Source organism: Poecile atricapillus, chromosome 24 (genome assembly GCF_030490865.1).
Source record: "Poecile atricapillus isolate bPoeAtr1 chromosome 24, bPoeAtr1.hap1, whole genome shotgun sequence".
NCBI lineage: Eukaryota > Metazoa > Chordata > Aves > Passeriformes > Paridae > Poecile > Poecile atricapillus.
The window spans coordinates 4,437,079-4,505,865 of NC_081272.1; the positions used below are offsets into that span (position 1 = coordinate 4,437,079).

At 55.6% G+C, this 68,787-nt stretch overlaps 5 protein-coding genes across 6 annotated transcripts; 2 read left to right on the forward strand and 3 right to left on the reverse strand.

Annotated features, from left to right (window-relative positions):
- The first annotated feature begins 2,695 nt into the window (after window positions 1–2,695).
- Window positions 2,696–13,762, forward strand: DLGAP3 (DLG associated protein 3). The gene is given in 13 exon segments (XM_058856256.1): window positions 2,696–2,813; window positions 3,155–3,237; window positions 5,859–6,942; window positions 7,854–8,056; window positions 8,577–8,643; window positions 8,752–8,986; window positions 9,478–9,818; window positions 9,927–10,012; window positions 10,696–11,120; window positions 11,363–11,454; window positions 11,655–11,798; window positions 12,178–12,195; window positions 12,197–13,762. Coding segments are annotated over 11 exon segments (2,838 nt in total). The 5' UTR covers window positions 2,696–2,813; window positions 3,155–3,237; window positions 5,859–5,916; the 3' UTR covers window positions 12,398–13,762.
- A 1,559-nt stretch (window positions 13,763–15,321) lies between these two features.
- SMIM12 (small integral membrane protein 12) lies at window positions 15,322–16,424 on the forward strand. The gene is made up of 2 exons (XM_058856268.1): window positions 15,322–15,384; window positions 15,541–16,424. The coding sequence occupies exon 2, from the start codon at window positions 15,543–15,545 to the stop codon at window positions 15,819–15,821; it is 279 nt and encodes a 92-aa protein (XP_058712251.1). The 5' UTR covers window positions 15,322–15,384; window positions 15,541–15,542; the 3' UTR covers window positions 15,822–16,424.
- A 5,310-nt stretch (window positions 16,425–21,734) lies between these two features.
- Window positions 21,735–24,950, reverse strand: GJA4 (gap junction protein alpha 4). Its single transcript, XM_058856259.1, has 2 exons — window positions 24,770–24,950; window positions 21,735–23,956 (listed from the first exon to the last, which is right to left on the reverse strand). The coding sequence occupies exon 2, from the start codon at window positions 23,934–23,936 to the stop codon at window positions 22,905–22,907; it is 1,032 nt and encodes a 343-aa protein (XP_058712242.1). The 5' UTR covers window positions 23,937–23,956; window positions 24,770–24,950; the 3' UTR covers window positions 21,735–22,904.
- Window positions 24,951–25,805: 855 nt separating this feature from the next.
- On the reverse strand, window positions 25,806–30,431 carry LOC131587916 (gap junction beta-3 protein-like). Of its 2 annotated transcripts, XM_058856266.1 has the most exons (5): window positions 29,953–30,431; window positions 29,262–29,392; window positions 28,638–28,766; window positions 27,064–27,851; window positions 25,806–26,769 (listed from the first exon to the last, which is right to left on the reverse strand). In XM_058856266.1, exons 4-5 carry the CDS (start codon window positions 27,819–27,821, stop codon window positions 26,754–26,756), a joined length of 774 nt encoding a protein of 257 aa, XP_058712249.1. In that variant the 5' UTR covers window positions 27,822–27,851; window positions 28,638–28,766; window positions 29,262–29,392; window positions 29,953–30,431; the 3' UTR covers window positions 25,806–26,753. The 2 variants fall into 2 exon arrangements, with proteins under 2 accessions (XP_058712249.1, XP_058712247.1); XM_058856264.1 differs by lacking the exon at window positions 29,262–29,392.
- Window positions 30,432–34,103: 3,672 nt separating this feature from the next.
- LOC131587914 (gap junction beta-5 protein-like) lies at window positions 34,104–35,836 on the reverse strand. Its single transcript, XM_058856261.1, has 2 exons — window positions 35,764–35,836; window positions 34,104–34,955 (listed from the first exon to the last, which is right to left on the reverse strand). Exon 2 carries the CDS (start codon window positions 34,929–34,931, stop codon window positions 34,104–34,106), a length of 828 nt encoding a protein of 275 aa, XP_058712244.1. The 5' UTR covers window positions 34,932–34,955; window positions 35,764–35,836.
- Window positions 35,837–68,787: the final 32,951 nt, after the last annotated feature.

Genomic DNA, 68,787 nt, shown 5'->3' on the forward strand with positions numbered 1-68,787 from the left:
TCAGTGGGAGTAAAGTTGGGGATGGAAGGGTCAGCTTGCCCAGGGGTTTGGAGGAAATGGGCAGGAGATGGCCAGAGCTGTCACTGCTGCCATGCTCAGTGAGAAGGTTGTGCTGTCCCGAGCTCATCAAAGAGGCTTTGGAGTGATCCCTGGCTTAAGTCAATATCCCACAGCTGGGGAGTAAGTGGCTTTTTAAGCCTCAGCAGCATGGTCTAGCTGGTGGTTCCATGTGGCAGGAGGGAAAAATGAGGGTGATGGGGAAATGGGGTTCATCCAGCACTCCTGCCAGCTGGGGACCCTGGCACAGCTGCAGGGCCTGAGGGGGCTGCCATGGCCCCCAGTGGCTCTGGCACAGGCAGATCTAACTCCTGGGGGATGCTGGAGCTCCCTGCCTGCCTGGGGCAGTGCTGGAGTGAAGAGCCCAGTGGGAGTGTGGGCAGAGCCCCCAGGGCAAGCGCAGCACAGGGGGATGTCCCTGCTTGTTCCTCCCCTTTGCTGCAGGTGAACATCAGGCTGTGGTCTCCCCGTAGGCTCCCCAGTGTCACCTGCATGTCCCCCTTTCCCACCAAGGCCTGGAAGGCACCTGAGCAGCGTGCTGGCTGCCGCTGGCTGCAGGCAGCGCGGGCAGATGTTGAGTGTGTCCAAGGGAGGGGAGCTGTCCATGGGCATCACCAGTGATGGGTGCTCATCTGTGCAGCTCAGTGCCCACAATCCCTGTTCCAGCTGGCATGGGCTGGAGTCCCTGGAGCCCTGCCTGGCCAGGGGATCTCTCCACAGTGGTCTCCCAACTCAGCTGGCTGCGCTCCTGACACTCTGGCCATGGGGTCCCCCCTTTGGCAGTTGATGCCCTCTGTGCCATGTCCTGGCTCCTGTGGGCAGGATGAGCATTGCTGCGGGGCTGAGGAGGCTGGAGGTGCCTGTGCCATGGGGCTTCTGGCTTCTTACCCCTGCCAGCTTTTCCTCTGCCTGCACCTACACAGGGATGCTGCCACCCCTGTGCCATTCCCTGTGCCACCTCTTTCCTTCTCAGCCAGGTTCCTGGGATCTGGCTGCCATGCCCAGGTGTTCCCTGTCCTAAAGGGCTTTTGAAGATGTGGCTCTTCCACCAAGATCTGGTTTAGGCTTTGCAGGGCTGGAGTGCCAGTCTCCTTTCTCTGCTGGCTCTGCCTTCACAGCTCCAGGATGCTCCAGCTCCTTTGCACACCCAGCACAGCAGCACGGCTCTTGCCCCCAAAGAATCAGGTCTGGGGCCAGGGTGGGTGGTCCTGGGCTGTGTGTGCCATGCAGGGAGGGGGTTCCAGTTCCTCCCGTGGTAGCAAAAGCCAAAGCCAGTGATGTTGTGGCAGGGAGTCCCAGCGCTGGCAGCCGTGCAGGGATCCCTGACAGCTGGGCACATCGTGGCTGTATTTCCTCGCTCTGCTCCAGGAGTAATTGCTCAGATGGGGACGTGGGGCAACTCCCATCCCTCTCCCGGCATGGTAATGAGTGAAGAAGAACTCAAAGACAAATGGCTCATTAAGAAGCAGTGCTGCATTGCAGGATTTTTCATCCCACCAACCGCTGCATCAGCAGAGGCAGCACCTCTCGCGCTCGCTCTCCCAGCCCTGGAGAAGGAGCTGTCAGGCAGCTGGGGCTGGTGCCAAAATTAATCATGTGCTTAATAACGTGCCCGGCCCGTTGAACAGCCTGTCCTCAGCCTCCCGGTGCGTGGAGCAGGGCTGCTGTGCTGGACTGGGGCCCTGGGGCACCGTGGATTTGGGTTTGGTGCCTGGGAAGCGCCCATGCTCAAGGAGAAGGGATGTGCCAGGGCACAGCTGAGACAGGGGAGGTACCCCCAGCCTCAGGTCCCAGAGTCCCCCAGTTATGTCAGGGTACCAGGGTTGCCCAGATTTGTTGGGGTGCTAGAGCCCCCCGCCCTGTTGAGGTCCCAGCCAGCTGTGCTGGCTTCTGTGGCCATCTCAGTGGCCTCGGTAAACACTTCCTGCTCCACTCACATTTCCAATTCCTAAGCTTTTGTTCATCTTTCATGACTTTTTAAAAATCTTGCCTCATCCCTTTTTTCCAGCGGTGCCCGGTTGGATCCTACCCCTCACAGCCCTCTGCAGGCAGTGTCTGCCTGCAGCTGCTCTGCTTTCTTTTAGTAACAGTAATTGGTTTTGATTTCCTGATTGCAGCCAGTGTATTTGCTGTGATCTTAGCATCCTGCTCACACTGTTTTCCCCTTCTCCTTTTCCTCTTTCCCTTTTGTTTTTTCCACTTCCCCCTTTTCTCTTTCCTTCTTCTCTTTTATATTCCCTTTACTTTCCTATTCCCTTTCCCTTTCTACACCTTTCCCCTTTCCCCTTTCTGTGCTAAATTAGGTGATCTCTTACTAAGCCACTCTTTTATTTTCCTCCAGGCTGAGTAAATGTTACTAATTCAACCTCATAAAATAACAGAACAATTAGTAATAAAATAAAATGTTTGCTTTCCACAATCCTTCTCACTTACAATGAGTGGGGAAAGAGTAAATAGATTAAAAGCACGGTGGAAACGACCTGGCAGTATTCCATATTTATTTTCTTCCAACGACCGTAGATCAAATTTGTTCAGCCCCTAAGTGGGAAAACCACTTTATTTTATTTTTTTCCCCGGCTCCAGCTCGCGCGCGGTGCCGGGCGCTCACGCTGTGTGTTTGTTCTCTCCCGCTTTCATCCCGAGCCATAAAGGTCCCCAGCAGGACCCAAGCTGGCAGAACCTTGCATTAATTTGCAGAGCAGTTTGGGCCGAGCTCGCGCCTCTCCCAGGCTGGAAGCTGGAAAAAAGTCCCTTTGGTGAGGCTGGAAAGCTGGGGTGGCGGGAGGAGGCTTTGTGGAGCGAGTGGCCAGATCCAGAGCAAATGAAAGTCAATGGTGAGGTGGCCGCTGGGCCAGCTCCACACCCGCTGGCAGGGAATTGCATAACAAGATGGGACTGGGGATGGTTTTGGGGCTAAACTGGGTGAAACACGTGGCTGTGACCGTGCAGAGCTGTCCCCGTTGCTGTGCTGGTGTGGGGTGGCCTCAGGGGAGGATGGAAGGCTGGGCTGATAAAAATACAGGGGGAGGTGTCTCAGGCTGGTTTTGGGGAGGAACACCCTTGCTCTGGCTTCACCCCACTCCTGTTCCTCCCCCAGAGCCTGCTGCCCCAGGGATTCCCAGTGTGGAGGAGCTGCTGCTGGTGGGGCCATGAGGACAGCATCCCCCTGAATGCTGGGCGGTGAGTGACACCAACAGGTTTCACTGGGACCCCGGCATGGGCTGCCCATGGTGGGGCTGCTGGGGGAAGGCAGGGGGCCAAGACCCCCTGAGGGCAGGGCCATCAACCCCAGCTCTTGGGGTTAGACCTAGAAGTGCTGGAAAACCCAGTCTGGCCCTGTGTTAGGGTGGTTTGCCAGACCCAGATGCTGTTGTGGGGTTTTGATGTCCTCTCACCTTCCTGCTGATGTTCCTGGAGCTCGAGGAAAGATGGGAGGATCCTGGGTGCTATGGGGTCCCAGGGAAGCTCAGGCTCCTGGTGGGTCTGCCCTGAATCCCTATAGCCCTGGGCCTTTGCACTGCATTGCCTCCAAGGCAGGGATCTCCTGGGGCAGCTGGTGGGAAGTGGAATTGCCTCTGCCAAGTGCTCCTACGGGAAATTAAGAAGGAGACTGAATTTCAGGATGGCCTAGAGCACCAGGGACTATGAGCCACTCTCCTCCCTGTGCTGACCCTTGCAATGGGGAGAGACATCAGAGGGAGGTAGTGGTGGGGAGCCACTGGTGGGAGTTTCTCCCGGCGCTGGATGCAATAAAGGCGAGGAGTGAGTTATTTGTAATGGTAATTATGCTCTTCCAGTTTATCCTAGCACATAATTGTGTGGGCGGTAGGTTCCCACTGGTGGTAATTACCCTGGTGTTAAATGGCACAAAATTCAGCTGGGCTGGGTTTTCCCCCCCTGACTTAAATCTGTGCTTTGGTGGCACAAATCCCTCCATCCCAAGGGCTGCTCCGTGGATTGGCCTTTGGAGGGACACAGCTCCAGCTCTCAGCCATCTGCTCGTGAGCCAGGCTCTGGCCAGCTGCCCCAGTCCCATGTGCCAGCCTGCCCACACTACTCTCCTGGCACAGGGGACAGGAGTAGGCTCTGTGGCCTCTCCCATCCTCTGCAGGTGGCCGTTCCTACTGGCACATGGGAACGGGGACCCTGAGCTGAGCCCCACAGCATCACTCCCAACCCCTTCTCCTCGAGGTTGCCCTCAGGGAGCCCGGCTGGTCCCTGGGCAGGGCGTAGACGCCTTTGTCGCCTTGGTGAGCTGGAACATAGATCCTCCGCCATGGCATGATGTCCCCACCCGCTGCCAGCGCTCCACAGGTGCGGGGGAGCTGCGGCGCTGCCTCGCCTGCGGCTCTGGCTTTGTTGAATTCCTGCACCTGCCGAGCACAAAAGCCCGGCGGGCTCGTGCTGATGGGCTCCGCAGATATTTTGACTCCTTTTTGTTGCCGCGGCAGCAATATTTGGATCAGCTGAGAGCTTCCCTTCCCGAGCAGGAGATGATAGCTCAGCCCGCAGAGGCAGATCTGGGCTGGGAGCCTGTCTGCCTGTCCGTCCTTCCATGCTGCTGCTCGATCCCAGGGCAGAGAGGCAGCTCCATCCCACGCTGCTGCTCCTGCTCCTCACAACAGCTCTCTCGGGAGGGGAGAGGCATCTTCTGTACCAGCTGCACCATCCATTCAGCAATTACAGAGCCTCGTTAGAGCAGGAATGGGATCTGAGGGTGGAGAGCGGTGCAGCCACGAAGCTGGGAGGGAAGGTGGCGGTGGCTTAGGTGAGATGTGTTCCCAGGGCCCTGTCTGCTGCTCAGGGCCAAAACGCCATCGCTGCCCGTCCCCACACCCCCTGGGGACCACCAGCCACTCTCTCCTCCAGGGCTGCTTGGGGGCACAACCCCCTCTGACATAACTCTGGCCCTTCCAGTGTCCCTCATTTCCAGTCTTCGTGGTCAAATCCCCAAGTGCCACACGGAATGTCCCACGGTCACCTTTCCCTTCAGCCAGTCTGGGAAACATGCTGCCCACAGCACCCTGCCCAAATATGACAACAAGAGCGTTAACCATGCCCATTAATTAGCCAAGATACTGTGGAGAGTAAGTAATTTCCTCATTTACAGTCAAACCAAAGACAGAGCCTTTGAGGGAGAGTAAGGCACACAAACCTCCATGGGTGCAGGCAGCTCCGTCAGCTGGTGTGGGCATTGCCTGGCTGGATTCCGTCCATCCTCCTGCTTCGGCCTGGGGCTGCCCTCACACAGCACCTCTGCTCCTGGCTCCCCCCCAAGAGGGCTTGCAGGGCAGGAGAACCCTGGATCATGGGCCACCATCCACAGTTCCATGGGGCTGGATGGAGACATCAGAGCGTGGCCCCCCCGCGCCCCGCGGCAGCTCATTAGCGGCGCTGTGAATCACAACGGCTGAAAAACTCAGCCAGAGCCGCTTTCTAATGGAGAAACACTTCATAATATTTGGTGTTGGAGAAGAAAACAAGGATCTGCTGATAGCAGCGTGCCCTCCCTCACCGTCTGCAGGCCCTGCTGCCTGCATGGCTGCTGGCAGCACCTTCTTCCCACTGCCCCCTCTGAGCACCTGAGCTGGGGCTAACCCCAGGTGCCTGGCACGGGCACTGTGTTCCTGTCACCACATGGAAAGCCAGGATTCTGGTGCATCACAGGGCCTCAACCAGGGCTGAATCTTGCCCTGGAAGCTTCTCAGCCTTAGCTTGCTCCTGTGAAGTAGCCCAAACGTTCTGGTGGTGGTGGGGGTGCAGAGGGGGTCTTGACACTGTGCCTGTCCCTGTCCCCACAGATGAGCCCGCAGGGGCATCCCTGCAAGATGCCGAGGCTATGGGGTGGGTGCTGAAATAATGAAGGGCTACCATGGGGAGCGTAGCCAGACACAGCCCTCCTCCGGCCACCGCTGCCGCTGCATCCCAGAGAACTGCGAGCATCCCGCCGACTACATCCCGCACGGCCCCGAGGGCCGGCCGCCGTACCTGCTCAGCCCCAGTGAGCCGTGTTCCCTGGAGCATCCCTACTGCCCGGCGCGGAGCCCTGGTGCGGCCAGCGAGTGCCCGGGCGGGCCCCTGAGCGAGCCGCCCTCTGCCAGCGCCAGCAGCACCTTCCCGAGGATGCATCACGCGCAGCAGCCCTACGACTCCTGCGACGAATGCATGGCGACCGCCCACCCTGCCAGCAAGATCAACCGCCTGCCCCCCACGCTGCTGGACCAGTTCGAGAAGCAGCTGCCGCTGCACCACGACGGCTTCCACACGCTGCAGTACCCCCGGGCTGGCGGCGCCGAGCCCCGAAGTGAGAGCCCCAGCCGCATCCGCCACCTCGTCCACTCCGTCCAGAAGCTCTTTGCCAAGTCCCACTCCTTGGAGGCGCCGGCCAAGCGGGACTACAACGGCGCCAAGATGGACGGCCGCGGGGACGGCTACCACCACCACCACCACCACCACCACCATCACCACCACCACCACCAGTCCCGCCATGGCAAGCGTAGCAAGAGCAAGGACCGTAAGGTGGACTCCCGGCACCGGTCCAAGATGTTGGGCTGGTGGAGCTCCGACGACAACCTGGACAGCGACAGCAGCTACATGGTGTCCGGCCGGCACGCCACCGACCAGGGCACCCAGTACTGCGTGGACGCTCCCGAAAGTGCCTTCAGAGACTTGACCTTGAAGAGTCTAAAGGGCGGTGGGGAAGGAAAATGCCTGGCCTGTGCCGGCATGTCCATGTCTCTGGATGGCCAGACGCTCAAGAGGAGTGCCTGGCACACCATGACCGTCAGCCAGGCCCGTGAAGCCTATCCCAGCGCTGGTGGCACCGAGAAGACCTTGATGCTTCAGGAAGCAAAGGCCAAAGACCGGGCATACCAGTACCTGCAGGTGAGGCGCTGGGCAGGGTGAGGCTGATTGTGCTGTGAGGCAAGCCAGTGCTCGGAACCTCCATCCAGCAGCCTGGGGTGCTCTGGGGATGCTCCAGCTCTGCCCCGTGTCCCCAGCACTTCTGCCCCATTCCCATGGTCCTGTGCCAGTCCCTGCTATCCTCTCGAAGCCCATCTGCTGCCTCCTGCCCTGTGCTGGGTTTGGGGTCAGACCTGCTCTGTCAGCTCAGGGGCAACCAGCAGCCCTGTGCTTGTTCCCTTCTCACAGCTTTTATCCTGCCTGTGTGCCTGGCTGGGTGCCACTGCCTGCCTCATCACGGGGCTCCCTTCTAGGTCACCCCCCTTCCAATTAAAAGCTAATTAACTCTTCTCTCCCTTTCCTGGGGGAAGGAGACAGGGAGCAGCAATGCTGTGCTGGCTGGGGGTGGGGGTAGCTGGGGCTCATCTCCACTGGCAGCAGGGGCATCGGGGCACCGTGCCGGCCCCACAGCACTGGCTGTGGGCCCCAGGGGACACCATTCCCACTGCCCTATAAGGAGCCCGTGGTGCTGGCGTCAGCAGCACGTGGTGGGACTGGTGCCCGATACGTCAGGCGGGTGCTGGCTGGCATGGGTGGGATTTGGCCCAGACGCTTCCACCAGGGGGGCCATGAGGTGGGAGCTGCTGTGCTGCCGCATGTTGTGGGAATGAGGAGCTGTGGCTGTTAGGAGGGATCTGCTCTCCTGGATTTTCGGGCTTTCCAAAGGGTCAGAGCCCCCAGGGTCTGTCCCTGCAGCTCGGGTGTGTGGGGAGGACAGGGGAGCCGGGCACATGTGCTGGATTTGTGCTGGGCTTGGGCTGGCACACGGCTCAGCTCTGTATACCTGTGGGACCCTGGCCACCATGTCCTCCCACGCTTGCCTCCTGCTCCAGGTGCCGCAGGACGAGTGGAGCGGGTACCCGGTGGGCAAGGACGGGGAGATCCCATGCCGGCGGATGCGCAGCGGCAGCTACATCAAGGCCATGGGCGATGAGGACAGCGCCGACTCGGACATCAGTGCCAAAGTGTTGCCCAGGGCAGCCACGCGGCGAGACAGCTACCGCCGCTCCTCCAGCGCTGACCAGGCCAGGACCAAGTAAGGACTGTTGCCTCCCGGCCCCATCCCATCACTGCAGGCAGCAGTGGGGCCATAGGCCTGGGCTCCCTGGGAGGACAAGTGGCATGTCCCTGCTCACGGCATTGTCCCCACTCACAGGACTGTCCCCGTTCACAGCACTGTCCCCGCTCGCAGCCACACTCCCCAGTACAGTGGCACCAATCCCGGTCCCTGCTCTGTGTCAGGGCACTGGGGAGGACATGGCTGTGCTGGGCTTTTGCGGGGGATCCTGCTTCTGCAGCCATGTGCAGATTGTGGGGACAAGAGGCATGTTCAAAAGGGGATGACTGAGATGGGCTCCAGTCCCTGTGGGTGACAGTTTTGGGGGCAGTGAGGAGTGGGGACAGCAGCAGTGGCCGGCGGGAGAATTGCTGCGGCTGCGTTTCCGACTGCTCTGTTGGAATGTGTTGCTTTTGGTGTGATCCCTTCTATTCCCACTGTCTCTCATTAGGTTTGCAAGTAGGCACTATTCTGATTCATATATCTGTAACTGTCCCAGCTGCTGCACGCCACCACGAATGCTCCCGCGGGGACAGAGCTACGGGCGTTCCTTCACCACTGGCCAGGTACGCTCCATGGCACAGGTTTCACAGGGCAGGCTGGGGCAGGGATGTGGTGGATGTCGCTCTGAGCATCCCTTGCCCTGGCTCAGCCTCAGCCACTGCTTTCCCCAGATCAACGATGAGCTCAACCACCAGTTTGAGGCTGTCTGCGAGTCGGTCTTTGGTGAGGTGGAGTCGCAGGCCGTGGAGGCGCTGGACCTGCCCGGCTGCTTCCGCATGCGGAGCCACAGCTACCTGCGGGCCATCCAGGCAGGCTGCTCCCAGGACGACGACTGTCTCTCACTCTTCTCTATGTCGGCCCCTCCTGGGCCACCCATCACCAGCAGCATCCTGAAGCCCAGCACTTGTGAGTCCTGGGGGGTGGCAAGGGCTTGGCTGCATGAGGGAACCCCACATCTCCCTGCCTGCTCACCTGGGCACCTGCCAAGGGCTGCTGCTGCCCACCTCCTGGCCCTCGACCCCTACAGTGCCAGGGACAGGGTGTGAGCATCCTGCTCATCACCCAGTCCCAATCAGGGGGCTGCTCTGTGTCCCTAGCACCCCTTTGCCATCCCCTCCTTCCCTCCACTTCTGTCTCCATCTCTGTCCCTTCCTGGGTGCTGCAGAAATGTGGCCAATGTGGGTCTGGGGTGTTTTCCAATCCCAAAAAATGGTCAAACAGCCCCTCTGAACTTTGGCCCATATCTAACCCAGCTATGGGGAAATTCCTGTGGGGCTATGATCCCTGCGCTGTGGGAGGAGAGGGACAGCATTCCCTGGGGCCCCTGTTCGCGGCGTGAAATGAGCAAGTGTCTGTGTTTTCACGTGCCTTTCCATCCTGCGCCTCTCCCACAACAGCCTTCAGTTACAGAAAAGCTCCACCTCCCATCCCTCCAGGAACCAAAGCCAAACCTCTCATCTCCGTCACGGCGCAGAGCAGCACCGAGTCCACCCATGAGAGCTACCTGCCCAGCGAGGTCACCCGCAGCCCTGCCTGGTCCAAAGATGCCACGGCCCGCTGCAACTCAGCTGAGAGCCTGGAGAGCTCCAAGGTGACGGCTGTGGCCCTCGACCTGCCCCCGGTCCAGCCCCATGCTGCTCCCAAGCCCTCCACGCTCATCATCAAGGCCATCCCAGGCCGGGAGGAGCTGCGAAGCTTGGCTCGGCAGCGGAAATGGCGTCCCTCCATCGGCGTCCAGGTGGGCTCCACTCCTCCCTGCGGGCTGCCCGAGTGGTGTGGGCCATGCTGAGCCACCACGCTGCATTTTGGGGCTGCCCTCCAGCGCTTTCCCTCTGCCCCTTGGCAGGTTGAGGCCGTCTCTGACTCGGATACGGAGAGCCGGAGCCAGAGGGAGTTCCATTCCATTGGGGTGCAGGTGGAGGAGGACAAAAGGTACCACATGGCTGGACTGGGCTGAGACCTGCCACGCTTGCTGCACTGAGGCATTGGGTTCCTGGGGGCTTCCTGAGCTCCACGCAACACCACTACCCCACAGCATCTTTTCCCTCTCTCCTCTGGCTGAAACCCCAGAGCTCAGCACCATCTCCATCCTCGGCTAGCTGCCCCCACCTGGGGCAGGATTTGGCCTTTCCTTTGTTTTTGCTGCCACCCAGGGAAAGGGCTTCCCTATTCCTGCCTTGTGCAGGGTCTCCTCTGCTGGGCTCAGCCCTTAGTTTTGAGCCCATGCCAGGTGCAGATGAACCTTTGGGCATTTCTGCAGCTAACCACGACATTTTGGCTGGAATGGGAATTCCAGGTATTCCAGAACCCGCATGGCCAGCGGGAGAGGAGCTCTGGCATTGTGCCCATGAGCCTGGTGCACGCTCCTTTCCATCCTCAGTCCAGTGCTGGTAGCCATGGAAACAGGCTGGGAGCAGAGATGAGGGACTGGCAGATCGCAGCTGCTCTCAGGGTTGTCCCTGTGGCCCTGAATGCTTAGGGATCCACCCCGGCATCCCCAGCCCCATCCTATCTGTGGGCATCCCTCACCCTGCCCCTGCCGCCGCGGTACCTGGTGGGGGACGGAACAATCCCTGCTGGCCGCCGGGGTCCCCACGCTCTCTCTATCTCCGCAGACGAGCACGTTTCAAGCGCTCCAACAGCGTGACAGCGGGCGTGCAGGCGGACCTGGAGCTCGAGGGCTTCACCGGCCTGGCCGTGGCCACCGAGGACAAAGCCCTGCAGTTCGGGCGGCCCTTCCAGCGGCACTCCTCGGAGCCCGAGTCGGGCCGGCAGTATGCCGTGTACAAGACGGTGCACACGCAGGGGCAGTGGGCGTACCGCGAGGATTACCAGCTGCAGTACGACACGGTGGAGGTGCCCCGGCGGGACGCTTGGATAGAGCGGGGCTCCCGCAGCCTCCCTGACTCTGGCCGCGCCTCCCCGTGCCACCGCGACGGGGAGTGGTTCATCAAACTGCTGCAGGCAGAGGTGGAGAAGATGGAGGGCTGGTGCCAGCAGATGGAGAGGGAGGCAGAGGATTATGACCTGCCCGAGGAGAGTGAGTCGGGTGGGGTGTCGCAGCAAAGAGAGGGGCTGGGGATTCTGCAGAGCTGGGGGGGGGCACAGTCATTGTCCTGCAGTCCTTCCGCCTTGGAGCATCTTCCCTGTCAAGGCTAAAAAGATTGGGTGAGGGCAAGAAACACTGGGAAACCATCTGGGGCCAGAGGGATATGAAGGAGAGAAGAGACACGATGTGTTGGAGGGCTCTGAGCTGCTTGTGACCGTCTGCTCTCCCCCCAGTCCTGGAGAAGATCCGGAGCGCGGTGGGCAGTGCCCAGCTCCTCATGTCCCAGAAGGTGCAGCAGTTCTACCGCCTCTGCCAGCAGAACATGGTGAGTGTGGGCAGCGGTGTCAGGGGTCAGCTGTGGTGGGGAGGGGGATGTCTCATACTCTCAGCCAGTGACTGTGGACCACCATGGAGGAGAGCTGGATATAGAGCACCCAGCACAGGGGGGTGGGATGGCACTATGGCTAGCAGAGCCAATGTCCCAGCGATGGACGAAGATGACACTGTGTCCCTCTGTCCCCACAGGATCCCAACGCATTCCCTGTACCCACTTTCCAAGACCTGGCTGGCTTCTGGGACCTCCTGCAGCTCTCCATTGAGGATGTCAGCATGAAGTTTGGGGAGCTTCAGCAGCTCAAGGCCAATGGGTGGAAGATCATGGAGCCCAAGGTAAGGGCAGGGCCCTGCCACTGGCACTTGTACCTGTCACTCTCCTCGATCCCCAAGCACATCTGCACTGAAACCACTGCTGGGCTCTCACTGGTGACTGTTTAGTCAAGTAGCAAACCCTTGAAAAACAGAGCTGGGAAAAAGAGAGGCTAGAGAAGGGCTGTTCTCCCACTGACATAGGCCAGCTGCCTGCAAAGGGCTTGGCAGGGTCCTGGCACGGAATGGATAAAGGCATGTGCAACCCTTGGAACCTGTGGGAGGGTCTGTGGAGCCTCTCACCGTGGCTTTGGCTTTGGCAACCATGGCAGCAGCTGTGGTGAGCCTGTTGGAATGCCCATTCCTGGGAAGTCTCAGCCTGAAGCCCCTGTTGTCTGTGCAGGAGGAGAAGAAGGTGCCTCCCCCCGATACCAAAGAAGCCGCCCCGCTCCAAGGTGCACCCGGTGAAGGAGCGCTCCCTGGACTCGGTGGACCGGCAGCGGCAGGAGGCCCGCAAGCGGCTACTGGCAGCCAAGCGAGCCGCCTCCTTCCGCCAGAGCTCGGCCACTGAGAGCGCGGACAGCATCGAGATCTACATCCCCGAGGCGCAGACCCGGCTGTGACCGCAGCCTCCGCTTTTCTACCCGGACTGGACGGCGCGGCCATAGCTCACTGTGATGAGGGGCCGCGGGGACACCCTGGGGCAGCTCTTGGCCCCACTCACAGCTTCTCTCTTTTCTATCTTAGCCCTTTCGTGGATCCAACGGCGGGTGAACGCAAAGCCCGGTTCTGCCCCGTCCCCTTGCCCCCCGCCCGCATGCCCCTGCCAGCCTCTCCTGGGGTCCAGGGCTCTCCCCCCCTCTGCCCTTCCTGGGGCTGTGTCCCAGCTTTCTGTCCCCTTCCCACTCCCCGGCCCTTCTGCACACCCGCCCCTGCATCCCAACCCAAAGAGAGGTGACCTTCGGCACCCAGCCCTGCTGGGCTGGAGGGGAGGGGGCTGCAGGCAGGCCCCCCCGCCTCTCTGTACTCAGTGCAATCCCCTGGTGTGTGGTGGGGACAAGCCCCCAGCCCCTGCCCAGCCACAGCCCCCAGCCCTGCCCTGCTGGCACAAGGCTTTGAGATGTGGTGGGGACAAAGGGGTCCCCCTCGCTGCTCCCTCCGCCTGCGGCTCAGGTGCCATGGGGACCCAGGGCTCCCTCCCCTGTATACATATATAAATATAACCCAAGGAATAAACCAGAAACTACACGTGACCAGCGCTGTGTCCTGCCTGGAGGGATGGACCAGAGCAGCAGATGCCCCCGGTCACGGTGAGCCGCCCTGCTTCCCTCGCACGGAGCATCGCCACACGCTTCTCCCCTTCCCGCTCAGCCCTCCTTCCCCTCAGTCCATCCCTCATCTGTCCGTCCTTCCCTCCTGCCAGCCTGGAGTCCAGGAGCACCTCTGCAATGTGACAGGGACAGGCCATAGTCCCGCCGTGCCTTGCTGCAGGTGGGAGATGCTTCCCCAGCGAGCCTGTTCCCACCTGCAGTGACAAGGAGCACACCTGTGCTTGGCACCAGTGGGTGGGACAGGAGTGTGAACATGGCCAGCAGCTGATCCTTGAGTGTGGAGCTAGAGACCCCCTCAGGGGGTCACCCCTTCCCCCGAGCTTCTGGAGCCCTGCGGGATGGGACCCCAGGATAGGGCTGTCATGTACCTGATGCCTCTCAGGGCCAAGGGACACCCTGGGATGTGGCTGTTCCCAGCTCCCCCATCACTGTGCACAGAGCCAGGAGCAGGGTGGAGAGTGCCCTCCAGGGCAGAGCAGCGTGGTGGGGCAGGAGGCTGCATCTGCCTCATCCCTGTTCTTAACCCCGTTCTCCAAGCATCTTGTCCCCATCAGTGTCACTTTTGGTGGCAGAGGGGGGAGGAGCCCACCCGCGTCCCTCACTCTGCCATGCCAGCAGCCCCATGCAGCATCACCAGCCACCCTCCAGGGCAGGGTCAGTGGGTGCCAGGAAGCTCCTGAAATCTGGGGCCAAACCTTGCCCAGGCCCTCAGGCAGGGTGATGGGGTCAGAGGCAGCTGAGGGACGCCTCGCTGGGGTCCCTCACTCCTGGGGGTCCATCGGTGCTAAACACCTCCATGACTGCAGCACCCACTCAGCCACCCAAAGCCCTTCCCCACCCCACTCCCCCTGCACCCTGGATTTAGGGATGTGCCTGGGAAGGGCCCCCGGCCCCCACCCCGGCCAGCGCCGTGCAGTGACCGTGACACGTGGCTCCCTTTTTATTGTAACGAACCGTCGCAATTAATAAAGATGACTTTGGTTACTCCGGGCCAGCGGCCACTTCCCTGCAGGGACATGGCTGGCACCAGGCTCGCCTTTCACCTGTCTCCCATCCTTTTCTATCCATGGGGTGGGAAATGCATGTCTGTGGTGTGGGAAATTGGTGACTGTGGGGTGGGAGAGGGGCTTGCAGATCCCCCATGGGGATCTCCTCATGGGTCTCTTCCAGTGGGGTCTCTGCTTCTGAGTTTCTCCCCATGGATCTCCTCCTGTGGGTGTCTCTTTGTGGATCTCTCCCCGTGACTCCCCCTGTGACTCCCAGTGTGAGTCTCCCACTGTGACACTCCCTGTGACACCCCCGTGGGTGTCTCTCTGTGACACTCCTCGTGACTCCCGCATGACGTCTCCCCGTGGCTCTCCCCACCAAGACACCCCCCTGTGACTCTTGCATGTCTCTGAATCGTCCCTGGCTTTTCCCCTGGGACTCCTCCTGTGACTCTCCCTCTGTGTCTTCCAGTGGGTGACACTCCGTGACTCTGGCCGGGGGTCTCGCCCTCTGGGCGTCTCTCCGTGGCTCCCCCCGTGACTCCTCCGGGGGTGTCTCCCACCTCTCCGTAACACCACAGTGGGTGTCTCTCTGTCACCTCCCCCGGTTTCTCCCGCGTGGCTCCTTCCGTGACACCACCTTGTCCCCCGCATGACTCCCGTCCGTGTTCCCCCGTGTATTCCCTGTTTCCCCTAATGACTCCCCATCCTGCCCCCTCCAAGCCCCCCTTCATGTTCCTCCCCGTGTGCTCCATGACTCCGCTCGCGTCCCCCCATGTCCCCCATGACTCCTCTCAGTTTCGCCCCCCGTGTCCCCCCAGTGTCCCCGATGATTCCCCCCGTGTCCCCCCAGTGTCCCCGATGATTCCCCCCCGTGTCCCCCCAGTGTCCCCGATGATTCCCCCCGTGTCCCCCCAGTGTCCCCTATGATTCCCCCCCGTGTCCCCCCAGTGTCCCCTATGATTCCCCCCCGTGTCCCCCCAGTGTCCCCTATGATTCCCCACCGTGTCCCCCCAGTGTCCCCCCAGTGTCCCCGATGATTCCCCCCATGTCCCCCCAGTGTCCCCGATGATTCCCCCCGCGTCCCCGATGATTCCCCCCGTGTCCCCGATGATTCCCCCCCGTGTCCCCCCCGTGTCCCCGATGATTCCCCCCCATGTCCCCCGTGTCCCCCCCATGTCGCCAGCCGTTGTCGCTCCTCCCGCGTTGCGGTTCCCGCGCTGTCCGCCAGGGGGCAGCGCCGCCCCGCCGAGCCCTCACGGCCGTGACCGGAACGGGCGGGGCTGGGCCCGGGTGAGCGGGACCGGGGCCGGGGCCGGGGCCAGGGACGGGAGAGGGTCCCTGTGGGCCCGGGCGGGGGTCCCGGCGCGGCCCACGCGGGTCCCCATTCCCTGCTGCCAGCGCGGAGGCCCCGGTGCGAGCGGTGACCGCCGCGTCCCGCCCCGGCAGGCATGTGGTCCGTGCTGTGGGCGGCCGTGCGCTCCAAGGCCCCGTACGTCACCTTCCCGGTGGCCTTCGTGGTGGGGCTGGTGGGCTCCCAGCTGGAGTGGTTCCTGCGCGGAGACCCCCCGCCCACTGCCCAGGAGGAGAAGAGCATCTCGGAGCAGCGGGAAGACCGCAAGCTGCAGGAGATCGTGGGCGAGGACCTGACCAAGGTGGTGAGCCTGAAGGACAAGCTGGAGTTCGCCCCTCGGGCCGTGCTCAACAGGAACCGCCCCGAAAAGAGTTAATAAAGGGTGGTTTGGACAAAGGCGGTGCCCTGGAGCGGCTGCTGGGGACTACCCTGGCACATGCACTGCTTCCACCAGCCTCCCTCCTGTACCTGCTGCTCCTCACCCTCACGGGCACTCTGAGAGTCAGGTTTGCCCAGCCCATGGATTTGCTGAAGGTACCCAGAGCTCGGTGGCAGAGCGGGCCAGGAGCCGTGCATGGAGGTGGAGCGAGTATGAAACTCCTCAGCTCACACCGCGCCTGGCTCCTGAACCACAGAATACTCTCAGCCTGGTTCCATCTGTGTCTCCTCAGGTTTGATTTCTTCCATGCTGTGAAGGTAGAAGAAGTTTAGATCTGAGTGCGATGGGATGGGTTCAGGCTGACCACCAGTGAAAGGAAGAACTGCTGCCCTGCTTCCAGATCCCCTGTGGCTCTTGATGAACCCCAATACGCCAGCAGTCATGGGGCTCTCTGGGGACCCCCTCCCTGCATCATCCCTCCCAGGAATGGTGACAGGGGAGCGGAAGGTTCTCCTCCATTGTCATGCTCTGAGCATGGTGACGTGTTGGGAATGAAGAGATCTCTGCCCTCTGCACAATAAACTTCTGTCAATCCTTGGGCCTCTGTGTCTTCTGCATCAGCACAGCCCGAGCCCTGTTTCTGAGCATGTCTCTTCTCCCTCCGTGTTCAAGAAACAGCTGTTGCAGTAGGACAAATACCATTGCTATCCCTGGCTGGGCACTGGCCTCCAGGCCTGGCAGCAGGGTGGTGGGCAGGAAGGAGGAGGAGGCACCAAATTCCCAGCCCATGATGTGGCTGTGCCTCCCTCCCAGCTCCCCCAGCTGTGTCATCTGCTTCCCTTTGACCTCTTTATCTTGAGGAGAAGGGCTGTGATGACATAGGGTGGGATCCTAGGGGACAAGAGTCCCACTGGGGTGCTGAGCAGGGAGAGGCTGGCAGCAGGCTCTGGGGGCTGGTGGCCAGTGTCCCCTCTAGACTGAGGCATCGCTGGCACAGCAGGGACAAACCCCAGCCAGAGCTGCCTCAGCAGGGCCAGGGCTGGGGTTATCGCTGCCTCCCCGCTTGTTTTTTCCCGTGGTCCCTGAGCAAGGCCCCGGCTCTGCCCTGGCCCGGCCTTCCCCTCTTGGGGACGATAAATCTGCCGTGCCCGGTGGAAGGGCTGAGGTCAGGAGCCAGTCAGCGTTCACACTGTGCTGTCCTGCGCCCCGGCCAGGGCCATTCCTACCCTGCTGACAGCTTTACTGCCGTGCTCCTGGCTCTGTTTGCCTCCCGAGCTGCTCTCCTGGGCTGGACTGCTGCTCTCAGCTGTGCTCATGGCCCGGCACCACTGGCACTCTGACCTTTGCTGCGAGGGCAGCTGAGCCTCGGGAAGAAGGTGCAGGGGGAGCCTGGGAGTGATTTAGAGCCTGTCCCAGCCTTATGAGATCTTCACCACCTCCTGCACTGGGGCTCACAGTGCCCACCACGTTGTCCCCCTGGCAGGCTGGCACTGTCCCTTGAAGTAGCCCCTTCCCCTTTGTCTCCTGCTTTTCCAGACAGGCTGTGGGGTGATGGCTGTTCCCTATTGTGTGCTGTGATGGGAATGGTCCCGTTCCTTCTCCCAGCTGGGACCAGCTCGGAAACTGTCTCTGAAATGCCTTTGTTCACCCCGCGACGAAGCGGCTCCCCCGGCTGTTTACAGCCCATTGATCCCTTCATTCCCAGGGCCAGCCGGCCACAATCGGGCTTTGGGGGGGGGCTCACTGCCCCATTTCCTGCCCCGGGCCCATGCAGTGTCGCTCGGGGAGGCTGCTCCAGCACAGGAGTGGTGCCTTGGGGAAGGACTGAGACAGATGATGACAGCTTGGGCATTGATGGCACCTGACTGGAAGCCCCTGCCCTGCTCCTATCCCCTGCCTGCGGTACTTCCAGCTGTTTTCCCTGTGTCCTGGGACTCCCGTCCATCCGCCGGCATTGCTGTAGGTCTTTGGATTCCCGCAGGCGCTGGGACAGGGGTGAAGCCGCTTCCCAGACCTGTCGCCTTTCTCCTAAGCCTTCATTGCTATAAACCCACCCTTCCTCCCATTGAATCCCAACAATGTGCCGCTTGGGAAGTGCCGGCGGGACGGCGGGACAAGAATAGGAACGGGCAGCTCTCAGGGCTAGGGCGAGCAGCCACGGCGGCTCACGAAAAGGGAGAGGAAGCTTTGCTGAATAAACCATTATGGTAAAACCCTGCCCTCCCGAGGCTGCCCTCGGCCACTCACGTGCAAATGCTCACTCTGGTCCAGGGCATTTGTGATCCAGCTGTTCCTAGCATGGCACAGCTGGGCGCTGCTGTGGAAACCCTGCCTGCAGTGAGCCTGTCCATGGGCAAGGAGTACCATGCCTGGCCCGGAGGCCAGTGTTGAGTGTGAGGGCATCCTCCAAGGCTTGTCCAGCTTCAGGGGTGTCCCTGCATCTGGGGCTGGCTGTGACTGCACAGTGCCATAGATCGGGGGTTGAATCCAGCAGCCATGAGTACTCCTGGTCCCAGCCAGGTGGCCGTGCCCCAGGCTCATGGGGGGTCAGGCTGACTGCAGTGCTCTTGGCATGGCCTGAGGGCAGCTTCCTTTGGACCCTCTGTCCTGCCCTGCTTTGTTCCTGGGATCCATCGTGAACAGCTCATGAGAGGAGCAGGTGGTGGTTTCCAAAGGCAGGATGCCAGGAGCGAGCTGTGCCCAGCTCACTGGGGTGGCTCAGGGGAGTGGGACAGCTGCTGTGTGGGGGACAGTGAGATCCTCCTGGCCATCCGGCACACCTGGATGGCTGCTGTGGATGTCCGGTTAGATCAGAGCAGGGATGCTCCAGCTGTGCAGGGCTGGGGATGAGGTGACCCTGTGCTGGCACGGGGATGGGCCAAGGCCATCTGGGCCCTTCCTGCAAGGCCTGGAGTGATGATGCTTTTGGAGGAGAGGAACAGGGGGGAGCTGGTGGGGGGAGAAGGGGCCTGCAGGGACTCACACTCTGGTGTCCTGTCCTGGTGCGGTTCAGTGACCCCAGGACACCCTGGACCTGCCCACAGTGGGGTGACCCTGGGACACCCGGACCTTCCCACAGCACGGTGTCCCCACAGCCCTGGGACACGGCAGGGGCTCACCCTGGCTGCACTGGAGAGCAAATAGAACATCCCCTCAGTGTGTCCCCTACAGCCCCTAGAGACTTCTGCTCCCTCCCAGCTGAGGCTTTTCCCAGGCTCTGGTTTTGCCCTTTTCCTGAGAGAAGCCAAGTTTTCCCAGCCTCCACGTCTCTCTTCCTGCTATGGCTCCTTCTGTGGCCAGCAAAAGCCCTGAAGTGCTGTGGGAGAGGAGCAACTCTGCTCTACACCAAGTCACATCCCTCAAGCCATAGCTGGGGACAGCTGCAGTGGAACATGTTCCCTTCCCATTCAGCACTGGCTCTTCCTGTAGGTACAGCTCAGGGTTGATTCCCTGTCTCCAGCACTCCAGGACCACAGTGGGTAGTGGTTTGTTTGAAGGCCACATGGATTTCCTATGCCACAAAAAGCCCTTGGCTCTGCAGACAGCAGCCTCTGCTTGCCTGGTGTTGCATCAGGATGATGCTCTGAGCTGCTGGGCAGGGTTAGGACCCATGCCAGGGTGGGCACAGGGTGCTGGGCACTGGAGTCCTGGTGCCTCCACATGAGGAAACGGCCGGGGGTGAGTGACAATGTCAGGATGCAGCTATTGAGTGCATTTCCTCCCTCCTGCAGTTCTCACACAGGGCCGCATTGTCTGCCATGCCCGTGCATTGAGGGACCCTAGTGGAGGGCTAAATATAACCCTGGGGAGGAAAGGAGCTCTGTGGGGTTTACTTTTCCTTGGCTGTGCACCATTGGCAGTGGCTGGAAATGGCAGGATTATTCCTGGTTTGGGGTTGCCCCAATGGTGGACGCTGTAAGCCCAGAGTGCTGGGGTCAGTGCTCTGTGCCTGGCCCAGGAGGATGCTCCTGGCTGCTCCCACTTCCCCTGAGGACACACCTGGGCATTGACAGGGCCCTGTGGGCAAGTGTGGGCATGCTGTGGCCCTGCCTGGCACCCTTCTTCCCCCTCAGCTGTGATTCTGCTCCCACCTTGCCTCTTCCTGAGTGGGTCAGATTTAGACACTTGCTGTTTTCTGTAAGCTGGGAAAGCTTAAAAATAAATTTCTTGGTGCTTGGCCAGCACTTCATGCAGAGCCTTTCAGGCAGGACAGTCCTCTATCCCAGGCCATGGCAGAGTGGAGCAGGGTGCCTGGCATGGACTGGTCTTATCTGGGAGGAAGGCAGAAACATCCCTGCAGAGGAGCCCCAGGGCTCCTGGGGACTGTGACTGGTGTTAGACCAACACCCCCAGCAGGAATTGGGGTTCTGGGGAGTGTGTGGTCCCTCCCGGACTGGCAAAGCTGCCTCAAAATCTTCCCTAACTCTGGGGGTGCCCCTGGGAGCTCCTCACTGCAGACCCCAGGCTGCCTGTGCCAACATGGGGCTCAGCATCATCATCCAGGGCCAGGTGTTGGGGGAGAGAGTGCCGTTCCCACAAGGGACCGGAGGGACCTGTTTATTCAAGAGGGAGAGTGGAGGTGTGAGAAAGGCCCGCCCAGCCACTGTCTGTCCCCGGGCTGTGCCAAAAGGCTCCACCAGGCCAGCCTGGGCTCTTATCAGCTCCAAACTTTTATTTGCCTAAGGGCTGCCCGCCCACCTTCTGGGGGGCTGCTGCCAACCCCAGCCCTGCTGCTGCCCCCTCCCCAGCCTGGCCCTCAGGTGAGCCCCTTGCTGTTGTTGTTGGCAGCATGTCCCGGCGGCGTGGGGGTCACTGCAGCTGCCCCGAGCCACTTTGTCACAACATGGGAACAATAGTGGGACATGGAGCTGTATTTGTGCAGTGCCTGGACACTGGATCCAGGCAAAGGTGGGGGTGGTCTTGGCTGTCTTGTTTTCCACCTTGCAGGGTCACTCGGAAAAGCGTGATGCTCCCCCAGTGCCAACAAAAATAGGAGTCCAGTAGAGGGAAGGTGACCCAGGGACACTGTGGTGGGTAAACATGGCACGGTTTCTCTGTTCCCCTTCACTCGAGCATTTCCTCCTGGCCTAACACACTGGGCTGCTCTCCCCAGAGCTGCAGGGCTCTGCTGATACCTGGGGAGCACTGGGATGTGGCCCCTCATTGCGCTGGGGTGGCCTGGGAGGTCCCAATTGGGCAATGGTGGGAGCAGGGTCCTTCCACAGCAGATCTACCCCAGCACCCTCCAGGAGGGTACAGGGAAGAGCTGGGAGCTGGTGGTGTTCCCAGATCCCCGCCCCAGGGGGTTTCACCCCCCTCGCCCCCAGCAGGGAGGAAACCAAGGGTGGGCCCAGCCACCAGCCCAAGGACAGTGTGGCTGGGTGCGTCCCTCCTCATTTCCTCCAGTGGCTGATGGCAGCGATACTGCCCCATATCACCCATATTTCATTTTCTCCAGGGTATTTTTAGCCTGTCCCACCCTCACTGGAGAGGCCCACGATAGAGCAGGCTCTGCTCTGGCCTGGTTTGGCTGGGGAACTAAACAAGAGCCCCAGCCACATTGTGTACCTTTATCTGTGGCTCATTTCCACCTATTATGCAGCCACGAGCAGCTCCATGGCTTCTGCTGGGTTTATCTGCAGTGGAGGGAGCGCGGCTGAGCTCAGCTTTGGGCCACCATGAACTTGGGATGTGACAGTTCTGTCAAAACCCTGAGGACAGGAGGCCACAGTAGCCTCCCCACAGTAGGGAGGGTTGTGCTTTCAGTGGGTGAGTGGCACCTGCAGCACAAATGGGTGTCCACTTTCCCCTTCACCCCAGACCCACCATTCCCACACAATAGCATTTCCCCCTCCCTCAACCCCAAACCCTCTCCTGCCCTCCCAGAGGCAGCTGGAGGCTGCAGGAAGTACAGTCATAGCACCTGCACCTTTTCTCATTCATCCAACTTTATTCAACAAGATGCAACATGGAGTCCGCCAGAGGAAGGGAAACAGTGCTGAGGACAGTGCTCACACCTCACGCTCACACCTGGGTCACACAGGACCTGCAGCCCCTTGGTCACAGGAGGATAATCCGCTCTCACAGCATCAGTGGGCTGGGGAAGTCAGGGTGACAGCTCCTATGACAAGTTGGTTCTTCCACCCCCCTGCCCCCTCCTCCCCAGCCCAAAGCAGGAGATGAATAGTGCAAAGTTATAAAAACACAAAACCCCCCAAACTATCAGGTGCTGGGCTGATTCCTCCCTAAGCCCCACAGGGCTCCAAGGCACATGGCCAGGCTGGACATGGCTCCCCAAAGTCCCTGCAAACTGCACCTTTAAGGCAGAAACTCCATGCTCAGACCAGCAGGTTAAAAATAACTTAAAGGCACACATCCCATGGGAAAGAGCCCAGGGCTGGGAGGGGAGGAACTCACACTCCTGGGTCACCCACAGTGACCCTGCAGCCATTGGGATCTGCTGGTCACAACAGAGCTAGCTTGACCCCTCTGTGCCCCATGAGGAGGGGGCAGCTTCTGCAGCAAACCCTGGGCAGGTGCCAGGGCCACTGGAATGGGATGGGGCTGGTGGCCAGAATCAGTCAGTGCTGCCCCAGCCCAGCTTCTCCCGGCAGTCCCCGGCTCAGCCTGCTCTGTGTGGAGGCTGGAGACGAGCAGATTCCCACAGCTGTGCTCCTGGCTCTCATGCCAGCAGAGGCTCTGGGGTCCTGCCGAACCGCTGCTCCCAGTGGTCAGCAGCCTCCAGCCACGGCCTTGGGGACAGCCTGTTCCACGGCATGGCTCCAGGGCTTTCTCCCTTTCCCATGGCAAGCCACACAGGACATGGCGTCCCGGGGAACTATGTGCAGTTTCCTTCCTTGCAGGGTCTGTGGGGAAAACTGGCGAGAGCTGAGGCTGCGCTCCACGGCCGTGCTCCTGAGCATCCCATCCCATCCCAGGGCAGGCAGGTCTTTGGAGCCTCCAGAGGGGAATGTGTATGGCACAGCACCAGGCAGGAGGCAGCTGCCAGCCCACAGCCAGCACCTCTGCAGGCACAGGGGACCGAGGAATGTCCCCATGCCAGCCGGGGCCAGCCCGGCACTACACATATTGCTTTTTGGAGGCTGAGCTCCCGGGCCGGCTGCCCAGCTTCTCCTCCGGGGCCGAGGCTTCAGCAGGCTGGGGTGTGTATGGGTCCGACAGTGGCCTGGTGCTGCTGCCCAGTGCCAGGTTCTCCTCGTTGCGGTAGTTGGCCCAGTTCTGCTCGCTGGACAGCTTGTTGTAGGTCTGGTAGGAGGGCGCGTGGCTCTCGGCCATGGGCAGGAAGGGATAGTGCTTGGGCGCGTAGGGACTCGAGACCATGTCATCCACAAAGGTGTCCTGGCTTGGTCCAGCTGGCCCTGACACCTTCTTGATGTTGCTAAGCAGGTTCTTGCAGCAGAGGTGGAAGAGCTCCAGGAGGTTCAGGATTAAGGAGATCAGGCCCATCACCAGCATGAAGATGATGAAGATGCTCTTCTCGGTGGGGCGGGAGATGAAGCAGTCCACTTGATGGGGGCAGGGGTCCCTCTTGCACACGTAGCGGGGCACCATGGAGAAGCCATACAGATACCACTGGCCCACGAGGAAAGCAGCCTCAAAGATGCTCTTGCAGATGATGCTGGTGATGTACGTCCACATCAACGCCCCTCGGATCTTGAGCCGCCCACTCTCTGACATGCAGATCTTCGACATCTTCTTCTCCAGGGCTGCCAGGGCCTGCTCGATCTTTGGGTCCTTGCTGTGGATAGCTCGAAGCTCACTCTCCTGCTTCTTCAGCTTCTCCTCCTTTCGGGAGAGATAGACAACGTGGCCCAGGTAAATCAGGGTGGGGGTGCTGACAAAGAGGAACTGGAGCACCCAGTAGCGGATGTGGGAGATGGGGAAAGCTTTGTCATAGCAGACATTGGTGCAGCCTGGCTGCTTGGTGTTACACACGAAATCCGACTGCTCGTCCCCCCACACAGACTCCCCGGCCAAGCCCAGGATGAGGATGCGGAAAATGAAGAGCACGGTGAGCCAGATCTTCCCAATCACGGTCGAATGCTCCTGGACTTGGTCCAGCAGTTTCTGTAGGAATTCCCAGTCACCCATCTTCTAGGAACCCTTTGCCTCTGCCAGCAGGGAGAAGAGAGCAGCCATGTTAGTTCCCAGTTTCCATGCTGGGGAGCACAGGGCAGATGTGACAACCTAAACCTCCTGTTTTCTCAGGATATAGCTGCTCTGCAGAGTGCCCCAGCAAACCCTTGGAGGAAAATCCCACTTCTGAGGGAGGGAGGGTTCCAGGCAGAGTTTAGGAGCCTCAGAGGCCTCCTCCTACACAGTGCAGGAACAGGGGGCTGGGAGAGACAAGGATTCTCTCCCTGCACCCACAGCTCATGGCTGTCCTGGCCACTCTTGGGACAGCCTGCAGCGAGGAGCTCTTTTGGGACTGCCCTGGATGCTCAGGGCACCTGGAAAGGAGGCACCGTGGGGGCTCACAAATTTGCTGCTGACCTGGCTTTCCCAAAAGGCAGAGAGCAGGATAGTCAGAGGAGAAGCACAGCCCCTTGTGCTGCCATACCGATGCCTATTCAGGGCTCACCCCAAACTGAACGGACAGCCCCCCACCAGCTCCCTTGCTGCAGGGCGATGGACTCCTAGCCCCAGCCCCTTCCCCTCGCCAGGGGATCCCTAGCACCGCTCCCCACCCTGCTGCCACTCCCGGGATCCTGGAGACCCAAATCCTCACCCCGCGGGCGTTCAGCCCGTCTGTGAGGGAGGGACAGGGTGGCCGCAGCCCCGGCTCCTCATTAACCGCTGCTAATTAAGCACAAGAAGTGCCGGCTGTGCAGTTAAAGGAACACCCGGCAGCAGTGGGGCGGCGGGGTGTCCCATGCCCAGTACGGTGTCCCCGTGCCCCGGTGGTCCCGGGTGCCCGCACTCACCTCCGCCGCGCCGGGCACGTCCCGCCGGCCTCGGGCCGCGCTGAGTGTGCCTCTGGTTTTTCAGGGCCCGGAGAAAGGGGAGGAGGAGCGTGGGCAGGAAACCGGGGGCCGGGGCTTAGTACCCGGCCGGGCCGAGCCGCAGGTGTGCGGGGCCGCCCCCTCCCGCGGTCCCCGGACGAGGGGGCGGCCCTGGCGGGCGGGGCGGGGTAGCCTGAGCCGTCGGGGCCAAAGCTGGGGGGGAACGATGGGAAGCCCGGGTGCTTCCGTACTCTCGTCTCCGGCTGCGGCTCCGCCACAGGGCAAACCTGCTGAGCCAGAGATCCCGGGATGCTTCGTCCCCTGACCGATATCCTGGGGATGTTTAAACCCCTGCCCGGCGGGGTGTCCCCGGGATCCTTCGTCCTCTGCCCGACGGGGCGTCCCGGGGACGCTCCGTCCCCTGCCCGGTGTCCAGACGATGTTCCGTCTTTCCCTGCCCCGGCCGGACCGCGGCTGCGGCGCTCGGGGTTTGCCCCCGAGGGTCCATGCGGCGCGGCGGGCGCTGGGTGGTGCTGGAGCCCTACCGGAGCCCGGCTGCCATGCCGCATCCCGCCGGCTCCCGGGATGAACCTCACCGGTGCCTGGCCCCCAAGCCGCATCCCGCCGGCTCCCGGGATGAACCTCACCGGTGCCTGGCCCCCAAGCCGCATCCCGCCGGCTCCCGGGATGAACCTCACCGGTGCCTGGCCCCCAAGCCGCATCCCGCCGGCTCCCGGGATGAACCTCACCGGTGCCTGGCCCCCAAGCCGCATCCCGCAGGATCCTGGGCTGAGCCCCACCGGAGCCCGGTTGCGATCCCGCGTCCCGCCAGTTCTCGGGATGAACCCCACTGGAGCCCGGCCGGGAACTCCCCCGCAAGTTCCAGACGGAGCTTTGCTGTCGGGGGGTCTCAGCACACCCCGACACGCTCGTGGGGCTGTGAAAGGCAGGCAGGCTGAGTGGAGCTGGGAATAGCGAACCCTCCACTACTGCTGCTTAAGGAGAAATTAAATGGAGATAATTTCTATTTATTGTAATATTTCTCAAAGTTTAGTAAATAATTGATGCTCATCCCTCCTTGATTTCCTTGGGGGCCAGCGTGAGGTTCTCCTGAATTAAAGTTTAATGATGCATGACAAGCTGGGAGAGGTGGAACGGGCGGACGTGAACTTGGCTGTGGGCTCGACCAATGCCCAGCTCGGGCAGATGAGGAGGACCTGGCTGAGGGCTCCTGAAGAACCTCTGCAAATCCATGTCTTCTCCCCTCACCAGTCCCCTGATTTCCAACATACAGAGCAGATCTTGGTGTCTCCAAACATGACATTTATTGCCCTTTTGGATCTGTAGCTTGTGCCATGTGTGATGTGCATCTGAGGTGAGAGGACACAGAGGCACCAAGGGAAGCAGCAGAGTCAGCGTGGGCATTTGGGCAGAACATGGCTTGGTGCTTGTGTGAGCCAAGGGGGAGAAGTTGCCCCACTCCAGTAATGGCAAACTGGGCCAGCAGAACGGTTGTCAACAGACTGGAGCCCTGGTTCTCTGTCATTACTTTGGGTGCACAAAGAGAGCTCTGGCCAAGGAGCTCAGAATTCCTTTGGTTTCTTGGTACAAAAGAAAGCAGTGCTTGGGTCTGTGCACGTGTGAGGGAGAACTGGCACACACTGGGTGGCACCAGCCCTGGCTCTCACACCCAGCATGGGAGTGGCAGAGCTGCAGGACCCAAGAGAGGACACGGAGGATCTGTGTGCTGCTGTGATGTCCATGCTTGTGGCACCGCTACCTGCAGATCTCCAGGGCTGCCCTTGCCTTACCTGTGTCTGCTCAGACACCCATGGCTCTCTCTCCAAGGACATTACTTTGTTTGGTTTAGTCATTTTTCACAGGGGTCGACTCTTGAGGATTCGGGGCTTTGGCAGGCTGGAAAAGCCAAGTTGAGGGGAATGTGAACTGGCTGGGACGGGTGAGCTCACAGCTCTTCTCCTCTGTGGGAAGAACAGACACCCTCAGGCACGGCCATAGGCAGCCAGCACCCACCTGCCACCAAGCATGTCCACACCACTGAGACACCCAGGGATGTGCCCATGGTCCCAAGCAGGAGAGTTCCCATGGACGTGTCCCCCTTCCCTTACAACCACCAAGGTCCTGGCTGAAGAATCTGGTGGTGGCATCACTGGTGGTCACCTGTGGTGCCAACCATCCCTGGCACATACCAGGACACTTCTTTCCCCACCACCCTTCCCAGCACCCCTCAGACAGCGGTCAGGGCTGCCACACACCTAGGCTGGGACTTGTTGTCCTTCTCCTCTGACTTGACGTGGCAGTGGTAGGTGGAGGCCTTGCTGTAGCTGATGGAGTGCTTGGTGGATTTCCTCCACTTCCTTGCCCTCCGGACGACTCGCTTGAAGATGAGGTAGAAGATCTCACAGACAGTGAGGACAATGCAGATGGAGGAGGCTCCAACCATAAAATAGGTGAAAACCCTTTTCTCGGTTGGTCGAGCGATGTAGCAGTCCACGGTGTTGGGACAGGGATCCACATTGGAGCACTTGACCAGCCGTGGCAAATCGAAGCTGTCCCACATCTTGTGGAGGAGGTAGAGGAACAGGATCTCTACAACAAGCTTAAAGAAGAGGCTGAACAGGTAGGTCCACCACAGCCCGCCATGCTTCTTGCCCGTGTTGCTGTAGAGCTTGGGGCAATTCTCTCCATTCTTCTCCCGGTTCTTCCTCTCGCGGTCCTCCCGGTAGGCCACGTGCATGATGACCAGGAGGGAAGGACAAGTGACAAAGATGAGTTGCAGGGCCCAGAGGCGGATGTGGGAGATGGGGAAGAAATGGTCATAACACACGTTGGTGCAGCCCGGCTGCCGCGTGTTGCAATCAAAGTCCTTCTGCTCGTCGCCCCAGACCTTCTCGGCTGCCACCACATAGACCAGCACACGGAAGACAAAGACCACAGAGAGCCAGATGCGGCTGAAGGCTGTGGAGTACTTGTTGACCCCGCTGAGCAGTGCCTGCAGTGTTTTCCAATCCATGGTAGCCAAGGGAGACCAGAGTCACCCGACCTGGAGAGGCAGAAGGAGCAGTGGGTGAGGAGCGATGGGAGACACCGCTGGGGCCACACATCTCTCGCTGCACTAAATCTCATGGACCTCTGAACCTTCTCCCCCACCACCTTACACTTATCTAGGATGGTGGCTCTTCACCCTTGCAGACAGTAAAGCTGATCCTCACACACTGCTGGTGACAGAGGTGACTCAATCTCTCTGCATGTCTTTCTGATGGAGCCTTTGCTGTAAGGGATGAGCCACCCTGGCAAGTCCTTGCCACCAACTCCATGCCTGATTGTGCGTGCTGGTGCAAACTGGCAGCATGATCTGCTGGAGCAGGCCAGGATCAACAGCCAAAAGGGAAATGGCTGCTCCTGCAGCACTGGGGTGCTGGGACATGCCAGGAACCTGTTTTCTGTCTCACAGGTGCTACCTGAGGCAGCCAAACACAGGTGACAGTGGGACTGCAGAAAGTGAGAGTCCATGTGTGTCACAGTCTGTGTGTGTCACCAGCATGTCACCCTGGCCAGTGCTCTGCTCCTGCTCCGGCAGCAATGCCAGAGGTCCCGATGGCCAAACCGGCTCTGCAGCTCCACCTGGGCTGCCCTGTGTGAGGAGGGTGACACACTAAGCCTGACCCAGGGCTTTGCTGCACCTGGATTTACAAACCCAGGTAGTTTTTACAGCCTCTGGGCTGTGAAGATGTCTGCCCTGACAAAGGGATTCACAGAATGCTGGGTCGCTCCCACTTTTAAGGAATTGCCGCTGTCTGTTGCCCACCCAGTGCCTTCTGAGACGTACCTGGAGGAGTTCCTTGCCCGCTCACCGGGGGCTGTGGGGTGGGAAGTGTCCAGCACAGGGCATAGCCAGGACACGATGGCAAACTGATGATCAGGGTCCTCTCATCCAGGGCACTGCAGTGTCCCAGGGCTGTGGGGACAGAATAGAACCTGGACCAGTGGCCGGAGCCCATGGAGCAGTCTGGGAGTCTGTCCTTGTCCAGGGCCACCGAAGAGCAAGTCCCGAACCTGTGGCTGTGCTCCCACACTTCTGGCCCAGGGACACACCGGGAAGTGTGGCTGAGCTGAGTAGCCCCAGGCTGGGATCCTTGACAGTGGGTGCTGAGTGCTAGGGCTGTGCCTCTGCCCATGCCCACACACCTTCACTCACCACCCCACCTGAAATCAGATCTCCCTCCCTGGCAAACCCTTGGCTGGGAGTCGGGTGTGGGGAGCAATCACTGCATTCCCACCCAACCCTTGGATTTAAAACTGGGAGAGGGGAGCTGCTGTTTTGTCCCCAAAAGCTGGTGCTGATGGAACCTGGAGCCTCTGCATACCCCCAGAGCCTGTGCCCCCCTGCCAGCATGCCAATTCACACGTGACCCCAAGAGATCAACCCGGCACCCACCTGCCCATAACCCACCTGCCCAGCACCCGTGTGCCCAGTTCAACCCAGCGCTGGCTCCGGTCATGGACCCGCAGTGGAGCAGGAAGGGGACGCAATCTCTGCGCCAAGCTCTGTGCCAATCCCCGTGGCAGGGGGCGTGTGAAGCACTGTGTGAGCCCCACAGGCCCCCCAGTGCTGGATGGCAGCCAAGCAGAGCAGAGCAGTGCTCAGGTGTGCTCAGCTGTGCCGACAGTGCTGGTCTGCCTCCTGCAGAGCCTGGCACCCTTGCCAGCCCCTGGGATGCCTACCCGCTGTGTCATGGTTGGGTCCTGCCCTGTGTGGGCGCAGGGCGTTGGAGCCGACAGCGCCCACCTCCCACTTGGGGTACAAACTCAGCGGAACCACTTTTCTTCAGGGGTCTCTGCCTCTTTTGGGAGTGGGACAGAGGTGCAAGGCCTGGGGTGGTCGTTGGTGCTCCTCGGGCTGGCACACCATGCCATCCCCCTCCATCACCCCATGGGATGGGGACCCCAGCATGGCCTGTGAGGTCCCAATGTAGCACTGGGTGATTCTGGGATCCCCACCTCTGACCCCACAGTGACAGCAGCCCCAGGTCCCACCTACACCTTGTTATACTTTAACACAGCTCCCACCTGCACCCCGTTACACTGCGGGGCAGTTCCCCCTCAACCCCGGCAGCCCCAGGGTACCCTGTGCCCGGGAGTACCTGTCCAGGTGGGAAAGCCAGAGGAAGGTGTCCGGATCTGGGCGCCTCTCCGAGCGAGGAAGCTCCTTCCCAGCTGCAGCCCTCCTGCACACGCAGAGTTTGTCTGAGCATGTGAGGGGAGGGGAAGGGTGGTTGGTTTGGTTCCCAGTAACTGGGTGAGTCTGGCAAACAGCTCCCGGAGAGGTTCTTGCTGCGCACATGCACACACACGCTCAGCTTGAACAACAAAAGGCAGGTCAAATCCTGCAGGGAGATCAGCAGAGACGGATTCTTCCACAGGAAACACCAGCAGCTCCTTCCAGGTGATGTCCCATCCCCTGCAGGGATGGTCTGGGCACTGCAGACTCAGTAGCAAGACCAGAGACCTCCCACCGTCCCCCACCTATGGGCAGCAACCATTGCTGCGAGTCCCAGGTTACGCAATTGTAACCCACTTTTTAAATGATTTTGCCTTAGTAATAGTTTTGCAACAGCTCATCGGTATCTCCAAGCTACAGGAAGTTGCAGGCACCGCCCTGGCGGGGCCGGTGTGGCCAGATGGGACCTTTCCCATAGAGCAGGGTGGCAGCAGGGACCCCGTGCAGCCGGACCCTGCGCTGCTGCCGCCTCACTGCCAGGGACCTGGGAGGTGTCCCTAAGGGGGTGTCCCTCTCCCCAAGGCACTGGTGGCTCCCAGGAGGCTGAGTCAGCCCCATCCCACCGTATCAGCCCCTAGAGATGTCTGTGCCGACGTAGCCGGGCAGGAATGTGCTTCCCTTCGTTCACCTGGTTTCTAGAGTGCCCTGAGGCTTCCCTGGAATCCTCCGGCACACCCTGGGGCCGATCAGCCGTGCTGGAGCCTCACAGGGCACCTCGGCACCTCGCCAGGGCCACCCCTCCCGTGGAGACACGTCTGAAGAGCCCCGGGGTTGGTGCCCGGAGAGATTTGCTCTCTGCTCTCCTGGCAGACAAGGAGCCGCTTGCCTGGAAGCTTTTGGTCTCCAGGAGGTCAAATAAAGCCAGTGAGGGTTTGCCAGGCTGGGGACACACAGGAATGGGAACCCGGGAGACTCAAAGCAAACCCTTCTGGGAGCCTGGGATGGGATGAGCCCGGAGGAGGGGACAGATGCAGGCACTGCAATCCCAGACGAGAGCCAAGCAGGGGCTCCGGAGCCTTCCTTCACCCCGGAACTGCCCGGATCAGGAATTTGAGCTATGTTGTTGCAGAGAGCTGGTGCGGCAGGAGCTCAGCAGGAATCTGGGGGCTGTGGCCTGGGAGGTGAAAAACCCTGGAGAGAGGGAAGCTGTCGAGAGGCTCTGGCAGCTCTGATTCCTTGCAGAGGCAGCTGCTCCCTGCCCCACAGCCAAACCCTGTAAGGGTCAGGTGAAGAGAGGGGCCAGATCACCCCTGGGCAGCCTCTTGCCTGCAGTTTTGGAATTTCAGGAGCGGCCGTGCGGCCACGGTGAGAAAGTTCAGGTGCATTTGGCATGGGCAGAAGGTTTCCCTCCGGCAGTTGGGTGGGGAGCACAAACACCCCGTGCTTTGCAGAGTTTTGAAATACTGAGCTGGGTGTTTGGGTAAATCAATAAATCCATCAAGGGGCACATCCCTGTGCCCCCTCTACCATTACTCTGCCAGTGTGGGCGCAGGGACAATTATCACACCCTCTGAGTAAAGCAAAACCAGTGCCAGCATGGTTCTGCTGATCTCAGCACCTGGAAGCTTCAGGGATATGCCCAGGACATGTCACCCTGCTGCCACTCTGCTCTGACACGGCAGGGTGACAGGTGAAAGGCCTCAGTGCCAGATGTGAACGCTGAAACCCAGTGACTTAAGGAGGCCCAACCTTGGCTTGTCCATAAAGGAAAAACCCAAACTGTGGGGCGGGCAAACGCCAAACCAGAAGGAAAACCTCAAAGTCTCTTTAGAAGGGTCTTAAACGAGGCATGGCAGGATTCTGCCTGCCAACAGCTGTCCCCCTCCAGGGCCACATCCCCAGGGACAAGACTCCCCCGCAAGAACAGGGGCAGAGGAGTCATGGGATCCTGAGAGCTGGCAGCCAGGGCTGGACATAAATCAAAGAGTTTCTCCTCAATTCCCAGCAATCAGGCGGGTTTTGTCCAGAGCAGGAACAAGCCCAAGCTGGGAAGGCCAAGCTACCCCTGACCTGTTCACTCAGTCCCCTCCACATCCCTGCCTGGGCTGGAGTTAGTGGTGAGTTTCTTTAAAACCCCCTCACCCAAGAATTGAGGAGGTCTTCTGGGACCTCGCAAGCAAATACAGGGAATTTCCTGAGTGAGGATGCAAAATCTGAGAAATATTCAGCTTTTATTGTGACACGCCCCCCCCCCCCCCCGCCCCTTCCTGATTTGCTGACCCTGGTCCTGCCTCTGCATCCCAGGATATTCCCAGTATCCAGACCCCTGTTTTTGCAGCACCAATAAGAAGCAGGCAAATGCTCCCATTTTTCAGCTGACCACTACTTATCCCAAGCCTGGATAGTGCAGGACACCCAGAGCTCTGAGCACAACAAAACGGCACAACAACATCCAGCAACTGGGTCTTCAGGTGTCTCACAATGGGCAGCAGCTCCAGCTGTCCTTTGATGTGTGGGAGTGGGACAGGTTGGTTTTCCTGGGGCTCACCTCTGTCCCCTTTAGCTCCTGCAGAGGGGAATACCTTGGGATTTCACTCTCTAGCCTGGAGCAGGAGTGGCCAAACTTGCTGGAAAACAAACAACCCAGCCCATGCTCTTTAAATCGGGGCAATGGCTCTCACACAAAGAACAACTTGTGTCCTCTGACGTTACGGTCTTCATAAAGAAAACTTTCAGGTGGATAATCCAGCAACAGGAGTAGATGGAAGGAAGGCAGTGCCAGCACAGCTTCCCCTGAGAAGTGGAAAAAAATTCTGTCTGTATTTCACCATCTGCCTCTCTGACCTCAAAGGTCCCCAAACCCAGTGGTGGCAGCACAAGGAGCTACTGTGGGCTCACAGGGCTCTGTGCCAGTGGCCAGGATCCCCCCCAGGGCTTCTCCACCATTCTCACCCCCACCAGTGGCTGATTCAGTGTCTGCCCTCCCATCAGCAGTGCTGTAGCCCCACCTGCTCTTGGTTTTCCTTCAGCCCTGCCTGTCCCTGGCATCCCCCTGGCCACAGCAGCCCCTCAGCCTCCCACCCAGCACATCTAGATGTTCCTTTCCCCAGGACCCATCCTGTGAGAAAGAGCTCAGTTTTGCCCACAGAGGGTCTCAGCTGGATGACTGCAATGATCTGTCACTGAGAGTGGCCTCAGTCACATAAAGGATGTAGCGATGGTGTTCCCTCACCCCCTGTGCCACTTCCTTTGGGACAGAGCCAGGGAGCGCTGGCACTGTCACTGCTCATGGAAAAAAATAATTATCACACCCTCTGAGTAAAGCAAAACTAGTAACAGATCGAGCTGCATGTTCAATGTTAATGTTACTTGTGAGTGCATTTGCCATGAAATTATTGTTAATTATTCATGCCAGCTAATGCTCAGCTCCCTCTGATGGCCTCAGAAATGGCAGCACCACCCGTGTCACGGCTGAACGCGATTTATTGCAACAATAAGTGAGATCAGATTCTGCCATTTAATGTTATTGTTTAATCAATGGTTGGGGTGTTTTTCCTCTCTTGTGTTTGGCTGTTTTGCTCAGGTGTTTTGCCCAGGCCAGGCAGGATGATCCAGCAGCCCACAGCAGGCGCTGCCTGCCTGGCCGGATCCTCATGCCTGTCGTGGCTGCGGCACCAGGGACCTGCTCTTGTCCACACTTAGCTAATGAGTGTTATTAATGACAATTGCATCAGTCTGAGGTGGCCCTGACACCCACTGAGTGGCTGATGTAGGGTGAGACATAGGAAGAGGGGTTTCCTGGGGGATCAGGTTGTCTGTGCTGGCTGGTACCACTGTTAGCTCACAGCTGCCATAGAACTGCTGCTCCCTGTCACTCCCAGGGATAGCATGTGTCCCACAGCCCCTGCTTTACCCCAAATTCAGCAGAATGATGTAAAATGCCTTTCCCAGGACAGGAGAGGCAGAGACCTCTCAGGCACAGCCCAACTCTGGGATGGACTGGGGCACAGAGGAGCAAGAGCAGCCAGGAAGTTGCAGGCCAAGTGACCAGCTCCTGCTTTCTCTTGGGCAGCTCTAGGAACGAGCCTCATCCTCGGACAGCGTGCTGGGGCAGGAGGCCGTGAGCGGGATGGTGGCAGTGGGGGGTTTGTAGTCCGCACCATGGAACACCTGCCCGCCCGTGCCCACGGGGTCGGCGCAGGAGATGGGGCAGTCGTGGCTGTGCTGCCGGCTGTCCCCTCCTTTGGCCTGCAGGCACTCACGGCACCGCTTCCCGATCAGGTAGGTGGCCTCAATGATGTTCAGCACCACGCAGACGCAGGTGGTGACCACCATGAAGAGGGTGAAGATGTTCTTCTCAGTGGGCCGGGAGATGAAGCAGTCCACCACGTTGGGGCAGGGCGGCAGCTCGCACTTCACCACCCGGGGCAGGGTGTAGTTCCTGTAGAAGCGGTAGAAGATGTAGAGGAAGACCACGTCCACGCTGGCCTTGAAGATGAGGCTGAGCAGGTATGTCCACCAGAGCCCGCCCCGCTTCTTGCCAGGGTTGGGGTAGATGCAGCGATAGTTGTCCCCTTTGGTTTCACGGAGCCTCTGCTCCTTGGCCTCCCTGTAGGCCACGTGCATGATGACCAGGAGGGATGGACATGTCACCAGGATGAGCTGCAGGGCCCAGAGGCGGATGTGGGAGACGGGGAAGAAGTGGTCAAAGCAGACGTTGGTACAGCCTGGCTGCCGCGTGTTGCAATCAAAGTCCTTGTGGTCATCGCTCCAAACCCGCTCAGCCGCCACCAGGTAGACCAGCAGGCGGAAGATGAAGACGAGGGAGAGCCAGATGCGGCCGAAGGCTGTGGAGTACTTGTTGACGCCACTGAGGAGCCCCTCGAACACCCCCCAGTTCATGGCTCCTCAATCCTGTCGGCCAGCCTGGGAAGAGAGAAGACACCGTGACATTGAAGAAGCAGCAAGGGGTCCCCATCGGAGCCCCTGTGTGCCGCAAAGCACTGAGCCATGCTCCTGGCACCATCTCTGACTTGTGCTGCCACACCGGGACACCACTGACAGCGCAGACCTGGTCTGGGTGATACGTCTCCTCCAAGCACTGTCCCCCACTCTGGGAACACGGGGACCCGACAACGCTCGCGGTTTCTGCCGCAGCCACAGCATCCTCCAGCCACCGCCACCTCCGGTGCACGGCTCAGCCCCCATCCCGCCCCAGCTCCCGCCTCGTTGCCCAAGTATTTGTTATTAATTTTCCTTACGTTGCCAGGCCTGGCCCAGGCAGACAACAAATAGCAGCAGCCGGGGCGTGACTCACCCAGCTGTGCATCCTCTCCCATCGCTGGAATCTGCGAGGAGCCCCGTGCCACTGCTCCGTGACCCCACACTGTGCCCACGCACCGGGGAGCCCCACGGCAGGGCAGAGGCAGCGGCTGGGCTGGGGGGGCTGCACAGTGGGGGCTGCACAGCCTCTGCAACGCCGAGGAGCTGCCGTGGGGCCGGGCAGCCAAAACAACCAATTTTCACCACCCCAGGCCCCTGCGTGGCAGATTTGACCCCGGCTTGCATTGTGCCAGATAAACGCGCCCCATGCGCCGTGGAGCTGCAGCAAAGCAGGACTCCCAGGGCTGCGTTTGGCGCTGGATCTCCTTAAATATTTTGCCTACCAGTGAAATAACAAGATCCTCCCTCGCTGAGGGGTGAACACATCCCCTGCTCTGCACAGCTTGCCCACCTGCAGGCCTGGAGTGGCCACGGACACTCCCGGTCCCCGTCCCTCCCGTGGGAGCCGGTGGCGTTCATCTCACGGTGCCTCCCGGAGGAATGTGTAAACCCCAGATTCCTCCTTCCACGGCACGCTGCCGGCAGAAGCGCAGGCCATGCCCTTCTCCCCGGTGTCAGGTTGGGCAGACGCACTTCCCCAGAGCCCTCCCCACCTCCTCGGGGCGGGGGGTCGCGGCAGAGGGGGTCCCCAAGGCCTCACCTGCGGGTGTCCCTACGCGGTGCTGCTGCGGGTCGGCGCCTGCCCAGGGCAGGAGCGCATCGCCTGGCGCAAGAGACAGCACATGAGTCACCCCCGCGCTCCTGGGAGCGAGGAGGAGATTCCCGGGGGAAGGGATGGAGGCTCCAGGCAGATCCCCACGTGCCCCATGGAATGCCACATTTCCCGAGGCGAAGGGCGGCCCCGCAGCGCTGCCGTGCAGGGAAGGGCTGAGCGCTCGGCCGTGGGGAGGGGTGGGAGCTCAGGGCTGTCTGTCCTCAGCTTCTGCAGGGATGATCAGCACAACCTAGGGTCCCTCCATGCCTTCGCTGCACCCATCTCCCCTTTCTCCAAAGTGGCCAAAGCCCTGGGAGTCCCTGTCCGCCGCACTGGGAGCCTCTCAGCTGGACACCGCCCTTTATAATCCTTTTTTATTGAAACTTTGCACCATGGCAAAAATTTAGCAGAGCCTTTATCCCTCACCACCCTCTGATAAGTGGGTGGCTGTTGATAATTTCACTGGCAATTAATTAACTGCTTACCTGTGCTCCCCTCACCTGCAAGCTGCCACAAATCTCTTCCCTATCACCCCTCCTGGATCCCAGAATGTGGAGCCCCACCCAAGATGCACCCTCATCTCAGAGAACTTCTTCTTTGAGGTCTGACCCCCATCTCACAGCTGTGGGGTGCAGGGATGGGGGTCAGAGGGGAGGCGGTCCAAGGAGGCGTAGGGTGCAGGAGTTCAGGTACAGCTGGAGTCATCTGAGGAGCAAACACACGTTTCATTCGCAATTCTGCTGGGGTTTAGAAAAAAATGTAGACAAACAAATCTAAACAGCTGTAAAGTAAATTACCAGTGTTTGCGGATGGCTCCGGGGAAGAGTTCTGCAGTTTGAAATCAAACAAGCTCATTTTTATTTTTTTTTTGACATGCCTGTGTAGTGGCTGTGCTGGGGAAGGGGGTTCCCCGGGGCTGTGTCCCCCATGGACAAGCAGGGGGGACCCAGAGCAGCACCCATCCACCAGCACCCTGTGGTGGGTGGGAGCATGTTCTGCCCCACGTATCCCTAATTTTGTGTGTGTCAGAAATGGCTCTTTGCGTCTTTCTGGGTTAAAATCCCCTCTTTTGGGGAGCTGCCAGGTGTGATGGGCAGTTTCTGCTCTGGGTAGAAGGGGTAGGCCCCCTCCATCCCTCCACAGGTGAGTCCCCAGTGCAGGGGACACAAAGGTGTATTAATGGCAGCACTTTATCTTCCAGGAACAAGCCCCATTAGTACATTTTCACTACAACATGAAATATTAATAACACTTTGCATTTATATAGCGTCATTCATCCCGCAGTCACCAGCCAAGCCGCTGACATGAATCAAACACCACAGCCAGCTCTGGAGGAGACAGGTAAACGGGATCAGACCCATTTTCCTGCTGCACACACTGAGGCTCAGGGTTTTCTCCAGGTCACCGGTGCCACTGAGGATGTTTTGGAGGAAAAAAACCAAACACACAAGGCCAGGGACTGCTCTGACCTGGGCTCCCTCCTCCTCCAGCTGCTGCAACTGGTACTTGCTGTTCCTGATACTGTGCTGACAGTGCAGGGAGGGGAGTTAGGAAAGCTGTCAGCCCATGGAGAGGCAGGCCCTGACACAACCCGAGGGCTCCGGCAGCATGAAAGAGCAAGCAGAAAACCAGTGGGGAAAGAAAGGGCTCTTTTCATCTTATTAACGAGCCTTGTATTTAAACCCTCCTCCAGCTCCATAGCACAGGGTGATTGCGAAGGCTTTTACACACCAGCTCAGCCGGACTGGCTCCTGCTGTCGGAGATGCTGCATGCAGATGCTGGTTAGCAGGGCAGAATCCCGTGACTGATGATGGATAAGGACAGACAAACAAGTCCTGGGCAAAGTTCCGGAGCGCTGTTGAGTGGCAGGGAAGGGGTGTGAGCACAGCCCAGCCGCCCACTGCTTGCTGTCCCCAGTTCCATTGTTATTCCATGAAGAAGCCACCTTGTTTGCAGATAATTAAAAAACCCCAAACAGATTAGTGAAAATTAAACACCCAGAGCTGGCTGGGTGTTGGCTCAGCCACCGGAGAGTCGTGTGAGCATCTCCAGCTGCTGCTTCCAAACCGGCCTGGCTCAGCCCCGGGACCCCCTTTCCTCAGCCTCGTGGCTCCCCACTGCCCTGCCAGCCACATTTCCCATCCCACGGGATTGTTTGGAAGTTCTTCCGTGGAAAATATGTGTTTGAGGACTGTCTGGATGAGAGCAGGCAAGCCCTCCCCGGCTCTGCCCGGTCGTGGCCATCTAACACGGCTAGCGCCCATTAATCCTACATTTATACGTGAGGCTGCAGGGAGTAACCTCATTTCTAGGGAGACCTTAATTAATCACTGACTCAAACTGCCTCGATGAGGTGGTTTGCAGCCGAGGAGATAAATTGACATGGTCAGCAGTGGCTGAGGATGAGGATGAGGTTAGCAGGGACCTAAATCATGGCAGCTGATGGTAGTGAGCAGAGCAGGGAACAGGGCGAGCAGGGGACAAGGCGAGCAGGGGACGGGGCACATCTGTCCTGTGAAAGCCTCCTCTGCACTGGGAGGCCGATGAATGGGACACTGGAGATGCTGCTGTGGCTCTTTGCCCCTAAAAAGGCAGAAATGAGTGTTCTCAGCCTGTGCAGACCATGCCCCTGCAACGGTGGCAGGGGAAAGATGTGGAGGACAAATTCCTAAGCAGGAGGGGACCGTGGGCAGTCACACAACCCCAGACCCCGGGCGGGGAGGGCTTGGGGGAGTTGATGCCTTCACAGCAGGAGCAGAGTCCAACCCAGCGCTTAGCCTGCTGTAACGCATGGACCCAGCACTGCCTGATTTGGGTTGTTTGGCCAAATAATCACCCTGCAAAGGACATCGCTGCCCTTGCCACTGACCGTGGCAGCCTCCAAATGGGCGGCGCGCAGGTCAAAGTCTTTATATCCCATCACCGGTCTCCTGAGTCATGCCTTTCTCCTGGCAAGTTGCATTCTTTTCAGATGGCAGCTAAACGGGAAAGAGGTCGCGCTCCCAATACGGCGACAATAGGACATGACAGCACTTTTCTGAGTGATTAAGCCTCAGGTGATGGCGGAGCTACAAGACGAGTGGCTGAATGCTGAAAGATTTTAATCACCTCGGACGCGGCACCGCATCCTCGCACTCCATCCTGCCAGGGTGGGTTTTTAGTGCGAAACAGGAACGATAATAAAAATAATCCAGCCCAGCCTGCGCACCCACCCATTAGTTACCCCTGCTGCTGTTAATAACCAGCCTGGGCAGCCTGTTGGCCCTCAAATATCCTCCTGCAATAAATCAGCGCTGATGCCTTAAAGTAACTGTCCGGGGCCGCCGGAGCTGACACTAGATGGCATTGGGAGAACGCGTGGCGCAGCACAGCCGCCTTCCCCGGAACAGTCTGGCAAAACAGAGCAGAAAACTCAGGATGACAGAGCAGAAAATGTCTCAGCAGAGAGAGGCCACCAGCTCACCTCCATCCTCACATCCACCGGTTCAACTCCATCCTCACATCCACCAGTTCATCTCCATTCTCACATCCACCAGTTCAACTCCATCCTCACATCCATGAGTTCATCTCCATCCTCAGTGTCCTCACTTCACCTCCATCCTCACATCCACCAGTTCATCTTCATCCTCACATTCCCCAGTTCACCTCCAACATCTCACCCACACAGAGAGCATGGTGCAGAGCTCAAGGTATTTCACCTCTCTCTGAGCTCATAAAATAGATTGTCCCCAAACTATTATTTTTTTCCCAATGAGAAGTTGCACTTGTGGCTCCCCAGAGCCCAACTGCCCCCAATGGCACCAGCACAACCCTTTGGGGCTTGTGACCTTACCTGGCAGGAGCAGGTGCACCTGGGCACCTGCAGAAGGGATGGTGAAGAGGAGTGGGGCTTTAAAGTGAGTCCCAAACCCCAAATGGTGCTGCTGCCTCAACCATACCCTGCTGACCCCGGCACCCTGCCAGCTCCCTTCACATGGAAGTGTTTTCCTGTTGCAGCCTGGGCTCGTGCTTGCCCTGCCTTGATCAATTTCTCCCTGGAGATCAGCCCGTTTGTCTGTCTGTCCATCCACCCCTCTGTGTCTCTTGCCTGGGTGCATCCCTGTCCCCAGGGCTAGTGCAGACAGCTTCCTCCTGGGAGCAATCCCAGGATATTCTCAGTGGAGCAGCACAGCTCACTTGCCCTCCCAGACCTGCAACTCGGCTTGGAGCCAGAAACTGTTTGCAGGCGCTGGCATCAGTCTGGCTTTCCCCCCATCACTCCAGGCTCATTCTACCTGTCAGAGCCAGTCTCTCCTTCCCCCAAATCACCTTCCGCACCCCACTGAGCCGAGCTGACTTTGTCTCTTAATGCTGCATTGTGCCGGCAGCCCGAAAGCCACAATAGAGCTCCTGATTGCAGCTCCCTCCCTCCCTCCCAGCCAGCCCCAGCCTCGCGTGTCGCCCCGCTGGCAGCACATGGCACACGGCTCTGCCACAGCCCCTGCCCTCCCACGGACACCCCCAAAACCTCCATCCTCCGGCAAACTGCACATAGTTGGATTTTATGTCACTGTTCTTGCAGGGGAGAGTTGTAGGGGAGATGCTACAGGTTTTGGGGTGTGCACCTACCCCAGCTTACCCCCATGTTGTGGGGCTGGGGTTCTCTTCCCCTGTTCTCCTTGCAGGGTAAAACACAACAGAGCCAAGACTCAAATCCTCTCACAGGCACTTGAGCTGAAGAGCTCCACTTTTTTGGGGATCTCTGCCCAGGCAACCTGACATTACAGGATACTTTCAAAGGCTAAAAACTTGCTCACATTGTAAGGACAATGAAAAACAACCCATCACCCCTCTCAGTTGGCTTGCACCTCTCCTGGAAACTCTGGGCAGCAGAAGCAAACTCTGAAAAGGGCCCAGACTTGGCTTGAAGCAAGAGATTTCACATCATCATGTCTTAAAATGTCAGGACTTTAATTAGCTCCATCTGAAGCTGGAGTGGGTTTGTCACCCCTCTTTGCTTTCAGTTCAGGTTGAGAAATTCACTCAGGCTGACCTTTTCCCTCCCAGACCCAAAAAAAGTCCCCAGCCCATATTGGCATTTCCTAAAAATAGGACAAAATAGCCCCTCAAAAATACCAGCCAGCTGTAGGGATGATGTTGTGCAGCATCACACCAATGCAGGGAGAAGGACTTCAGCTGAGAGGTGCCTGCCCTGGGAGAGCTGAGAAGATGGTCCCAGGTTCTTGTGTCAGATTTTTCTCTTTTATCTCCTTCAGACTGCTGCTAGGCTCCCTTCTTCCAAAGGGAACCCCCCAGTTAGATCAAGGTGTCCCCTGCTCAGTGTTTTCTATAGCATCGTTTAAATCTCCATCTCACACACCCTCTTCATTTTATTTTTTGTACCTGTACTGGAGCCATAACTTACACTCCAGGATAATTTCTTGCTCTAAAGGATAGAGTGAACTTCTTCACAATTTGCTGACCAGCTGGGAGCACTTCTCCAGGTGGGATACTCTGGGTAATTATTTGATTTCAGCTGCTGGAGATGGAGGTTTGAGCCCACTTATCCTCTGTGTGTATGATAAATTAATAAAAGCAAAGCCACAGGAAACACGTGAAAAAACAGCGAAGTGGGAGGCCACGATGCCCCACTGACGCTGTTGGGCTTTGGAATTGTGGTGCTGAGGTGCCACAACACCTCCAAGGGCTCTTCCCACCAGTCTGTCTCCAGCACCACCTCTAAGAGCAGAAGCCACCAAAAGCCAGGGACCGCTGTTAGGAAGGGTCACAGGTGTGCCCACCATTGCCATGGCTGGGCGCCGTGGAAGGCTCAGGGATGTTGGGTTTGGGTCTGGCCTTGGTCAGGGCCCATTGAGCACCTCCTGGGGGATGGGCTGGTGCCATCCCTCTGCCCTCTTGGCGTGACAGAGCAGCAGAGTGAGGCAAAACTCCAAGCCAGAGAATCACCTTCCTCAGAGCCTGATAATTCTTCAGCACGTCAGAGGAAGAAGAGCGGCATCAAAAGCATCCTGGCTGCCTCCCCGCTCATTGCCGGCGAGCCTGGAGCCCTGGCCTCGCGGCGCTCAGGCTTTGGTGGAGCGTGACACTCATCTGCGGCGTGCCACGCAATTATGGCTCGGAAAGGAAGGGGCAGATCTCCCCGGGCGGGGGAAGAATAAGAGCCAGCCGCCTTTCATCCGCACCCCACCGGCCGCCGCCTGCCGCTCGCTATTCTTATCCCTCCTGATCAAGGCGAAGCGTTTCCTCCTCCTGCCATTGAAGCCCCGACATGGCTCGGGCAGCGCGGAGAACCGACGGCCACGCCGAACCAGGATGGGCCTCCCAGGCCCCACGCTGCGGGCCACGACCCCGCCAGGATGGCTTCCGTGCTCAGAGAGCACCTGGTGAGGATGAGTATTGATGTGGAGATGCGGGTACAGCTCCCGCCTGCCGAGGAAGGTCAGCCTTGGCTCACGCTTGATGAGGGAAATGCCGGAGCGAAGGCGAAGGCGGCAGCAGAGGGACGGCTCCTGCACTTGCGTTGGTGACACACAGAGGTTGTTCCTTAGGGAAGAGGAGGAGAGGAGCTCTGGGAGGGAAATTTGGTCATTGGGATTTAAAAATTCTCTTGTGCTTTCATGAGAGAGACTCAGGCTCTTGTTTTTTGCTTGGGCAACTTTGCCCCCAACTTCAGTCTTCGTGAGGAAAAGAAGATCCCATGAGTTACCCCTCGAGGTTATGTCCTGCTACCCTGCAAGAGGATGGAAGTTACCATTAGCATCAGCCATGGTGCCTTGGTGGTGAGGAGAAACACCTCCCCAAGAGCCTGTGTCCATCCCATCCCCATGGCAGAGGCCAATGGCCAGGCCAGAGGGTGTAACACAAGTGCAGCCAGTGCCTGAAGAAGGTAACTGCGCCCATCTCTGCTAAAGTGAAGCCGACAGCAGAGCTGTCCCAGGGCCCAGGAGCCTCTGAGCAAGAGAGCCCACACTGCCCTGGGGATGCTCAGAGCTCATGTCTACTACAGGATCACTTCCCTTGTGCTGACTCTTCCGGGCTGCCTTTGCCACTCTCTGGTTCTTACACACTGCTCCAGGAATTAACCAAGCTCAAGGTTTCTGGAGATGCTGGAAGAGAAGCACTGGGCAGGTCTCCAGAAGGCAGCTCCCCCTGCCCTCAGGAGCAGAGCCAAGCCAGGACTGCAGCCCCCAAACAACCCCAGGCTGGGCTGGAGAGACCCCACTGAACGTGACCTGCTCCCACCACCATGTCAGGCTCCCACCTCTCCTCCAGCCTGTCTGCAAACAGAGGCTTCTGAGCACCTTCTCTGTGCTGATAGAGCTTCAGGAAATCAACTTCATTACCCTGAAGGACCAGGAGCTCTTCCCAGATGTCAGGGATCCCGCAGAGAAATAAAAGTCCAGTCAAAATTCACTCTTTAGTTTGTTCCCAGGGAACTCCTCACCACCAACCCCAAGCTCCATGAGGACTTGTGCTCATGAATGAGGCCTCATGTTTCAGGATCCAGGGCTGTTCTCTCCCAGCCTCCAGGGTTACATGTGCTTGGTCCTCTCAGAGTTAATGATTTTTGGCCTGTGGTACTGGCGAGATGCTGAGGTAGAACAGCCCCATGGAGAGGAAAGCGGCTTGTTCCCACACCTCCTTGCACTGGGCTCCTTGCTGCAGGTCTATGCCTGACTGCAATCAATGTAACCTTTTAAAATTAATCTACTTTCTCTCCTCTTTTGCACACAAATACAGTTGCTGAAATTCCTCAATTTCCATGACATTTGGGGAAAAAAATTGTGCCTCAGTGGAATGCTTTCTTTACACAACATATGTCATTACTTTAAAGGGGAAATTAAAGTAAAGATAGTGTTTGTTTTTTTTTTTTGTTTTTTTTTTTTGTTTTTTTTTTTGCCTGTGATATTGGAAAATAAAGGTTCTTTCTCCCCCTGCACTGCTGTAAGCTCAAGCAACTGCCAAGTGGAACAAGCAGAGCAACCAGGACAGCCAGGGTCTGCTCCCAGTGCTCCAGCCATCCTGCTCTGCAGCTGGGGGGAAATCCCTGCTAAAAGTTCATGGCCAAAGGTCGGTCACTGGAGAGCCAGGGCAGCAGCCTCAGCATGAGCACAGGGAGCTTCTGCCTTCTGCTCTGGCTCCTGATTTCTCCATACAGGAGAAATCAATCCGTACAGGTTCTCAATCACCCACTGTGGGGCAGGGGGAGGCAGCAGCTCCCGGCTGATGGATTGGGGAGGAAAGGCTGACAGCCCCAGTTCACACATCACTCTGCTGTTAGACCTAAAATACAAAGTGCAGGCCTTTTTCCCTGTTTTCCAAAAGCAAAGCCCTGGTCACTTCTCACCCCCTCCAGCCCTGGAGGGGACCAGGAGCTGTGGCCTGTGTGTTGCAGGAACAGAGCTGGACCAGGATGCAAAGGGACATTGTGTCAGCCAGCCTGTTCCCACGGGCACGTCTGTAAAACAAAATCTGAATGGAGGAGGGAGGAGGGTCTTCATCCATGGGTGGGAGATGCTTCCTCCTTCGGAGGTAAACATGAGCTCCCAGTCAAGGCGGACCTGTTGTGCTCCAGGACAGCAACCAGAACTCCATCTGCCTCGGGGAGAGAAGGAAAAGGGTTTAAACAGCTAATTCAGGCTTTGTGTTTTCCTCGGGCTTACCCTCCATCCAGTAATCCCCACACTGTGCTCTGTGTCCTGCCCAGAACAGTCCCACTCCCACAGAGCCACCTCTGCCACACCGAGCAGGGACACTGCCATCCCTGGGAGTGTCTTTCTGTGCACACCCCCTGTTTCTGGGCATCTCAGGATGCAGGTGTCTGGGCAGAGGACATGGGCAGGGCAGCAGGACCCCCATGGACCACACAAGAGCTTCCGTGGACCTCAGAGGAGGATGGAAAGGGCAGCACAGGGCAGGACAGCGGTGCCCAGGCAGGCATGGTGAGGAGTTTACAGTGTCTCACAATGTCCCCAGCCCCCTGGCATGTGCAGGATGCTGCCACTCCCCACACAGCCCTCCAGCCACCCCTCAGTCCCAATGTGGAAGACGGGGCTGGATTGCCTGGAACAAACCCAGCATCCTGCTCCTTCTCTTTCCCAGGCTAATTTTATCCTCCTCCCAATGACAGATTGAGGGCTTCAAAACCCAGCCCCGTGAACTCTCTCCTGCTTCCCCGCCATGGAAATTGCTGTGGTTCAAAATGGGAGAGTAATTTGCAAAACAAATAAGTCTCCGATTAGCTAACGAGTGTCGGGCTGACCTTACAGGGACCCCTTCATTAGGAGACACTGAGCACCGATTAACTGCTCTGGGATGGAGGGAGCTACTTCAGGCTGGTTTAATGAATTAAATATATGCTCCTATTTGGCTCCTAATGTTAAAAAAATGTTAAGTACAGTAATTGTCACGTTCCCGAAGTCAGTCATCTCCCTACCTCGCAGTTCACCGAGACTTTCCCCTTCCTAGCACCAAAATTTAATTTGTTAATGTGCTTCTGGTGTCACGGTGTTTCCCTTCGTTAACAGCAGCCCATCAAAGTGTTCTGCTCAGGGAGCTCTGGAGCGATTTCCTCCAGGTCTCCTCCTGCTCTCCAGGAATATTCCAGCACTTGGATTGCTCCAGGCCTTATCATGGCCATCAGCTCCTTCTGGGCTGTGTCTTCTCTCCTGTTTCTCCTTGTCACACAGGACAAGAGGAAATGGGCTCAAGCTGTGCCAGGGGAAGGTCAGGTTGGACGTCAGGAGGAATTTCTTCATGAAAAGGGCTGTCAGGCATTGGAACTGCTTAGGGAGGTTTGGAGTGCCCAGCCCTGGAAGTGTCCAAGGAAGGACTGGATGTGGCACTCAGGTGAGGTAGAGATTGGACTTGATGCTTTTCCAACCAAAATGACTTGGGAAAAGGAGACAGAAAGGGAAAAACCAATGACAAGGGAACAGTGGAGTAATCAAATGCCTGATTGTCCTGGCCATGGGCTGTCCTGAAGCCCTGCCCTGGGGTCTGTAAATTCACACCTTTCGTTGATGTGCCTTTGACTGCTGTGTAATTTAATTACCACACGCTCAGAAGATTAAATCCACGATTAAAAGAATTTATATGGATTAGCACAGGATGATTTTAAATCACTGCCAGCTCACAGCAAAGCAAATGTGCAACCTGCAGCAAGAGCAGCAGTGCTGGGAAGGGCTGGGAGGAGACCCTGGCCCTGCTCTGTGTGCCAGGAGAGCTGGGTATGGGGGAGCAGGGAGCCCCCAGCCCCTTCCCAGCAGAGCTGGCTCCATGCTGGGGCACTACCACGGACATGAGGGATTCACCTTCCCAGCGCACTCCTCTCCTGCTCCATCACTCCATCACACCCATATCTGGTGAAAACATTCATCTCTTAGTCCCCAGATGTGGATTTTAGTCCCTTTTTAAGCCAATCTGTTACTTTTCTTAAATCACTTATTAGATGTGGCTTTGTGGGGGAAAGAAAGAAGTCGGATGGGAGGAAAAGTAAAGAATGCAAACAGGGAAGATTTACGACATCAACTGGTTTAAATTGAATTCCCAGGCCTCCAGCTAAAGCTCTGCCCCAGAAAGCTTTATTGTTTCCCTCTCTGGGGCGAGAGGGAGAATGTGAAATTCATTTTTCTATGCTGTGTGGGGAAGGGAGGATCACAGGCAGCTTTTTTATCAAATGGCTTCTTCCAAATCAGCCATTTGCAAATCTTCATCACTTCATCCAAGCAGCCACCTCACCTGGCTGGTGTGATCACCCCAAAGCGGGCAGGTGTGGAGACTGAGTGGGTCCAGGGAAAATCCTGGAGCAGTGCCCAGGTGGCCCCTACCCTCTCTCTGCTCCCAGGAGCGCAGGCACACGGCTCCAGCACGTCCCTGACAGAGGGACGTGGTCGGAGATGCTGGCCAAGAATGCTCAGGCAGCCATCTGCTCCCAGCACGGCCAGGCAGGACACAGAGAAGTTCTTCCCAGCCTCCATCCTGCAGAGGATGGATCTGTTGTTTTGATGCCTTAGGATTTAGGTTTTTAAACCCAAGGACAACCTTTCTGTCTCAGGCCCCAAGAGATATCAAAAACAGTGAATTAGAGGGGGCAAACTTGGAGTAAATTACTTCATTACCTAAAACCATAATTGGAGGGTTAACCCTTGATATATAAATGGACTGAAATTATAACTGTATGAAAAACTCCTGACTGTTGTCCGCCTTGGGTGTGTAGCCCCTCGGAGACTTCTGGCTGCCCAAGGTGTATCTACTGAAGGCCTGCAATAAATACCCACTTTTATTCTCTTAATTCTGTCTAGCCTCTGTTCTAGGTAGCCACTCTAAGGCATCAGTTTCCCTGTGCAGGATGGCAGCACGATGCCAGGCCCTGTGCAATCTGTTTGATTTGAAATATTAGTGAAGAGATTAGAAACAGTGCTCATGATTTCGTGATGCATATGGTAATTAAAGTGTTACATTGCAATTATGATGTAATTAAACTGTGGGATGCTCTTCAAGATGCAATTGCCACTCATTTGCATAACTGACGGATTTGCTTATTAGCACCCTTTTAATATATGTATTAAAAAGAGCATCAAGAGCCTTGGCTACAGAGGCAGCATTCCATCTTCCTCCAGCAAGCTGCAGGGCCTGCGCTGCTGCTTCCCAGCTCCCACTGCTGCTGCTGCATTCCCTGCCTGGGGCTCTCCCCAGCAGCATTCAGGAGTGGCTCTGCCGGCTGACAGCCCCTTAAATTCCAGCTCCAGCTGGAGCAGACACACCTTCCTGCGTGGCCACCTTCTCACTGGGGCTCCCCAAGCAGCTCCTGAGCAGCCTCTTGGTCACTCCCCTCCTCACAAAACTCTGCCATGCTCCATATCGCTGAGCTCTTATTCCAGAGGAAGAGGTTTTCTCCTTTTCCAGCTGCCCTAAGCCTGTTCTCAGTCATTCACCCTTTCAAGGAAGCTCTTTGAGGGTCCCTGCCTGGAAAGCCACCAATCCTGGTGTTTCCAAGCAATTCATACAAATCCCTACATGCTACAGCCACCAGCTGTGCTCATCCAGCACAGCACTGCCATGGAAAGGCACCTGCTCTGTGCCATCTCAGTGAGTTACCCTCACTCATGAAGAACATTTCTGGAGCTGTAGATTCCTGTAGGTATTGAAAAAAACCCACCTTAAAAATCAGACTAATTTTTTTCCTCTTTGAACTCACCAGAGCTCCCCCTGAGGAGCTAAAATAAAACTACTCTCAGCACTGGGCTGTCCACAGCCTTGTCCCCATCCCATGGCTGGGAGTGGGTGCAACACGAGGCAGCAACATGGGAACACAATGTGGCATCCAGGGAGAGAAAATCATCACTGAAAGCCAAGTCCTGTGTGTGGACCTTGCTTTTATCTTGAGCAGGCCATGCCTTAAAACATCCCTGACTGCTGGTAATGCCTCAATCTGCCTCACTGAACTGCGTGCAAGAAAAGGGAAAAGGACTTTTCAAATGGTTCTTTTTACTTGCTGCTTTTAACCTGCAATGGGGAACACGAGATTCCTGAAAAACATGATGTCTGGTGTTCTGCAGGATCGGATAAACTGGGAAAATAGTGGTGCTGCTTGAAGAGTATGATGGGTTGGGCTCTGTGGAGTGTTTTGTCCCCTGCCTGGCGAGATCCCAGAGAACATACCCAGGTTTAACGCTCCAGGGAGCAATCCCACCATCCAACCTGAGAGCTGTTGAGTGAAGAGGCTGCTGCTTCCCCTCACAAACCATCCCATGATGGCTGTGGGAGGTGACAGGTGATGGAGGTCTACATCAGTGAGGTCAAACACCAGCTCATAAATCACCAGCCCCCTGTGAGCCAGCATTTCCTAGCAAAAAACATTTACAGCCATTTAGAGGAAAAGCTTTTTCCCTTCTCTCCGAGCTACAACAGATCTATGATAGGGCTTTTCAAACTTCAGCATCCCCCTGGCAGCCTGTGTTAGGCCTGGAGGTGGAAATGAATGATTTCTCACCAGATTAAAAGATCTGTGTGACAGCAGAGCAGTGCTGCGCTCACAGCCCAGGGAGCACTGAGCAGAAGCCGGGCTGGTGCCTGGAGGGCACCCTTGGGGCTCAGTCCCCCTGGCAGAGCCACCTGGGACCCCAAAACGAGCCCCAAGCAGCCTCCAGTGCCCTCCCTTTGCCACTTATTTTGGTTTGGTTGGGAAGCTGTAGATGCTTGCTAATTAAAATTGATGTTGTGTTCACCAGAGCCCAATTCCGCATCGAGTTCCTGTTGCTTCCTTCTCCGCGAGAGCAGGTCTGCCATATTTAGCCAACTTTTAAACTCATTAGCAGAAGCAGATGCTTGGATCCGCAGTCCCTAATGACTGTAAATGAGAGTATTAGTTTATTGACTGATGGCCTAATTGTTGCCACCATGACCACAAGCGACAGCTCGAAGCACAAGCGCTGTCTCTGTGCTGAAGGACACCCAGCCTGGGGGGGAGAGGGACAGAGGGACACTGCTGCCAGGCCTGCAGCCAGGCCAGAGGGACCAGCAGCCCCCAGGATGTGATCCACATGCAGATGACTCCAGCAGGTGAACAGCAAAGCAGAAGTTAATTAAATTACTCTTCCCTCACCAGAAGTCAGAGCCTTGGAGCGCGTGTTGATGCGTGACCTTTGCAGGGTGACTTGACTTCCCCGTGCTCTCTGCATGGTAATGAAGAGCCTGTTGGGGCCTGGAGCAGCAGTGAGTGCCATCCCTGCTTCCCTCCTCCTTTGGTGTCCCTGGAAGTGTGGATGAGTGGGAGGAGGCAGAGTCAGAGTTCGGTTGCTGCGCAGTCCTGCCCTGCTGGGAGATGTGCCTCGGTGACCACCAGCTCCGCTCCTGTCCGGGCCCTGATGGACACTCCAGAGTCATTAACTGTGGCTGTGCTTTAATTAAAACATCTCCAACCTGCCCTGACCCACATGGGCACAAATACCCTCAAAATGAAGAGGGCCTGACCATTTCCCTGGATGCCACATGGAGCAGGGACAGACTGAAGCCATGGGAAGACAGCCTGGGGATGCTGTTAGGAAGACAAGATGAATTGCAGCCTATTTTTGGCCACTATTTTATTGGAAGTGAGACCAAGAGCTGCCACACAGAACCTGTGGGAGCTGCTGCATCATGGACCTGAACCCCCAAAATCTGACACAGCATCGTGCCTACCCAGCCAACCCTGGGGAAGGGAAACAGCCATGGAGAAAGTAGTGTTTGCCTTAGGGCATTGGTGGATGTTTCCCCAACACCTAGAAATCAACAGAAAAAAACAGATTTACTAGAGGATTTAAGAGGCATCAAGTTGCCTGGATACTGGATCCTGTAACTACCCAAAAAGTAATTATAAAAGCAAGAAATATGTCTCGGCTAAGCAGGTGGATGGGAAATTGGAAATCCATTTGTGAGAGACTTTCTGCTTTCTAACAAGGCAGGTTACAGCTCAGCCCTGCTCTCTGCTGCTCCTGATGCTCCTGCCTGCCCTGGAGGAGAATGGAGTGGTGGCTCCTGGCATTCCCAGCACTGTGGTGTTCACTCCTGGCCTCCACACTGCTGCCCACCCCTCCAGATGGCTGCACATGCCTCTCCCCCAGGTCCCCAGTCACTTGCACAGGCTCTGCTCTCCCCTGGCAGCCGCTCAGCTCCTGCTCTCAGGCCAGGGATGAGATCTGAGCTTCCCAGAAAACCTCCCCTGCTGGGGAGCTGGAACCCTCAATCCCTCCTGACAGCACTGTGGGGTCTGGCTGATGGAGCCAGCTGGGCTTTGACACTACTAAAACAGCCCCCTGTCAGTGAGAAACCTACTTTGAAATCACCTCTGTTTTTTTTTTCTCTTGGGAAAAGGCTGAGAAAAATGAATAAAACCAAAAAAAACTCCTCTATAATCCCCAAATCCAAATTTCTTTGCACAGATTCTCTCTCACTGGTGCATCTCAAGGACTTGTAATTACAAGTGTAGAAGCCTTTTGCTGCTGTAACTGTTTCTTTGTGGCCTGGGAGGAGATTGGTTGTGCTGGAAGTGAGAGAGATTTTGCTGGAGTATGAAAAGCAAAGCCATTTAGTTTAGGTAACATCTCTGGAGCTCTAGGGGTCAACAACGAGAACTCCGGGAAAATAGTTTTCAGGGCAGAATGGTCTGGAGAAAAGAGAGGAACAAAGAACTGATAAAATGCATTTATTAGATGTCCAATTTACCCTCTCCCAGGCTGTCTGCTCCTTTTCAGCCACCAAATAGGAACATTGGGGAAGAAGGAGCAGTGGCAGTGCTGCTGGAGTCACCGAGCAGGCAGGGAGCAGGGAAAACAGAGCCAAGGGAATGTGATGGCAACAGTGGGTTTGAACTGCAAGAAGCTGCAAGAGGAAGGGGTGAGAGCTGAAAACAGCACGAGAATCCTGGTAGCAGCAAGGCCCTGGGTTGGCAGATTTATCCTGGCATGGTGATCACGGCCCTGAGGCTGCCAGAGCTCCAGGAGCATTTGGAGCAGAGGGTGGGATTGTTGGGGTGGCTGTGCAGGGCCAGGAGCTGGCCTGGATGATCCTTGTGGGTCTCTTCCAGGGGGATATTCCATGATTCTCTGGTCTGCTCTGCTCTAGCCACACACAGCCCCATGAGCTCCGTCTCCCTCAGTCACTCAAGAAACTTCCATTCATGGTCTCTCCCTTGCAGGCAACATTTCTCTCTGCAATAAGCCTTGTAACTCTGCATTTTTGTGTTTTTGACAAGAAAAAGGGCAGGTTGGAGCTCTCCCTGTGTAAATCAGCTCATTAATGCTGTGTACGGAGGGCTTTGGTGCTGTGCAGCAGACAGGGAACAGAGGCAGGGAACAAAGACAGATGTACCTGAAATATCCCTCATTGTGGAATCATGGCAGAGCTGTCCCGAGTGCTGGGGCTGGAGACATCAAGGAGGATGACAGGGATGTGGTTGGTAGGTGTGGGAGTGATACTACAGCAAGAGGTGACCTTGACCCAGAAGATTTCTTCTTCTTCTTTGTTTTTTCATTCCACCTCTCAGCACCATGGGGCAACCGTTGTGTTTTTCAAAGGCGAGTTCTGGGCTCCAAAGAAATGAATTGCTAAACGTTTATCACAACTTGCCTGGGGGGATGTGAAATACAAGAGGAAATCTCCCCCTCTCTGCCTCCCACTGCACCCTACCCTGAGTTTGGCAGGAAAATTCATTTGAGTGATCCTAGCAGAATCAGAACAAGCATTTTCTGCTCTTTAAGGACCCATAAACCACTTCAGTAGTTTGAGGGTTTATATCTGACTTCTTCTACATTAGCCATTTAAATTAAAACATTTATAATTAATTAAACAAATCATTTCCTCTCTCCCCCTCCCTGCCCCTTTGGGGATTGGAGCATGTAAGACTTCAGTAAATTTTGGTCTCCTAAGCCATTTCCTTGGGAGGGCTGGTTTTCCTGTGGGGTGGGAAGCAAGGGCAGGCACAGAGTTGTTTTAACTGGAAAATCAATTGGTAGGAAAGACAAATCAAAAAAGGAAATGCAAAAGGCATTGGGAGCCTGCCCGACAGCTGCCAAGGAATTCCATAACGGAGAGGACCAGGAGCAGGACTGGCAGGGTGGGTCAATGCCCTTGTGCTGGCTGGGAGTGGAGAGCAGTGTCCAGGGGGTGGGCAGAGGGACCAGAACCCAGGAGGGACATCACTGACCCAAGATACACCATGCAAGGACTTCTCTGTCTGGGTGACACATGAGGTGGCCGTGATGAGGCTCAGGAGCCAGCCCTGAGCATCCCACTGTCATCTGGGCAGCTGCAGAGGCGAGGAAGCTCTGGGGAATCCATGGTCTTCACAGAAAATACAGTTTATTTTGATGCCCCTGGAAATGCCTTTGTCAGCAGATCTATTCTTTCATTGTGTAAAAGCCTATTAGCTTCTGCTTTCTACTTCTGTGGGAATTTATTCCTCCATCAGATCTCCAATATAAAAGTGCTTCCCTCTCGGAGATTGATACCGTGTGTATGAAAAGCTCCGCGCGCTCTGGGCCAGGCAGTCCCTTCCCTCAGGAGGGATGAAGGATGGCTTTGAGAGCAAAGCAATGAGCAGCTCCACAAGATAAAATCTCAATTCCAAGGGCTGCTACGACATCCTGGTGACCTTGGACTGTCCCCAAGATACCTGTGTGGTACAGGACGAGCAGGGCTTTCAGCAGGAGAGCAGAGACCTCTCCTGTCCTGGGGTTCCGCAGTGGCCCCTCAAAAGGGCCCTGAACCCCCCAAGGGGACATGTAATGGGTGTGGGTGTAAATAAATGTATTTGCTATATATAAAGACTAAATAATATGAGATAGAAAATCTAAATTTCGGCAGGAGAGAGGGGGTGGGTGATGCTGGAACCTCACCCCACACTTGTCCCACACAGACCCCACACACATCCTGGTGCTGGGTAAGATTTACAGCCCCATCCATGGCCTGTAAGAAGAGTAGGGACAAATCTGGGTGTCACACACTCAGCCACCTGGGGTTGGAGGGGAAGGGGACAGAGGACAGGAGGCTGTGCCCAGCTGAGCTCCGAGCAGGCTTGCACAGGGCTGATTTGGTGCTGTGACTTCAGCCCCAGCCAAGCAAAATCAGCTCCTTCTCTGAGCTCACCCAGCTGACTGGGGGTAACGTCGCTCTGTTTGACAGATTTGGTCTCCTCGTTTGCAGCCCAAGGAGCACCAACTGTGCAGCACCCCCTGAAGCACCCCTGGGTCACCCTGGACACGCTGGGTGCCTGGGACTGCTCCACTATCACGGCAAGAACAGGAGGAAAAGCTGCTCAGCTTGCTGAGAAATGTGCTCCGCCAGCTGTGGGAGCCTCCCACTGCTCAGAATCCCAGCGTGAGACCGGCTGGAGACGGCCACACCTTCCTCCAAAGGGCTCTGGTGTCCCTCCAGGCCCGGCACTGCTGGCACCCCCACACCGGGCTGGGGTCACCTCCAGGCAGTGCCAGCACAGGGGGAGGGTCCTTCTCTGCCCGTGGTACCCCAAGACATCGGTGCCATGCTGGTCCTGTCCCTTCCAGATCTCTCCAACCAGAAGATGGTGCTGCTGTGGACATCAATGCCTTCCTTCCCTCCCCAGTGGGACTTCTGCATCCCCTCACTGCTGCCCATCTCCCCTCAGTGCCCAGCTCCAGTCCCCACACTCCAGAGCAGAGGCCTTGCAGAGCTCTGGCTCCCACAGAGGAAACCAGGGCCAGATTAAAAAAAAAAAAAAAAAAAAAAAATCATCATAATAATAACAATAATAATAATGGTCTGCCAGGGCCACTCCTGACCCTCATTGCCATGGCAACTGCCTGCTGGCAGTGATGCTCCCTCTCTGATAGGAATGTGTTTTCTTGGGACAGATGTGAATTCCTCCAACACAGCCCCAGTGTGGTGTCACTGCTTGGGAAGGGCCAGCAGGCAGGGACAGGGTGACAGAGACAGGGGGACAAGATTCAGCCCTGCCTGCTCATCCATCTGCACTGTGGAGGGTTACAACCACCAAGAGCAGCACCAGAACGCTCAGTGACAGCCCTGACACCCACAAGTGACACTTCCTGGCACGGAGGCTTCTTTGAGGCCAAGTGACAGAATAAATTCTCACCAGCACAGAGCCATCACATTGCTTTTAATTATCAGGAAAGGTCCCAAAGCATTGCAGGCTGTTTAACTTGGGATGATGGATCTTGTTTGTCAGAACTCCTTGGGTTTTTTTCTGTCCTGGATGTTTTTTTCTCCAATAACCCTGCTGAAGATCCAAGTCCTGCAGGGTCAGAGGAGTGGGCAGGGTGAGCCAATCCTGCACATCCCACCTGTGCTGCTGAGCCAGGACTTGAGATGGCTCTGGGGTGGGAAACATGACAAAAACATTAAGTGGGAACTTCTCCTGGCTCTGCTTGTGTGAAACACAGTGATCACATCAAACAAAAATAATAAATATTTAAAATCAAAGATGCCTGGGCTGAGCTTGTTCCTCTGAACTGTGGTGCCCTGGAGGAAAGAGTCAGGTCACTGCTGCCTTCTGCTTTATCAACACACAATCACATTTAATATGCTACAGCTTTACCCCAGGCACTCTCAGCTTATCACTAAACACCTTGCAGAGGGTTACCTGCCAGTTCCCTCCTTTAATCACGACTGGTATAGTGAGGTGACAGTCAGCCTCAAAGGAGGAGGACACATTTTTGCTGCTACTGTGGCTTGCTCTCCATTTGGCAGAGGTTTGGAGCTCGACTGAGACAAAGGAGATTTGGATGTGGAGCGGACAGGGGCGTGTTTCCAGCCCTCCTCTTGCCCACAGCTCTGGTCAAGCCAGGAGAACAACTCCAGCCTCAGTCCCTTGAGCTGTACCAGAGTCATGCTCCATGGCAGGGCACTCTGTGCCAGTAACAAAGTCAGGCACATCTCCCCAGAGCTGAGGCAAGAAAGGTGATATAGAGATGCAAAGAGATCCCAAAAAACCATCTGCCCTGGGGAAACGTGGTTGCTGGAACATCTGCTGCCTGTTGGGATTCAGCTCCTCCAGGAGGATGGGGAACCTGGCCACATCCACGGCAGGTGGGTCCTTGCCAGGGGGTTTGGGGCTCAGTCCTCACATAGCGTCACTCCTTTTGTTCCAGCAGAATGAGGAAGGCTCCTGCCTCAGCTCCCCGGTGTCCTGATGACCCCCAAGCCATGGGCATCACCCCAAATCCCAGCCCCAGGATGGTTTTTGCTCCCCAACACAGAGCCAGTGAGGGCTGTGAGCTCCAGCCCACCTTTACCCCTTCCCCATGAGTCCCTGACACTCAGACAACAGCCCTGCCTATAAATCATATTTTGCCCAGATTTAGAGGAGAAAGAAGCTATTATGAGAAATAGATCAGAAGTGACACAGCTCATTATTGTGAGGTGAGTCCGAGCTGCAGACAAGGGCAAAGTTAATAGAAAACGTATCCAATCCACAATGGTAACTTTAATTGTTAGCACTAATGAAGCCTATTTAGGATGGATTATGTATCTAGCACTTCAGATGCAGCCCTCAATTCATCTTCCCCGTCACATGTCTCATCACATCAGATCCAGAGGCAGAAGGAGAGCTTTTCCCCTTCCATTGAACAACTGGGGTTGAAAAACAAATTCTGTGCCATCCATCAGCCCAGCTGGCCAGGGCAGGGACTTGTAGGGATGCTCACAGGGGTGACTCCCCTCTTCAGCATGGCCAGGAGCTGCCAAAGGTCCAGGAACTGCAGCATCGGTGTCACAGGACCTGCTCGAGGGCAGCCACCTCCCCAGCTGCCCGTTGTCACCTCCCCTACTCTATTTCCAGCTGCAGCATCCCCTGAGGTGCCTGCTAGGGGTCCTGGAGGTGGCAGGGGGCTGTGACTCTGCCCTGGACCAGCCTCCTCTTCCTCAACTTCCTCCCAGCCAGTTTTCGAGGCACACTTCTGGAATTAAGGACAAATTGTAATTACTTTTCTCAGTAACCAAACCTTTGGAGGAAAGGGCTGGTGATAGATTTCAGGCTTTATTGGAGCTGACAAAGAGTGTTACTCCCACTGCACGAGAGCTGGCACCTCGTCAGACAGAGAGATCTGTGGTGACCATCCCCAGGGCACCAACAGCCACCAGGATTTTATTTTCCTTAATATGGGAATTAAGCACATTGTCTTGTTGAGTTCCCTGGGCCGAGCTGCGTGCTGAGCCCAGCCTTGGCTCATCACCTCTCTTTGCCAAACTCTTGTTTGAAAGGACATTTCAACCCAAACATCTCTCCAAATATTGGAGAGAGGGGAGCTTCAGAACAGCAAGGCAGCAGGACTGTGGTGTTGAACTTCCCGGGGGCTCAGGGCTGGGTGCAGCCAATCCCACCCAGCCATAGGTGTCACCCTGCAAATGAAGCCTTCTGATAATGTTTTCATAGTTTTGGTTGCTTTCCCACGGGAGTTCGATAAACATGAGTTGTTTATCACGTTCCTTCGGAGAAATGTTTTTTATGGACGTTTTGTATGGCCAGTGTGCTTGGGAAGGTGGTAACTTAATTATCCAATCCTTGGACATTGTCAAGAATCTATAAATACTGGAGTCATGGGTTTTTGTTTTGTTTTTGTACCCTTCAACTGAAGGTAGTAATGTGAATCATTTTGTGTCCTTTAGCGACACAAAGGAGCTGCTGTTCCTGCATCAGGCATTTCCCCAGTGAGTCCCAGGAATCAGCAGCAAGATTCTCCAGGATGTGGATAATGTAAAACTTGTTCTGAAGGGTGAGAGCACCCTCTCCAGCTGCTGTTTGCTCCTGTGTCTGCACCAGCCCATCGAGTCCCAGCAGCTCCTATTTGGTCTGGATTTAGCTCGGTGCTAAATCACAGTGTGTCAGGAATTACTGCTGCAGCCTCCCCCGAGCAGGGAGCCATCAGTCACCCCCTCAAATGGGATCGTTCTCCCTTTTGTCCCCATTTTCCCTCCTCAGCAGTGCTGCACAAATGGGCAGCAAGTGCCTTCTCATTGCGCTCGGGATTTTCTGCAAGGCAAACCAGAGGAACTAATTGTGGCAATGATGACTCCAGTGTTCAGGGAGGTTCCACAGGACACGTCCTGGCTGGAGTAGTGGCAGCTGGCACCAGGAAATGGGGGCTGGCAGCCCCCAGGGATCCCCACATCACCCACCTTCCAGTAGGAGCATGGGAAAAGTGCATTGAACCTCCCAGGTTGTGTCCTCCAGCTTTCCTCACCCTGGAAACTTTAATCAAGTGACTGATGGGAGCCACAGAAAGTCTGAGATGGATGGATCTATCTCATCTTCCACCCATGGTATCCATCATACCACTGGATTTTGTGTCTGTGGCCCTTTAAATAAGGATCCTTCCTTTGCACTGGGGAGGGAAAAGAAGAAAAAAATCGATTAAAAAGAAAAGGAGGTGAGGGGGGGAAAAATGATAATTATGTCCCACAAAAATTAAGGGAAAGAAAAATGATGTAAAAAAATCCCTTCTTGTATAAAAAGGGTACTTTATAATAGACCTTTAAAGCTTTCCATCAAGCAAAACCGAAGCATTTACTCGAAGTGTTAAAGAGGAACCTTCAATCAATCAGAGAACTTCATTTTTACTCTGTAATTAATTCAATTGACCTTCGTGTTGCAAAGCTACAGTGGTGGGGGAGGCTCTGAGACACCCCCTTGTCCCAGTGGCTGTGTGGCTGCCAGGGCCAGCCTGGTCCCCTCAGGGCTGGAGGAGAAGCCCTGGGAGCTGCAGCCCTGCTATGGGGCCCTGGGATTTAGGGACACTGTGGATGTGGCGCTTGGGGAAGGGGACATCACTGGAAACTGGCTGGGAGGGCGACACTTCAGCGTGGAATCCTGAGGTGAAACCTCGGCTCTCAAAGCAATTATCAGCAGCTAATGGAGCTAATGGGGGCTGGGAGATCTCCTCTCCCTTCCCACGGACTGAAATCCCACCTCATCCCCACAAATTGCACGTGGAAGAGCAGTCACTTGCTAACCCCTGGAAATCAGAGTTTGCAGCTGGAGATGCCCCACCCACGAATGTTTTGGGTGCACTGGGAGGTCACACTGATGTGGAGCCAGAGGGATTTTGAGGCTTGGCTTAAGGGTGGAAGGACCTATGAGGTTTTTGGGGATGCAGATCCATCTCTCCTGCACCAACAGAGTGTGAGAACAGCCCCTGAGCCAGGCCCCAGGGCAGGGGAGGTGCCTGTTTTCCATACCACATCCCTGAATCACCCAGTGACACGGAACAGTCCTAACCCCACCATCAGCCAGAACTTTCCCCAGTCCCAGGGTGGTTCTGGGAGGTGCAGCAGCCCCAACCACCCCAACTCTGCTGCTCCAGGGGTGAGCTGCAGCCCCCAGCCTTTGCTCTCGTCTCCTGGATAAGTACAGATGAAGGAGTGGCTAAAAATAAAGAAAAAGCATTTATTTCTGAGGGAAGAATCCCTTGAATTGCACCCTGGCTAATTAACATTTATCCAAAGTGCACTCATCACAAACATACATTAACCTTTGAGGCATCTGTAAGAGCAATTGGAAAATATATAATGAGAGCAGAGAGAACCCAGAGCACGAGACCTCCCCTCTGAAAATGCCACCCTGGCCTCCTCTTGGATTCATTTTCAAGCAGTTTCCCCTCAATTCCTAGTTTTTCAGTGCTCCTAAAGTAGGTCCTTGACAGCCCTGAGCTGCCCCCTCCCCAGTCAGCGCTGGGGGAATTGCCCACCCACTCTTCCTCCTCTCCTCCACTGGGGACCAGAGATCAGTTCCTGTGGTAAGCCCAGAGAAAAATGAAGGATTTTGTCCAAGATTTAAATTAAACCAGCAATCAATATTGCTGCTGAAAGTGGAGAAGAGCAGCCATGGTGCTGAGATGTCCTTAATGATTCCAGTCAAAGTCATTAGCAAAGTTACTTCCCTGGCTTTTATTTTATTTTATTTTTAAATTGGGGATGGTGAGAGAGCCCTGGCATCCTCAAGGAAAGACAGAGAAACATTAAAGGCATTTGGGAAGCACTGGCTGGAGAGATAAGATGTGGAGTTGGTCTCCATGTGCCAGCTGGGCTGTGAGGGGGAAAGGAAGATTTCAGAAAAATAAAATTCTGCATTTCTTGACCCCAGTTACCCCGTGTGGGGAGGAAATGGGTGAGTGGCCAATTCCTGCTCTCATTGAATATAAAATTAATGACGATCAACCCTCACTCCTTAGCCTCCTCTTAGATTTATTTTATAGATATTTTAACATGTAAGATATGTAAATAATATATAAAACATTGTATCTTTATATATTTCTACATAATAAAAAATGACATGTAAACCATAAATATAAATATATAAATAGACATATGCAGGTATAAATAAAATATAATGTACCTATAAATTGTCTATATATATGTATTATATTTATATAATATAGTTATTTAATAATATAGTTATTGAATAATACAGTAATTAAATAATAATAATTTAATTAATAGCTTAATAACTGTTATTTAATACATTCTTTAATAATAGATTTAAATATTTATTAATACAGTTATCTAAGAATGTACTTATGTACAATATATTTACTTAATAATATATTTACAGATAACACATTTTATATTGTATATTTAATACCTATATTTCTATATAAATATGATAGTATTTAGATTTTTTATCTCATAGTATTTAGACTTTATATATAGCAAATACATTTATTTTTATATATACAATTTATATATCTATTTTATATACATTTCTATATTTATATATATATATTTATACACACCCACAGTATTATTACTACTATTACTACTATTACTACTATTACTGCTATTACTGCTATTACTACTATTACTGCTATTACTGCTATTACTGCTATTACTATTACTATTACTATTACTATTACTATTACTATTATCAACAATAACAATAACAATAGCAATAGCAACAGCAACAATAATAATAATAACAACAACAACAACAACAACAACAACAACAACAACAACAACAACAACAACAATAATAATAATAATAATAATAATAATAATAATAATAATAATAATAATAATAATAATAATAATAATATGTGTCCCCTTGGGGGGGTTCAGGGCTCTTTTGAGGGGTCACTGCTGGACCCCAGGACAGGACAGGGCTGTACCCAGGGTACCCCAAACACCTCGTCCTGCTCCTGAGCCCAGGTGGAGCCAGGGAAGGAGAAGCAGGGAAGGATTCCTTGCAGATCCACCACCCACCCTGGGGGCTCGGTTTGCTCAGCACTTGGATTCCACTGGGATGCAAATCCCCAAAATCCTCCCCCAGCCAACAAAACCCATTGGAGTGGGAGTGGGAAGGAGCTGGGGCTGAGCGTGAGGCTTCCCAGAGAAAAATCTGGGAGTGGCTCCACTTCCCAGGATCTGGGGTGGAATCCTGCATGTCTGCAGCAATCCCTATTAATTTCCGCGGGCCTGGCTGACACAGAGGGAAGATTTAGATGTTCTAATTACTCCTGTGAATACCAGGGGTGCTGCTGATGAGGGAGGCAGGCACATGCACATCCACATCCACACACACACTCAGAGCCAATTAGGGAAGAAAAACAGCAGCAAGGAGTCTGTCAGCTCACAGATTCATAATCAAGGAAGAAGAGGTCTAACATGTAGGGCTGGCTGCAAAGCAGCGACCATGGACAAGCTGGGAGAGTTCTGATGGTCAGTGTCCAGAGTTCTGATGGTCAGTGTCCAGAGTTCTGATGGTCAATGCCCAGATTTCTGATGGTCAGTGCCCAGCAGCAAAGCCCAGCACAGGCCAGGAGAATATTCAACCCATCAGCCAAGGGATAAAGGTTAATTTTCAGTTGATAACAATGAGGTACCCATCAGCACCACGCTCTGGGTATTCCACCCAGCCAGGAACAGCAGCCAGGACCTGGTGCTGCTGAGCAGTGAAATCCTGCTTCTCCAACCTCTCCCCTCTCAGTACTTGCTCTGTCCCTGATACTAAAATGCCTCCAAAACCTCACCCCGTTGTCACCAGCCTGCACCCTCTGGTACAGGCTCCCCCCGACCTTCAGGGCCTGGGATTGGCACCATTTCCAGAATGGGATCCCTGTGGCAAATCCAGGGCTTCAGCTCCTCTCACCTGCTTGAACAGGCACTGGATCCTCTGGCTCTGGGATTTTGGCTCCTCCTCTTCACAGCCCCAAGAACTCAGCAGGCAGCACTGGGAGGGGGCTGGACCACACAAAAATGCACCTCCACACCAACTTAGGACCTTGACAGCTCCATTCCAAACCCTTTTGGTGGGATTTTGTGTGGTTCTCTGTCCCTCTTGTCCCATGAGCTTTCCCCACACCTTCCCTGGTTATTCCACAGCCAACACCCTGCTGCCCACCAAACCTGTGCACACAGCAGGGAAATTCCCCCCTGCAGCAGCCTCATTTCATACCCCTGGTTGAGCTCTGAGCTGAAAATCATCTGGAAAGTGTCTGGAAAGGCTAATTCCATCACTCCCTTCTGTCCTGACCAGACTGAAAATCACAGATGGGCTTGGTAGGATACAGGTGACTCTTTCTGTCCTCTCTTTCAGCCTCTGTTGGCAGCCATCCCCTGCAGGGATGTGAAATAAAGAACTTAAGGCTGCAAAACCAAAGAGGGCTTCAATCCTGTCTGGAAGTGTGGGAATTACCCAGGAAATCCAGCAGCAGAGGTGCTGTGAGCAGGGAGGGGCTGCATGGAGTGAACTCTGCAAGGGGAGACCATCAGTGATGGGAAGGGGGTCCTGGCTGGCCAAAAAGTGCAGGCAGCAGAATTTTTAAACACCCCGGGAGATGCAGTGCTATTATCAATGTTATCACCAATGTTATTTATTGCAGCAAGTGGCATTAATATTACCACACTTATTAATACATAAAGCTGTAGTGTTTTTACTAAACCAGCTACAGAACTCTGAGTTGCTATTAATGCTGGCATGAATATATTAATAACACATTAGCACTGGTTTGTTTTGTGGCTTCCACTTCCCTGAAATACTTTTTCTCTCTAGTTCTTGATCCTGCTTGTTCAATACTTTTTGGCAAACAGTGGGTCTAATCAGTAATCACAGAATCACAAAAACATTGAAGTTGGAAATGATCTCCCTCCAAGAGGTCCGAGTCCAAGCTGGGCCCCATCCCCACCTTGTCCCCAGCCCAGAGCACTGACTGCCTCGTCCACGCCATCCATGGACACCCCCAGGGATGGGCACTCCAAATCTCCCTGGGCAGTTCCAAGGCCTGGCCACCTTTTCTGTAGGGAAATTCCTGCTGGTATCCACCCTGAGCCTCCCCTGGCCCAGCCTGAGGCCATTCTCTGTCCCTGTTCCCTGGGAGCAAAGCCCGATCCCCCTGGCTGTGCCCTCCTGTCAGGGAGTTGTGGACAGGACCCATTTCTGTTGGATTCCAAGCAAGGATGTGGAACAGCTTCAGTTCTGGGAGAAGAACTGGCTGATGGGGACAAATCCTGGTGCTCAGAGGTTTTCAACAGAACCATCAAAAAGGGCTCATTTCAGAGGGTTACCCCAAAACAGAGGCTGTGGGTGCTGCCTTGGGGGTCTGCCACCACTTCACTCCCCTCTCCTGCAAACCCTGGGGTCTCGGTCTGCTCTGCGAATGGCAACAACACCAAAAGTCTTGTGGGCCAGTCCACCACAGCAGCCTGGCACCAGGGCCCTGATTGAGAGCCTCATCAATCCTGGCAGAGGGTAAGTGACGTTCTGCTGGGCTTTCTCCCAAGTCACACTCATTCCTCACGCTGAAATCCCACCCTGTCTTGGCAGCAAAGCTGCAGAACCAAGCAGGCACAGCTCCGTGGGCTGTGCAGGGGGAAGGCTGCATGACAGAAGAAATGAGGCAGTGCTGGGCTCCCAGGGAATCTCAGCATTTCTGTGCTGGCTAAGTCAGGTATGCTTGAGTTGGAGGTTACCTAAGGATGAACTGGGCCCTTTGAGGAGCATGAGCCTTCATCCTGGACATCAGGAAGGATTTCTTCATGGAAAGGGCTGGAAGGAACACTGGAAGGAGCTGCCCAGGGAGGTTTGCAGTCCCTATACCTGGAGGTGTCCAAGGAAGGACTGGATGTGGTGCTCGGTGCTCTGGGCTGGGTGAGGACAAGGTGGGGGTGACAATGCCAAGGTTGGACTCAGTAATCTTGAAGGTCTTTTCCAACCCCAATGGTTCTATAGCAGAGCAGCCAGGTGACATCACCTGCCCTCCAGCCACTGCTGTGCTCCTCTGAAATGGTCATCAGACCCTCCCTGCACCAGCTGCAGTCTGCAAAGCCACCAAGAAACTGCTCAGGCAGTTTAGTCTTCACCCAAGGAGGCAGAAATCAGCTGCACTGGCTCAGTCCCACTGGATCTAACACTGAAAAGCAGAATTGCCACAGTCCCACATGTAGAAAGAGTCTGTGAGGGCTGAGGATGCTCCTTTGGCTCCAGCCCCTGGAGTCAGGTGATGGTGCAGAAATCTCAGCTTTGGTTTTCCAGTGATGTTTCCCTATGTGGATGAATGCTGGGAAGCGCGGTATGGAAGATTTCACAAGCAGAAGACAAACACAAAGATCAGGATTTCCTTTGTCAGTGATATCCTCAATTACTGATTTATTTGGGAGGGCTTGCAATGGGTAAGGGCTGCTGGCCATGGAAGTTACAGAACAGAAAGGGAGATGTCAGTGAGGGAAAAGGACTTTGTAGTACAGGAAGTGGCCTGTTTGAAATGCTGATTTAGCTCGTGCCTCAGAGTAATACAGGGAACTTCCTGCTCCCCTCTTCTATTTAGAAAACTGCTTTTTGAAACAGATAAATACATAATGGAGAAACTTTTCATTTCCTTTGTGGTCAGAGGCAAATATTTGCATTCACAGAGATAAGAATTTGATGTTCTGGAGAAATGCAGACTCCTGCTGTCCAGAAAGGAGACATTAATGCAAATTCCTGTCAGCTTCCATGTTTAACAAAAGTATCACTGCTTTCATCTTGTCTCAGAGAGCCCTCCCATCAAACCTCAGCACAGAGAGATTTGATGACCTTCTGCCCTGGTGGGAGGGATGGAGGGATGGATGGAGGATGGATGGATGATGGATGATGGATGATGGATGATGGATGGATGGATGATGGATGATGGATGGATGATGGATGGATAATGGATGGATGATGGATGATGGATGATGGATGGATGGATGGATGGATGGATGATGGATGGATAATGGATGGATGGATGGATGGATGGATGATGGATGGATGGATGGATGATGGATGGATGGATGATGGATGATGGATGGATGATGGATGATGGATGGATGATGGATGGATGGATGGATGGATGGATGGATGGATGGATGATGGATGATGGATGGATGATGGATGATGGATGGATGGATGGATGGATGGATGGATGATGGATGATGGATGGATGATGGATGATGGATGGATGATGGATGGATGGATGGAGGATGGATGGATGGATGGATGGATGGATGGATGGATGGATGGATGATGGATGATGGATGGATGGATGGAGGATGGATGGATGGATGGATGATGGATGGATGGATGGATGGATGGATGGATGGATGATGGATGATGGATGGATGATGGATGGATGGATGGATGATAGATGGATGGATGATGGATGATGGATGATGGATGGATGGATGGATGGATGGATGGATGGATGATGGATGGATGATGGATGGATGGATGGATGGATGATAGATGGATGGATGATGGATGATGGATGATGGATGGATGGATGATGGATGGATGGATGATGGATGATGGATGGATGGATGATGGATGATGGATGGATGATGGATGGATGGATGATGGATGGATGGATGGATGGATGGATGGATGGATGGATGATGGATGATGGATGGATGATGGATGATGGATGGATGATGGATGGATGGATGGATGGAGGATGGATGGATGGATGGATGGATGGATGGATGGATGGATGGATGGATGGATGATGGATGATGGATGGATGGATGGAGGATGGATGGATGGATGGATGATGGATGGATGGATGGATGGATGGATGGATGGATGGATGGATGATGGATGGATGGATGATGGATGGATGGATGGATGGAGGATGGATGGATGGATGGATGGATGGGACTGGAGGTGGCACCACTGCCCTGCCCACCCCAGCCCTCAGCCCTACTGCTCGTGCTGACAGGTTCCCAAATCCAGGCAGGGCTAATCCCAGCCCCAATCCCAACATTTCTCTGGGTGCTTTATGAAGGGAAACTCACAATTTAACCACTCCAGAACTCAGGAGTTGGACTTTGATGATCCTTGCGGGTCCCATGTGCAGATGTTGCCTCTTGAGATACTGGGTGAGGATGGGTTGGATCTGCTGAGAGGGACAGACAGACTCCACTGCCCAAGGCAGGCCGGACATGGGGCTGCCCCTCCAGCTCCAGCATCAGCTCCTTGGAGCAATGTGCTGCTCCTTTTTCCTCTGCCAAGAAAATAGCACCTATTTAGGAAGGCCTTTAAAGTTACCTGGCAGCAAACTCAAACCAAGAAGAAAGAAAAATCCTCAGATCTTAAATATAAATGATCAAAAACCCTCCTAAAAAAAAAAAAAATCTGAAAAATTAAATAAAAAAATCAGAGAGTACACAGCTGACTTTTAACCTCGATGCTCTAAAGTCCGTGAAGAAACCTCTGTTGCTATTGATTTCCATGGAAAATACTCTGATATGCTCCGGATGGGCAGTGGGATGAAACATGAGGATCCAGGCGGGGATCGTGACCCCGTGGCCTCCCACATTCCACCCACGCCCTGCCAACGCCAGCAGAGTGGGAGCTGCTTTGAAATTCATTTTGGCCTCAAACAAGGCCAGACACAGGGTGCTTCTTCCCGTGGTTTCTTTGAATTCAAGTTTTTTTGCAGCTGGAGCTGGGGATGGGCAGAGGAGGAGCTGTGGCTGCTGCAGCTGGCAGAGCTCCCTGGGCTCTGGCTGCTGGGGCTGGGCGAGTGTAGATACTGCAAGTTTCCAAAAAACTCCTCACTTATCTGGCTGGGGAGGAAGTGCTGCCTTAAATGCCATGTGTTCAAACAGCAAACACTCGTCTGAGCCTCTGAAGGGCTCTGCACACAACACACAAAAAAAAAAAAAGCCTGGTTTTTAATTCTGGGGTTTTTCCTCCCTTGCAATATAAACATCCTCTATCAATATTCTTTTAGGATTTTTCTTTCCTCAATGCAGTCACGCATTTTCCTCTTTCTTTCTCTCCTCTGGCTGTGCTGTTGCCAAGGCTTGGTGCTTTGGGCTGTGTTTTCACATAGAGTTTAGAGGAGGAAAAGAATTCTGTAATTGCTGTAAAACCATCAGGGTTAAAACCCCAATTTCCTTCCCAGCTCTACCACTGGATAAGAGGAGAATTCAGTCATTAGTGACTTGCAAAAGTTTATAGTGAGAATGGCCAAAGCTGAGAGGGGATTGAAGCCTGGATCTCCAGCAAAACCCACTTTCACTCCCTTCCTTTGAAGGGTTGAAGGAAGGGCTGGCACAAGCTGAGGTGAGCAACTCCTTCCAGCACAGAGGCATCCATGGACAGGAATTGGGGAAATCAGCTGGGAGGCATTGGCAGGAGTTCCTTTAGTTCCAGGCACTGGGAATGACCTGTACTCCTGCACTGAGTGAGCTGGGAATAAGGACTTACCCTCCTTCACTTGACTGAACTAAAGATAATATCTGAAAATGTCAAAACTTGCATCAAAATGAATGGGACTTAGATGCCAAAATAGCTTTGTGTATATGGCCCTTTAGGTCTTTATCTTGATTCAATATTCTTGGGAAGTCAGTGTGGAGTGAAGGATGGGTTTTCATCTCGGATTTTGCTGACTAAAAGTCATGGGCTGTAGGTAAATCTCACCTGGTAATATCTTACCCGTCAGAGCCCTTTCAAAACCCTGGGTAGCACAAGCATCTATCAGGGCTGACACATTAATTCAAACAGTCTTATTTTCACATCATTTAAGGCCTCTCTTCCCACTTTTGTTTTGCAATTGGAAATATTTTTGAGGCATAACACAACTGCCATCCTCACACTGCTGCCTGCAACCACAGGGCCTGCAGGGACTGTTTGCATTCCAGTCAGAATTCACCACTTGAAGGGTGGTTGGATTTAATCCCATCCAAATATGCATTTTGCTTAGTAGAAAAAGAAAAATTACATTCTCTTGCTGAGACAAATTGAACCTAGGTGATGCTGAGGATGGTGGGGGTTTCTCTGCACATCATCCCATCTGCAGGGGACAAAAGACCAGACACAGGAGCTGGGAGCTCTGGGCACAACCTCAGCTGCCACAGTGGGATTGATGCATCCATCAAGCAGAGATGGCAGTGTGTGCTCAGACACCAGATCATCCTCGTGGAGAGGGGACTAGGGACAGGCAGGCTCTGCTTGGGACTGGGAGGAGATTTGCTCTGCAGGCGCAGGAGACCTACAAGAAAATCAGTGGCCAACCTGACAAGCCCCAAACATCCCGGGTGGTCCTGCTGGGTCCCAGCAAGGTTGGTGTAGGAGACTTTACTGTCCCTCCAGAGGGAGCACAGAGGATGCCAGAGCTCAGGGCAGGGGGTGAGCAGAGAGGGTGCTGCTCATGAATCCCAGTTTGGGTTGGAAGGGACCTTAAAGTCCCTTTCCATGGGCAAGGTCACCCAGCTGCTGCTTCCAGGCAGAGACAATTTCCTGGCTGTCACTGCAAGGCTGTGCCCATGGGGATGCCCCTCCCAGCAGCACTGCTCCCCCAAAATTGCAGGCCAGGGGCACCACAAACCTCAGCACAGGGCAAACAGTACCTCTGGAGTCACCTTCTTCTCTGACAGGTTTAATTCAGTTTTCCTCATTTTCAGTCACATTTGGAATACCTAAAAACCAATTTGTCTTTGAGGATCTCCCTTTTCCAAAGTTCAGGTAGACAGACACAAAATAGGTTTCAGATGGAAAATCAGGGACTGGCCATGTGAAAAGCTGCTTTGCTTTGCTTTGCTTTGCTTTGCTTTGCTTTGCTTTGCTTTGCTTTGCTTTGCTTTGCTTTGCTTTGCTGGTGGTCCAAGAGTCATGGGCTGAGGTTTTCTCATTCTCTTCTTGTTGCAGCTTGGGAAAGTCCTGCTCTGGAGCTGGTGCATCACCCCCGAGCAGAGGGAGAGACTGACACCAGCACAGGCTCCCCAGCCAGGGAGTC

Excerpts from the sequence above, each read along its gene's own strand:
- SMIM12 (XM_058856268.1), top strand. The coding sequence starts at position 15,543 with ATGTGGTCCGTGCTGTGGGCGGCCGTGCGCTCCAAGGCCCCGTACGTC.
- GJA4 (XM_058856259.1), bottom strand. The coding sequence starts at position 23,936 with ATGGGTGACTGGGAATTCCTACAGAAACTGCTGGACCAAGTCCAGGAG.
- LOC131587916 (XM_058856264.1), bottom strand. The coding sequence starts at position 27,821 with ATGGATTGGAAAACACTGCAGGCACTGCTCAGCGGGGTCAACAAGTAC.
- LOC131587914 (XM_058856261.1), bottom strand. The coding sequence starts at position 34,931 with ATGAACTGGGGGGTGTTCGAGGGGCTCCTCAGTGGCGTCAACAAGTAC.